The sequence below is a fragment of the Prinia subflava genome, chromosome 9 (genome assembly GCF_021018805.1).
Source record: "Prinia subflava isolate CZ2003 ecotype Zambia chromosome 9, Cam_Psub_1.2, whole genome shotgun sequence".
Classification (NCBI taxonomy): Eukaryota; Metazoa; Chordata; class Aves; order Passeriformes; family Cisticolidae; genus Prinia; species Prinia subflava.
In genome coordinates this window covers 9,406,842-9,463,405 of record NC_086255.1, presented here as the reverse complement: position 1 = coordinate 9,463,405, position 56,564 = coordinate 9,406,842, and the positions used below count along the sequence as shown (strand labels likewise).

At 45.7% G+C, this 56,564-nt stretch overlaps 1 protein-coding gene and 1 long non-coding RNA gene across 2 annotated transcripts; both read left to right on the top strand.

Annotated features, from left to right (window-relative positions):
• The first annotated feature begins 7,934 nt into the window (after positions 1–7,934).
• On the top strand, positions 7,935–41,946 carry LOC134554614 (uncharacterized). The gene is made up of 4 exons (XR_010081294.1): positions 7,935–13,720; positions 38,216–38,304; positions 39,367–39,442; positions 40,304–41,946. It is a non-coding gene; the product is annotated as an uncharacterized LOC134554614 (long non-coding RNA).
• ADRA2A (adrenoceptor alpha 2A) lies at positions 15,089–18,534 on the top strand. The gene has a single exon (XM_063405322.1). The coding sequence runs from the start codon at positions 15,233–15,235 to the stop codon at positions 16,565–16,567; it is 1,335 nt and encodes a 444-aa protein (XP_063261392.1). The 5' UTR covers positions 15,089–15,232; the 3' UTR covers positions 16,568–18,534.
• Positions 41,947–56,564: the final 14,618 nt, after the last annotated feature.

The window sequence follows — 56,564 nt, the reverse complement described above, 5'->3', positions numbered from 1 at the left end:
CAGTTGAACACACATACTGGTTTACACGTTTTAGAATTTTATTTGCCCTAACCAGTTAAAGCATGAATGGAAAGAACTTAATTCTGACAGCTGTATGTATACATAAATACAAAAAAGTATTTGTGTATCAATACATGTATGAAAGCATAGACAAGGTGGAGAAATAAGTTATTTAGAGCATTTTTGGAAATAAGATTGAGAAACAAGCGATTCCCAGATACTTGTATTAAATGTTTATCCTTCTTTGTACCGAGGGAAATAATTTAGAAAGGTTATTGAAAAATGTGACAGTCTTTACTTTGGGTGAAAACCATGACCTTGATTGCTTGTCCATAGCCAAAATATCAATTTTGTATGTGTCTGTGCCTGTGTACATACATCCTCATGCCCTATAGACACTATCCTGAATCATGCCTTGATTTAACAAGCTCAGTTGTTAGAGACTGTGTAGTATAGTCGAAGTCTGGAAAGGTATAAAGCAGATCAGAGATTTGCTAAACCATGAAAAGAAGAACAGTTGCTGTTGTGACATACATTGGTCATGTATTGCATTTTAATTTAATAATGGGAATTTGTTTGATAATTCTTTGCAAAAGTTTTTTAGCATAAGCCTGTTAAAGTTGTGTCTCTCACTGTCCCATATTCAAGTTTGTCACCAAAATTGTCTGGTCTAAGTGCAGTGGAAATGCTGCTTTAAAGTTGGGTCACACAGTTGTGTAATGGGACTTTTCATTTTGGCAGATGCCAATGGAAATGCTGACCTTCATGCACCCTTTGTAGAAAGATTTGGATTGTAGAATATTGGCTTCAGTGCCTCTCTTTGATTTAGTACTTCTAGGAATGTGCATGTTTAGACATCTTGAAGGTTGTGTTTGCTCATACACATGATTTAGACAATTAGTAGTTAGATTGTCTCTCTGGTTAGTGCTTAAACCCATTGTGTCACCTGGAATTCAAATGTCATCTTCAATCCTCTGAGTTTGAGAAATATCTTTTATTTAGCAATTAGAAAACTTTGAGAGGTTTTCTCCCTCTTTCTTTTTTTAACCCCAGAATAAATTAAACTTCTGAATCAGCACAAATCCATTTTAGGAGCCTTTTCCTATCTGGATGCAACAAAGAATTTTCCTGTGTCACAGCTGAGTTGTATCAAATGGACATGCCAGAATAGCTTCTAGTTAGAAATGTGCAGTTGGCAGTAATTTGCACAACACAAACTTCAAGGCACAGTAAGGATGATTACAAACAAATGATAGGATCTGTGAGTGGGTTTGTTTTCACATTAGCAAATATCAAAATTATGTTTATTATTATTTTGATTTAGATCTTAACCAGGACTGCACAGGACCTTTGCTGTGGAAAAATATCAGACCACACTAATTTTGTGGTTAAAAGCTAAGTGAGAGTGTAAACAGTCTACAAAAATGTACTTTTAATCTGAATTATTGTAATGTTGTTCTGTCTATATAAAAGATTGCCTTGCTTTTTTATAAGAGTCATTCTGTATCAATGCATTCATTATAAATAGTATATTTGTAAATAAGCTGCCACTGAGTCTTTTCAACGTTTTCTAGTATTTCTAATCTGACATTAACCTCGATGTAAGTCTACTTTTGCAGCACCTCAAATTATTAAGAACTGCTTTCTCATTATATACTTACTGCTCTTCAAAAGATCTCAAAATACAGATTTTCATGTGGAGCAATTACAGAAAACTTCAAAAGTTGGATGACAGGGACTTCTTTACTCAGAGTCATGTAGACTGGAGACCTTCTGTAAAGCAAATATGGGTAAAAAAATTTATATTCATTTTGTTATGGTTTAGCAGGGCATGTAGTAAAAAAATCCCTCAGCTTTCTCTCTGATGGGGAAATGTGCAGTTGTGCAATTCCTCTGCTGCACTGCTCCAGACCACAGGTTGAAGGGCTTGCAGAAAGGAAACAGCATCACTGCTTTTAGTAGCCTTGATAGATGAAGCAAATTCACAGAAGAAACTTTATTTTTCCTCTTTTTTTTTTTTTTTTTTTTTTTTTTTTTTTTTTTTTTAAATTTTATTTTATTTTTACATCTCTGTGTATTTCTGGCCTCTGCGACATCCTGTGTCTAATAATTCTACAATATAATTATGTGCTGGGTGAAAAAGCACTTCCTTTTGTTTGCTTCAAACCATGCCACCTTATTTCATTTGGTAACTCCTAGTTCTTGTAGAACTAGAAATTTATGAACATTTCTTTTCTTGTTCATCTGCTTTTCACCACTCTTGAAGGCTTTTGGGTTTATTTTCATAAGTGGCAGCATTTTTTCTCCAAGTCATGGAGTTCTAGTTTTTTAGCTTTCTTCAAACTAAACCTCTTCCATTTTCTGATAATTCTTGCTGCCTTTCTCTCTGGTTTTCTAGTTCCAACTCTGAGTCTTTTTCCTAGTCTGTCACCTTTAGCAACCTCTTTTGTTCTTTGTGTACTTCTGCTTTGTGAAATAAAAACACAGTTCTGTTACGAAAATTAAAGTTGAGTGGATGATAAAGTTTAGTGCTAAGATCTGGTGAGGAATAATCCCACTAGGCAAGGATCAGATTGGAATTTATACTTCAGATGCACCCTCTACTGTAGTTTTTTCTGATTAGCTGTAACTATCCATCATCTCTTGCAAATAGGGATAAAAAGAAGAATTAGTGTGAAATTTTTCGTAGTATGCTGATTTAAATAATGCCAGGATTTAAAATACTCCTTCATGCTAGTAAGAGTTCATTATTTTGGAAGATGTGACTTTTGAATATTTCAGCTGACCTTTTTAAACTGCCAAAGCCCAACATTTTCTGAAAATACTGGGAAATTTCTGATATTACTGGTTTTGGAAGAGAAATTGGAGACTGCACTGGTTGGATATTATTTTCTTCCTTGAAGTCTTAGTAGAAAGCTACATAAGAAATTCAAAAAATTAAATTAGTTAAAAAAGAGAGAAGAAAAGGAATCTCCCCTGACCCTTCTATGACAGGGAGCATCCTGCCAGTAATTGGTGTCAGCCAGAGCTTGGCAGCCACCTGAACTGGGGGGGTACTTGCTGGTGGTGACCACTTTTTGTTCAGATGGTTGGAGTGAGCATCCCCAGATGAGCCTGGCCTCAAGAACCATGTGGTTTGGCTGTAATTGAGTGAAAAGTGAAGGATGTGTCTTGTTTCTGCCACCCCATGTCCTTAAGGCTGTACAAAAGGCCTCAGAAATATGCAGGCGGTGTCTTGTGTGTCTCTGGCGAGACAAACAGATGACAAGTTTGTGTAATTAATCCAGCCCAAGTGCTTGAGGATACCCTGTGTCCCTGCACTGCTCTGCAGTGACAGGTCCTGCTCTCCACTGGTGGGAGTTGAGATTTTAGATACCCACTGTATGTCTTAGGGTACAAATACTGCATCAAATCTGAACACTGGGCAGCTCTACAGAGCATAGCTGGTGCTGTGAACTCTTTGTGATGGCCACGATAGGAAAAAAGGTGTTAGAGGGCTGGAGATGGTTAGCTTTGATACAGCTGGAACAGGCTGAGTGCCCTGAAAGCTAATTTGTTTCATTTTCACAATCCATCTCAGTCAAATAAAATAGATCACCTCTTCGTTCAACCCTTGCCTCACTTTGGATTGTAAGAGTGGGAGATAATTTGATTACCAAGATCAAATGATGATGTTTTAGAGGAGGAGCCATCTGGAGTTTCTGAGTGAGCAGCTGGCAGCCTGGGCTGCAGTTAATGATCTGACTGTGTGCCTTGCAACTATTTTTTTCCTGTGCAAAGCCTTTTAAGAGTCTTTAGAGATCAATCTGCCCCACTGCCTCCAAGTAAGATGCTATCTGCAAAATTGCAGACAAGTGTTCCCTTTTAAAAGCTCTTTCCACAACATCCTCTTTTTCTTTTCTATTAGTAAAGTATTTCTTTGTTAAGACTCATAATGAATCCTTAATTTGCTGTAGTTTGGTACTTGGCTTTGCTTGACCTAGTAGTAGCTGCTTTGCATTTTGTCCTGCATTATTACAGCTGTACTGCCTGAAGTGATTTCCAAACTTCATGTGGTCAGTTTTAATGGAAATACATTTTTTCCTTAAAAATCTTAAGATGTTGTTTGAAAACAGCTATGGTAAAGACAGTGCAGTGAAACTCTTCTGTCCATATGACCCAAGGTTTCTGGATGCATTTAATCTTTTTTGGTCTTTGCCAAGTAATGTTAACTGAGTGGGAAGTTATAACTAACTTAGAATTATCTATCCTTGCCAGAGCAGCAGTGGGTAAGAGATTTAACTAGGTATGGAGTTTCTGGTCAGTGAGGCAGCTCTGATTTCAGGCTTTTTAATCATCTCCAAGTCAAGCACTTCTTTTTAGGGCTGCCAGGCATTTCCAACCTCCCAAAAAGCCACATCAGACAGCGCCATGTGGTCCTGATGTGGGGGACCAGAAGAGAGTCAGAGGTTTGCCTGGAAGATTGAAAGGCACTGAAGGCAATTCCCTAAAAGCCAATTGAGCCAAGTGCAGAGCGAGGGTACCCTGCCAGCCTCTCCTGATGGATGCTAGCAGCAGCCCAGGCTGCAGCTCCAGGCACAGCCAGGCAGGCACCAGAGCACAGCCAAGATTCTTGGGTCTGTGGCTCCACCAGATGGATGGTCCTGAGGCCAGGCCACTGTGTTTTCTGAAGAAGCTTTTGAAAGTTGGGGAGGGTTGGTGTCACTTTAAAACAGAACCCTGTCTGGAAGTAGCAGAATCCCCCACGAGAAGGAGGGGATTCTCTAGCATTGCTTCTTTGTCCTCTGGGAGCTCTTCCACTCCTATCAACCCTGATCTCAGCCTCTCCACTTGTGCTCTTACCTGCCAACTCTTACTTCAGACTTCAGTCTTTTGCCAGGTGTCTCACCCCGGTGTCCCCCACACTGTGCTGGGCTGAAGTAAGTGGAGGAAGGCAGGGAGAGCAAAAAGATGGTGTAGGACCAGTGATTTCTGCCCCACGTACCTGTTGGTGCAGCCAGTTCTTCTCAACTTGCTTTGTATTGGTTATGAGCCCCTTTTCTCCAATTCTATTGCAGAATGGAAACACCAAGAGAAAAACAGGATTTGGGAACAGATGGCTGGGAGAAGAAAATAAAAAAGATGGATCAGCTGCACATGGCACAGCTGTGCATTGCTGTACAGCTTCTCTGTTGGCTCCTTGGACACAGCCAGGTTTTTACATTTTGTCTCAGAGTCCCTGTAAAGGGATGGATGTCTGAGTGCTTGCCAGATAAAAGATTTGGCTTGGGGTATATGTCAAGACTCAGAAAGGAATGAATTTTGATTAAATGGCAATTCTGTGGCCAATCTGTGCCCCAAACCATTTAGGAATAAGGATGGATGGTTTAATTTTCGAAGTGACTCAAAATGCTTAACAGTCCAGTAAAGAGTTCTGAAATATGTGTAATGCTTAATAATATTCATCACTTCTGCTTTAGGAAAACCCACATGCTCCCACAGTTAAATTGTTAGTGAAGTATTAATAAGAAAATGACATTCTCATTTCAAACAGATATGTAATTCCCCAGAAACGTTTAAAAATTTACATTTTTAAAATATATTTGTTAAAGTTGCCACAATTCCTTTTTACCATTTTTGTCTTTTGCTCTGCCTAAGGGAAACTGAAATTGGACTGTAGTGAGGAACCAATAGTGATCTTCAGTGACATCAGCTCCAGAGGACCTTGCTGGCCTGGCAAGGTGTCCCAGTGCTTAGGGACACAGGGAACCCCCCTGCAGCTGGGTGGGTAGGTCAGAAGGGCTCCTCAACAAAATGGTTTTGGTGTGCTGTTAGTTAAAGGCAGTTGCAGTAGCAGTGAGCTGCCTTTCTGAAGATTTGGGGGATGCTTTTAAGCCTAGCTAGAATGAAAGGATGCTGAGGTTTCAGTTGTGCTCTTTTCCTGTGTGTGTCTGAGGGCCCCTGGAAGTGCTTGGATGCTGTATGGCAATTTCCACATTGTGGTTGTTGCCCAGCAAATGGCTTGGCCTCAACACGTGGAAAGAAAGAGTTCAGCATGGGTTCAGTGCTCCCTGTCTGGGGAGCCTCCAGCGTTTCTCATGGATTGCTTTGCCTCTCGCTCCTCCTGCCCTTGTGGTTCCCTGGGTCTGACAAGCTGAAAAGCAGAATATAGATGAAGTAGCAGAAATTGCTCCTTTCCCTCAACTGTGGCTCCCATCGGTTTTTCTTGGAGTGGCAGAGGATGTTAAAGACATCAAGCCTTGTGAAAATGGGGATGGTGCCCTGTGTTGATGGGACCACTGACCTGCTGTATCCTTCATCAGAGTGCAAAGACAAAGTTGTGGCAGGAGAATCTGCCATTGTTCTGTTCAGGGCTGAAAATTACTTCTCAGGGAAAAAAAAAGCAAGAGTTTGCAGCAGCAGAGATAAATGCTTACTGACATGTGCTCGGTTTTCTGTTACACTTCAGGGAATGACATGGATTATTTTGCTCTTGAATTTTGTATGGCAGAAATTTCCCTTGGTACCTAGGATGCTTCCAGGGAAAAGGAAAATCTGAGTTGAAAAAGTGCAAGTGGAGATATAGTGCTTCACTCAGCCTGCCTTCTCTAAGTGCTTTGTCCTCATTACACATTACCACCCTTGATTCCCAGATAGGATAAATGTTTCCTGGGGAGAGAGCCAGTTTGTATTGCTGAAAAGCAACTGACAGTGCTGAATAAGCAAATACATCAAAAGCTGGTGTTTAAACTTAATTTGAGCCTCTCAGGGAAAAAACAAGTTGTACCTTGCTATCTGTAACATCCCTATGGAATATTCCTGTGACTGTGCCGTGCAATATCCCTGTGATTGTGCCTTGCAATCTGCAACATCCCTGTGCAATCTGCAGAGGGGTAATTGTCTTGCAGGCAGTGTGGGAATGAGCGCAGTAATGATGATGGATGCAGAATCTGCAAACCACGGGAGGATGGAAACTCTGGCCCTGGAGAGAACAACTCTTCATCCTCTGCCCACCAGATGAAGAGAGTTTTGCTCTGGTTTTGGCTTGCCTGGATATCACCACACAGGCCAGGAAGGTGTTGGACCATGGACGTGCTGGAGTTCAAATGTGGGGCAGCACTTGGCCCTGCTCTGGGGCTGAACCCGCTCCCCATTCTGGGTATTCTCCCTGCACAGACATGGACCCTCTCCTTCCCTCTCATGGAGCAGTTTGTGTGCAAGCATTCCTGCCATGTCTGAGTGGCTGGATTGTGCCTGGGATGTGGAGAAGAGGCCTGGCCTTGGTGGAACTCTCTCTCCCCTTTGGCATGGCCTGGTGGCAACGGGGCAGCACAGGGAGAAAGCAGCTCTGGAAGGCTGATGAAGGCAAGCTCTCCCCAGCACCCCAGTACTGGTAACACCCAGCTGAGTCCAGTGTGAAGGTTTTTCCTTGGAGGTATGTGTTCCTTTCCACTTTTTTTCCTCTACTCACTGCACCCCTGGTTAACAATTCAGCTGAGGTAGGGAAGGAAAGTCTCAGCTTGGATGGGCTCTGCTCACCATGGCATCTTTTCCTGGGGGCTTGGCTCAGCCTGTGCTGGGTTTGAACAGCAGACCTGGGTTTGCCCTGCTGTCTGTGCTCACTGTCCCCTTGGGAGCTGGGGCAGGAGTGGGGGCACAAGAACTGCTGCCTGGGGGAGAAATTCCAGAAGCCAGTGGGCTCCAGCCAGCATGGGGACAGTGGGGACACAGTGGCACAGGGTGGGCAGTGGTCCAGCTGGGAGGGTGGCCAGCCTGTGCAGAGGAGTGTTTATACAGGGCCATGATATAGGACTGGGGGACTTGCAGGGCTCTGGATGATGCCTATGTCCTCCTCTGTGTCCCCAGCTGAGGCAGCTGATCTCAGCAGGAGGAGCTGGTGCAAAGCAGTCTCCAGTCTCCTTCCAGAGCTGCTGCAGTTCCTGGCTGGCTCCTCGGTGTTATTTGCTTTTGCCACTAGATGGTGAAGTAAGGAGTAAGGGAAAACACGGGAAGTCTCGCTGTGTTCCCCGGCGGCCTTCCCTCCCTGTGAAACCACGCTGACGTGCTCTGCTTTCTGGGAACCCGGCAATTTCAGGCAATTATTCCCTGGGCATTTCATCCAGCTCAGCCTTCAAGAACTGCTGCTGCCACCCTGACTCTTTGATCTTCTTAACTCCAGTGCTGCCACCCTGCACTGATGTAGACGTGGCAAGCTGTGTTAGTGATGGCAAACCTGCCTGATGCAGGGATGTACAGAAAGCTGTCTGCTCTGGTTTTTGAAGAGGGTGTATGATCTGCTCCCCTCCCCACGAGGACCTGAGCATGCTGTGAGACCCACACCCCGGCAGGTGGGAATTGCAATCCCTGCGTGGCTGCTCTCTGTTGTGCCATCTCTTGTGAGAGCTGTTTGTTCACTGGAAGCTTTGCTCTGGCTGTGCTGGAGGAGTTTGCTGGGGATGGGTGATGGACCGGAGAGTTACAGCTCACCTGGGGCACTGCTGCCTGCGCAGGAGGGATTGAATGGATGGTGATGACGGCAGCTCCTGCCCCAGAGGAGCGAAGTAGATGGTGGAGAACGGGGAGGGAAAGGGCAGGTGCACACGTTTGGGCACTGGGGAGTGGAACTTGAAGGAATGAGTTACTCCTCAGCTGAGTAACTGAATGCCAGTGTCTCCCAGCTGGGAAATTAAATGCTTTAAAGGGATGCAGTCTCAATTTGGTCTTAAACATAGGCTGACTGCTCAGGACTCTGCTTGTTGGGCTGCAGAAACTTTATTGCTTTCATTTAGGGAAGGTTATAAAGTGCCCAACCTTCCTGCTCTCTGAACACCGGCCTGTGTGCCACTCTGCATGCCCAGCATGGCCTGCTTTTCATAGAATCATAGAATGGTTTGGGTTGGAAGGGAGTTTAAAGGATATCTAGTCCAATCCAACTCCCCTGCAATGAGCAGGGACATCTTCAGCTAGATCAGGTTGCTCAGTGCCCCCCAACCTGACCATGAACAGTTTTAGGAATGGGGCATCCACCACCCCTCGGGGCGAGCTGTTGCAGTGCAGGCTTGGAGAACCATTCCCTGTGGGACTGGCTGGAACACTGACCTGCTTGCCCTGGTTCCAGGAGTGTGGCTGTGCTTCTGGCTGGGTTATTTCTTGCTGGGCGTTGCTGCTGAGGGGGGTCTTTGCACGGGAGCAGATCAGGGAGTGCCCACAGAAGCCAGGCTGTGTGTGGGCAACCTCCAGGCAGGAATGGGGCCAGAGGCTGGGGAGTATCACCCACCCTAGGGCTGGAAGGATTTGGCTGTGTTTTCACTGTGTTTTCTATGAGGTTCTTAGGTATGGAAAAGCCCACTGTAGTCTGGTACAGGGTTTTATGAGAGGCAATGAGTCAGTCCCCTGAGCGAGATGGTGAGCAGTATGGAAGGTCTCTGTGGTATATTAGCAGTGCTCCATAGACGGTTTGGTTTATTTATTTTTTACTGTGTTTCCACTGTTCCTGGCTAATTTCAGTGGGATCTATCTTGTGGGCTGGCATGCTGGGAGCCTGGGGAGGCAATGGAGCTGCTCCCCAGCACTGAGGGATGGCCCCCTGGTGTTTAGTTCTGGCCATGGTGCAGGCTGCAGTGAGGAAGGAGCAGTCCCAATCAGGGAGCTGAATAAAGAAAACAACACTTCACAAAAACACACTCATCCTGTGCTTGGCACAGAGGTACCTGTGTGTGTGTATTTGTGGATGCTGCAGAGAGAAAATGCACATTTCACTCTCCCTCTCCCGTAGGCATTGAAGTGCCTGAGGGGCACAAGCCAGTAACACGCAGACAGCCAGGGAGGTTTCTTGTGCATTGCTCCTCCTGCAGTGCTGAAATGAGCCTTTTATGTTCCAGAGGCCACCGTGACACCAGGCAGGAGCAAGGGGGAAAATACTGAATAAACCTTGCATGAGCACAATCCCTAAGCCAGCCTCACCCCTGACTCTGCCACGCTATAATCTGCAGCGTGGAAATGTTTCTCTTGGCTGTTGGTTTAGGGCTGTGCAATCAAATCTGGTAGTTAAAATCCTGCTAAACAGGGCAGGCAACCTGAACAGCAGAGGAAAGGCAAGCAGAGCTTTCAAGTTGTTTGCAAAAAAAGCCACCTGAGGAGCAGGTGGTCATACAGCATCCATCCTGTGCTGTTTTGAGCCAGCTGTCTGCAGATGGGGGGAGTGAAGACCTGCCACTGTAGGTAATATTCAGTGTGTCTCCTTTCCTTCCCCTCTGAACATCTGATACCATGGCAGCATCCCTGCTCACAGGTGGATTAGGTGCTAGCACAGACCACTGCTACAGCTATCCATTTCCTACTGATTTATTCAAATAACTTAGAAAAGTACATCCAGCAGCTGAGTTCAGAAAAACTCTGTTGAAAAACATGCCTGGCTCTGCAGGAGCTATTGCTGTGAGATCTGTGAAAAGAGCAAAACCCAAACTCTCACGTGCAGCAGAGATGGGGAATGGAAGGGCTGTGGGTCTGATTGTGTGTAGGAGGAAAAGTGCCTGGGGTCTCAAAGCAGCTGAACAGTTTTTTAATTCCATTTAGAATAGAAGGAAAATAGGAATCACAACATTAGAAACATCTGCCTGGAAATGGATGGTGTGCTTGCTTTATTACTTTGCAGTGGCAACATCATAAACCCAGCAAAGCCAGGTTTGCCTGCAGAATGTCTGTGCCTCTTCCCTGATAGCTCCTACACTGCCTCTCCTCCTGGGGTTAACACAGTAAAAGGGAAAACCATTTTTTTTGTGTGTGTGTGAGACTTGGGTGCATCTCTGCTGGCTTGTCCTGGACCTGCAGGAAAACTGACCAAGCTGAAGCTGCTGTGAGGGGCTGCTCAGGCATTAGCCCACAGGGTGTCACAAGCCATGGGACTTCAGTGCCTTACTCCCAAGGGTAACTGAACACTTGGTAAGGCAAATCCTCCTGAAAGACACCCTGCTTTGATACATTCAGATAAGCCCAGTAGCATGATCAAAATACACAGCTACAAAAAGGGCTTCCTGCCATGGATATGCAAATATTGAGATCAGTGCAAATCACAGACCTCATACAAAGCAAACTGTGACTGCTGTTTACCTCCGGGTGCACAGCACCCACAGCTACAAGGCTTCCCTCTTTTATGCTTGTGTCAAGTTGCTCTTGAAAGCTTCTGCTGAAAAATAATTTCTGCATCTTTTCCAATGGTTGCCCCTTTCATGTGGTCCCCCCAGGAGTCTGTGCTGCCATGCCTTGACCTAATCTCAGGTTTGTCCAGTTTCTTTAGGCCTGAACAAGACTGTCAAAAAAACAAGCCTCGGTCCTTCACCAGTATTTTTTAAATTTTCCCCTGCCAGAATCTCACTGCTTTTCTGGAAATAAACAATTCCTGGGGCTGCTTGCTCAAAACACACAATTTGCAGCCTTATTACCATAGCGATCCTTTCCAGAGATTCTCTCTCCATGTGTGGATGCTTCGTGCTGTGAAGACTGCAGGAACGTTTCACAGCTCCTTCTCCCCAAGAGGCAACAGGGGAGGGTGGTCCCAGTTCCCCGCAATGGAGACAATGCTGGAAGCGATGCTGGAGTGGAAGAGATGTGTAAACATGTACAGCATGCCTAATTAATGACCCGAAACCGGCCGTAAAGGTCAGCTTGTTTGCGGGGGCTGCATGAATGCGGACTTGGAAAGGGCACTGCTGCCTCCCGGGATGGCAGCTGGACAAGGGCACCCACCACAGGAGACCTCACTCCTCAGGGTGCACCCAGGCCAGCCCCCCTTCCCTGGCCACCCCGATTCCTCCTGGGGTTCTGCTGAGAGTGCACCAGGCCAGCCCCCCTTCCCTGGCCAGCCCGATTCCTCGTGGGGCTCTGCCGAGAAACCAGGCTGCATTCTGGGGAAGGGGCAGGCTCCTGCAGGTCTTTGGAGTGGGATGTGCAGAGAACAGGCTGTTTTCTGGGCTGTCTGTCAGGCATTTGTTGACTGAATTTGATCTGCAGAGTCTTGTTACTCATATTAACGCTGTCAGCAGCACGCATGCAAAAATTGAGTGTCTGGATGCAAATGCCAGGGAATTGATATAAAAATGTTCTTTTCCAGCTGTTTTTTGTCCCTGTGAAACTTTTCTCTATAGTCTTCCAGGGGCTAAAAATTCGAGTTTCTTGCCTAATCTCAGGACTCTGGGAGTTAAGGCTTTATGAATATTACAAATTATCGTCAAGCAAATTATCATCATCAAGACTTGTAAAGATGGCTGTCCTGTAGGACAAGGTGTGCCACGGGTTGTCATGTGAGATCTGCAGGGTGTTTGCCAGCCCTTGCAATTTCCGACCAGCCTTCATCTCAACAATTGGGCAGAGCCATGAGATAACCTGCAGAGAAAATCAAGGGGAGCCCTAGCATTACTGGGTCACTTTGCAGACAGCGCTGAGCACTTCTGGTGTCAATAAAATCACAGAGATGTCACACGCACAACAATGGTGGCAATGAGAGGTAAGTGCCTTTGATGAGGCAGGTTTTCTCCCTCTCTGAGATTAACACAATGCCATCCCAGCTGTTCCCCACTCTCTTTCTAGTGGTGTTTCTGGGACAAACCCTTTTCTTCAGGCCTTTGGTCTCATGTTCCCCTCGAGCTCTTTGTCCCAGCAAACTGAACTGATCAAAGCTGCTTTTTCCATGCAGTGGATCAGGAGCAACTTGTTGGCTGTGTTTAGCTTCAGGCAGACTGAGGGTGTCTAGCTACAAAGAGAGACAGAAAATCAAGGCAGTTGGTCACGCTTTGTCATTTACATCGGCATTCTGTGTTGGGGAATGCAGACAGCGTGGCAGGAAGGCAGAGAATTTCCAGAAAGGCACCAGCCCAGGCCTGAGCAAAGCCTCTCACACAGTCCCTGGTGGCCTTAGTGAAGGTGAGGTGTTAGAACTGGGATCAAACTGGGATGAAACAGAAGGGGTTGATTGTGCAGGCAGGGCACAACCTGCACCCTTCCCTGCCTGGGTCCTTCCACCCAAGGAGTGACCAAGGAGGCTTCTGACAAGAGTGGTGAAGACTCCTTATCTGAGGAAGACCCTCTGCCAGGCAGAGCAAGGCATTCCACAGAGCACAGCAGTCCCCTGCAAACAGCAGAAGGCAGGAGGTGTTCACAAAGTCCAGCACATCCTTGACCTCTCACCTGGCCTTGCCACAGACTTGGATGACTTAGTCCTCTCATCCTTGCAGTGAAGTCTGTGGTTGTACATCACATTTACTCTCAGACAGAGATCTTTTCTGTGGGAATGTCAGTCATCTTGGGTTCAGTTTACAGGTTTTAAGGTACTCTCTGCATTTTGCCCTTTTCCCAGACACACCAGTGCAGTGGGCCCTGCACTCGCTTGCTCAGGCAATGGGATCCCCCCTCATTTTCCCTGCCTCAGCCCTGTGCCAGTCCCAGAGGCTGTGCTCTCTGGCTCCCAGACCCTGTCTTTCCCATCCCTGTTCCCTCTCTTGGGCGTCACTGCTCCTGGGCCTGGCTTATAACACGGTGTGTGGCACAGGGATGAAGATGACAGGCCTTCCTCCCTGAAGGCTTTCCTCTCGCAGAGGAAATCGGTTCACTGGCCCGAGCATTCAGCACAGCAACTGAGAGCAGCCTGAATCTGGAGCACAGAGTGAGCATCACTAGAACCATCTGAAAACGAGGGAAAAGAGGCTGTGAGTGAGAGGATCAGGGCTGGAGGACGTGTGCTCTGCAGGTGAGTGATCTGTACATGCTGAGAGCTGGCAGCGTCAGGGCTGGGTGGGATACCTGGAGCACCACTATTGTTCCTTTGCTGTTACAGAGCTCCCATGCTGCTGCTGCTGCTGCAGCCATGGAAGTGGGCGATACCAGCCCCGGTGCTGTCGGGGAGCCCCTAGGGAGGCTTTCCAGGGGTGGGGCACCCTGCGGGGCAGCTGCCTGCCCTGGCTCTGCTGCCAGGAGGAGCGCGCTGAGCCTGTGCCGTGGCCGTGGGGCCGCCGCGGGTGCCGGTGCAGCGGGGCGGAGCCGGGCTGGGGTCGGGGCGGCAGCTCGGGGCTGCCCATCCCCGGCCGCTCTGCCGCCCCGTCCTCCCCGCGGCCGTCGGGGAGCTGCTGCTGCTGCTGCTGCTGCTGCTCCGGAGCTCGGCCGGGGTGCAGTGAGGCGTCGCGGCCACCAGGTGCCACTGCCCCGCCGCGCTGCCCGCGGCCGCCGCCCGCCCCGCCGGCAGCGCGCTCCGAGCGCGGGGTCCCTCCATCCCCGCCGGGTCCCTCCATCCCCGCGGGGTCCCCCGCCCTCGGGGCCGGGGCTCAGCCCTCCCTGGCTGCCCCGCGGGGCCGTGGGGAAAGCGCTGCCCTCGGGGCTCCCGGCAGGCACGGCCGCACCGCCGGCAGCCGGAGCGGAGCCCGCCCGTTTCCCGGCGCACACGCGGAGCGGGGCGGCAGCTTTCGCTCCCTGGGGCCGGCTCTGTGCACCCCTGCCCGCCCGCGGAGGCTGCGCCGCTGCCGCACGGTTGTCACCTCCAGCCGCCCCTCGCACGCCCATTCCCGGGCACGGTGTGGCTCGCTCTTCTCTCCGGGCGGGGCGGGGAGCCAGGCTGGGCGAGACCGTGGGATGGGGACAGCGTGAGAGTGGGTGCGGGTGTGTGCGCGGGGTGCCGGGGAGCGAGCGGGTGTGAAATAATACAGGCAGTGCGAGCGGGTGTGAAATACAGGCAGTGCAAGGGGTGCGGTGTGTGCGCGGGGCGGGCGTGAGAGCCGAGCCGAGCCGAGCCGAGCCGGGCTGAGCGAGGGCCGTGCGGGGGCCGCGCGTGTCCGTGTCTGTGCAGGGCTGCGCGCTGTGCGGGTCGGGCTGTGTGTGTCCGTGTGTGTCCGTGTGTGTCCGCCTGCCCATGTGTGTCTGTGTCTGTGTGTGCGTGTGCGCGCACCGGGGGCAGCTCCCCACGTGGGGCTGACGCGGCAGCCCCGGCCGATCCGGGGCTATAAAGCTGCTCGGCGGCGAGCGAGGCAGAGCAGCCGCGGCCGGCTGCAGCTCCAGCCTGCGCTCCGCTCCGCTCGCCCGCCCCGCCGCGCTCGGGGGTCCCGGGGCAGCGCCCAGCATGCGGCGTGGCCGCCCGCAGCTCCCCGGCCCCCGGCGCGCCGCTCCGCCCCGGCCCGCGGCACAGTAGGACGCGCAGGAGCCGCGCTCGGAGCCGGGCGCGGCGCGGGTGGAGCCGGGGCGAAGGGCGGGGGTGTCCGCGCAGCCGGGGTTGATGTTTAACCTGGAGCGCCCGTTCACGGAGAGGGGCCACTTCTTCTCCTCCATGGAGTACCAGCGGCAGCTGGAGGAGGAGGAGGGCTACCCCCCTCCCGGCACCAATGGGACTTTCAACGACAGCGGGGCCGGGCCGGGCTGGGGCATGCCGTACCCTCTGCACACCACCATCACTCTCATCAGCCTGGCCGGCTTGCTCATGCTCTTCACCGTCTTTGGCAACGTCCTGGTCATCATCGCTGTCTTCACCAGCCGGGCGCTCAAAGCCCCCCAGAATCTCTTCCTGGTCTCCTTAGCCTCAGCTGACATCCTGGTGGCCACGCTGGTCATCCCCTTCTCGCTGGCAAATGAGGTGATGGGGTACTGGTACTTCGGCAAAGTCTGGTGTGAGATCTACCTGGCCTTGGATGTGCTGTTCTGCACCTCCTCCATCGTGCACCTCTGTGCCATCAGCCTGGACCGCTACTGGTCCATCACACAAGCCATCGAGTACAACCTCAAGCGCACCCCGCGACGCATCAAATGCATCATCTTCATCGTCTGGGTCATCTCGGCTGTCATCTCCTTCCCACCCCTCATCTCCATCGAGAAGAAGAGCGGGCAGCAGGCTGACCAGGGGGTGGCAGGGTGCAAGATCAACGATGAGAAGTGGTACATCATCTCTTCTAGCATCGGCTCCTTCTTTGCCCCCTGCCTCATCATGATCCTGGTGTACATGCGCATCTACCAGATAGCCAAGAGGAGAACAAGGGTCCCGCTGAACAAGCGGGCAGAGCGCCCCGAGAAGAAGCAGAATGGCTTGACTGACAAGGAGGAGCTGCCAGCCACAGCGCAGCTCAACGGGGAGAAGGCAGCAGGAGGCACTGGCGGGCAAGAGGGAGAGGTCAATGGCATTGACATGGAGGAGACCTCTTCCTCCGAGCACCAGGAGAACAACCAGTGTAAGAAGTCAGAGAGACCACCAAAAGGAAAGACCAAGACTAAGCTGAGCCAAATTAAGCCCGGGGACAGTTTGCCCAGGAAGACAGAGGAGGAGAGGAACACCAAAGGGTCCCGCTGGAGAGGCCGGCAGAACCGGGAGAAACGCTTCACCTTTGTGCTTGCAGTGGTGATCGGGGTCTTTGTCATCTGCTGGTTCCCCTTCTTCTTCACCTACACGCTGATGGCCGTCTGCGAGAGCTGCTCCGTGCCCGACACCCTCTTCAAGTTCTTCTTCTGGTTCGGGTACTGCAACAGCTCCTTGAACCCCGTCATCTATACCATTTTCAACCATGACTTCAGACGGGCCTTCAAAAGGATCCTCTGCAGGATAGAGAGGAAAAGGAGTGTTTGAAGGACCCTTTGGTACCGGCAGGACCAGTCAAGACTTTGTAGGAGTGTAAAGTATGTCTGTCTCAGGCTGTGCTTGCATGGGATGGTTTCCTTCAGCTCGTGAGCAGGAAGCCCTTAAAACCCTGAGATGAGCAGCACCGAGCAGCAGCAGTGAGGAGCAGCAGGCAAGTGGAGGTCTGAGCTGTGGCATTTGGCTTGCCAGGGGAGGATAGCCTTTGACTTGCTCGGTCTATTTTGTTAGTTCTTTTTTTTTTTTTTCCTCCTTTCTTTTTTCTTTTGCCAGAATCTCTCTGTGGATATTCTCATGACTGCTCAGTTTGACTCTTTAAAGGCAAACGTCGTGCAGCTCTGCGAGAGGAACAACTAAGAGGGAGTATGCCACACCACAGGTGTTGGATTTTTATCTTGTTGTGTCTTCTTTTCCCCCTGTTGTATATGTAATGAATTTGGACCTCCTTGTAAAGTAGAGTATTGTATTCTTGAATTTGAATGTCTTAATTTTTGTAAGGCAAGCAGCTTTGAAACTGTGAATGCTTTAATTATCTTTGATACCTTAAAGGTCTTTCTTTTCCTACCCCCTGCAAAGCCCCTCACTCAAAACCACTGAACAACTAGAGCCATCTCTTTACCTGACAGTTTGATAATAATACCAAAATTCCCAAATTCTTGTATTTTTTTTTGTTGTTGTTGCTGTTTTGGCTGTAAAGCTTAGGATCACAGACCTCACCAGACTGGCTATTTTTGTTGCTATTTTTTAATGTCATACCTGTTTCTGTTTAATTTCTGTGTCGCCTGTGACACAACACAGCTGAGATGGCACCTGCCATCTCGTCACTCGTGAGAGCAGAGCCCGACAGAGCCGTGGCTTTGCTGTGCAGGCAGGGATGTCCCAGGCAACAGAGACTGTCTCCCTTGCAACGTGAGCCTTGGGACCCTGCCAAGCTCCCCACGAGTTAATCCTGTTTGATATTATACCACTCTGCAGCACTGAAATGTGTTCGATGCTCACTCGCTTCCTCCACCTCAACTGCAAATAGGTCAAAGCAAACAGCAGGGCTCTGCATATCATGTGTTCTCATCTGTGGGGGTTTGTGATGGTTTAACTCCTGCAGGATTTCCTGCAGAGAGGAAGGGGTTTGTGCACAGTGGCCATTCGTCGCTCTCAATTAAGAGAGAGTTCAGTTTTTAACCTGCCAGTCTCATCTTTCCTAGGAAATAGGGAAGCATCCCTCTTTCAGTCTTATACAAGGCAAAACTCTGAAATGGGAAACTTAACTTCCAGTTTCTCCATTATTTTATAGTGTAATTAAGCTTTTCTTCTTTTTTTCTTTATTAAAGTGTAAATATTGTGACATTGGAGAAGGAGAGAGAGTTAATACTGCTTTTACACTCTTTCCTGAAATGGCTTTCAGCTCTTTGTGCTAAAAAAACAAACCCAAAACAAAAATGGACAGAACAAATCTAACATCCTTGTGCCATGGATAAATTTCTGGAGAACATTTATAGGAAAAACTTTTGATTTATCACAAGAAATAAATAAATGAGTCCACGAGTCTTTTAATGTTAGGAAAACAGCTTTATCAAATGCTGACAAGTCACAGAAATGGTTTGGAGAAAGCAAAGTTTGTATACGTTGAATGTATAAATGAATTTGCCTTCTCTGGAGTTGTATGGTACACAGGAAGAGACTTTAAAACTACGTTTTTACTTTTGGGAAGTGTTTTGTTGATTTTGCTCTCTCTTTTGACTTTCTAATTAACTCCAAGTGTCCCTGGATGCATCTTGGGACTTGGAGAGCAGTGTTTACATCCACTTGCATTTTCAGAACTGAATCCTCCAGAGGTGAGGAAAGCAAATAAACTGTGCTTTAATGTAAAAACAAAACAAAACCAAACCACAAGCAGAAGTTGCTATAATGGATGATTATTTTTATTAAATAAAAGAGCGTTTACAGATCAAGTGTGAAAATCCTCTGAATAATGTTAGCTGTTTTGTTTTATTTTATAGTATTTTATCTTCTGAACTGTTCACCAATCTGCTGGTACCTTTGGTTTTTTTTGAAGAACACACTGGGAAAAGCACTCGTGTTGTCTGAAAGGGATTGTTAGCCCAGGTAGGAACAATGGCTCTGTTCATTGTGCAGCGGCACAATGACAAATGAGCCCTTGATATTTCTTGGGTATTTCCACCCCCCTCTCTGTGCCACAGCAAGGGCATTCACGTGTTTGGTAAAGGAAAGAGAGCAGGGTTTGAGGGTGTGATTTGCACACAGGGAGTGCAGCCTGGCACTGGCGTGGCGTTTGCAGCTCTCGTGAGGGGTTTTAATTGTCAGTTTGCAAATGGGATTAGCAACAATTAGGCTGGAAGGCAACATTTTGTGATAGATGCAGGAGCGTCCACCTGAGTGGGCCTTTGGTTCCAGCCCCAAGGAGCCAGGGCTTGCTTGTCTTTCCACCACTGCTGCCAAGACCCTCCTGAAGGAGGTGATGGGGGATGTTCTCCCACCGAATGTGGAACTGCTTCTGGTGAGAAAATAAATGACCAGAGCCCCATGTGGGAGCTGCTGGTCCAGTGGTCCCACTCTGCCAGTGGCCCTGGGCTGCAGCTGGAGGTGCTTGGCAGGGTGGGCAGGCAGCATCACTGCTGGGTGTAGGGCACCTGATGGGGGCCCAGAGATGAACATCTTGCTCGCCTCGTGGTGGCCTTTGCAGGCCAGCTGAACTGGGTTTGGGTAGAGTGTCCTGCTTCCACTCTGCTCTTGGCTGGCCCTGATGGCCTTGGAGGCTTTTCCAAAGCAGTTCCCGTGGGAGGCTCTGGGTCAGTTCCTGGGACACAAGGTGATCCAGAGGCACTGATTGCACTTGCTCCACCCCTCTGGCTGTCAGTTGTCCTTGCTGTCAAATCTCTGGTGTGGACAGTGGAGTATTTTGGTGGGTTTGGGGCTGAGAGACTGAGGCTCTTCCCCTTACCCCTCCTGACTCCCTCCCGGTCATTGCTTCCAGGTCATTCCCTTGCAAATGATGCATGAAAGGATGTAATGAACCTTGAGTATTTTTATAACCTTTTATTTTGGGGCTGAAAGGTTAATGGTGTGAGGGGAGGGAGGGGGACTTGTCTCCCCAGCTGGGTGGGAGCTAGCCAGGCTGGCTCAGCAAACGGCAGGCAGAGATGCCACTGCCACTCTGGGAGATGTTTCTCCACCACTTTCCTCTGTGGGGTGACCCTGCATGCCACCTCTTGTGTGGGGACCCCTGAGGAGGGCACAAAGGTGCCAGACAAGGGATGTGCAGGAGGGGCTCAGGTGAGTTGGTCTGGGGGAGCAAATGTCCCAAAATGCTTCCAGGAACAGCTGCATGAGCAGCAGGGTTGCCCTTGCAGAGACCTGTGGCTGCCTGCCCAGGGCTTGTCCCTGATCCCCTCAGAACTACTGATGTGTTCTTTTGTTTCCATGGGGGTTTGGTCCACGTTCTCAGGGGGCCAAGGAGCTGGTCACATAGAGGGGCCTCTTTCCAGTGAGGGAGGGACTTGGCCTGAGACACTCTGCTCACACAAAATGAGTTTCCCAGACCCAGAGGAGCCTTGGCGGATTTCAGACAATGTCCATCAGCCTTCCTGTAAGTACCTCCAGTCCCACCCTGCTTGGTGGGAAGGTTCTCTCTGCATTGGGTGGTGGAAGGTTCCCCTGGCCCAGGGGAAGGTTCCCTCTGCATTGGGTGGTGGCCCCACTGCCTGTGCAGCTTTCACCAGTTGAAGCTCTTTGTCTTATTTCTTAACATTCCCTGTTCTTTGGAAAAGTTCAAAGTCTGTCGAGATTGCTCCTTTATTACAGCCAGTGCCCTGGCAGACAGCTCCACTTACAGCTCTCATCATCTCTGGTACTAACTGCTCTTTGCAACTGGTTCATGGGAACATCTCTGTGACTTGTCAAATGGTTGTGGTAGTGTGACTTCTGTGCCTTAGCTCAAGGTGTAGAAACGGAGTGAAGAGAGAAGAGAATTTGTGTTAGCCCAACCCTTGCAGTAGCCACTGGTACTCACTCAGCTCATAAATGCTCAGGACCAGATCCCAACCCCTCTGGGAATAAAAGTGTTGTAATCTGGGAAATCGAGGTGAAATTCCATCTGGGGGTCGCAGTGCAGGAATGCACATTACAGGGGGGCTACAACACAATCCCAACTATCCTCAAGGCTGAGCAGAGAGGATGGTGAACAGGGCTGTGGAGGGCACAAAAATCCATGCCTTTTTTGTGTCACACCATAGCTAGTCCAAGAGGGAGGTATCAGCAAGCAGAGGAGGAAGAGCCGTGGTGTTGTGGAGCAGGGGTTGTTGTGTTTAATGGAGATACTGATGTTTGAGCTGGTCATTCAACATTCTTCCATCTTGGGACACCTTCTTGGTCATTTCAGTTGAGAACTCATTTCCCGAGGAGGACCACAAGTACTGAGGACATCATCTCACGTCCAGGAGTAGGGGGTGTGAGCTGGGTCTCAGCACCCAAATCCAACAGGGAGACAACTCCCTCACTTGAGCACAGGTGTCATCAGCAAAGGTATAAACCTGTTGGCTTAAACTACCTCAACACTGCTTAAGCTGACTCTAGTTTAGTGTGTTACTGTAATCGTCAGTTCCATGTTGGCTAAATTTGGAGAGAGCATCTGTGCTGGCTTGGATCTAAGGTCCTGCTTTGCTTCTGTGGCTCTGAGAGTGGCCTGTAGCAGATTTTAGGGAATAGTGAAGAGTGAGGACCCTTCCCAGGAGGCTCGGGGGTCATTAGGTGCTCTGGGATTTCCTGGGGCCAGCAGTGCCTTTTGCGCTAGTGGAGAAATTCCACTGACATGTGTTTCCTGTCAGCAATGCTCTGCAGCAGGAGGCCTGGATGGCTTTCAAAAGCATGTTTGAGTCAAAAGCAGCAGTTGGGTCTGTGTGGGAGCAATGGGGTGAATGGGTTTTATCAGGAGGTGAGATGGGCTGACCTGAGCATCCCTGCCTTCCTGCGTGCAGTGCCTGCAGCCTTTGGCCCAAATTTGGGCACAGCCTGGGATATTGCATTTGCAGGAGCAGCCTTGAGGTCCTCCAGAGCTCTGTGACCTGCTGCAGGGTTCACTCCCAGACATGAGAAACATTTGTTTTAAGTCAGCTGCTACATGGAGGAATAGACTGCTCTGTTGCTGTTTCAAACAGTTGTGTTTTGCTGGACCATGACTTTGTGGCCTTTTTTCTTGTTTGTTTTTCAATTGCTCTCCACAGAAAAGAAGAAAAGAACAAGCTTCTCACTGCTGGACATATCTGATAAAATAATTTCTGGTGAAGGCTGCCTTTTCTTCATCTGTGCATGTGACATTGCTGCAAAATGTTAATCTTAGGTTGGACACCTTAAGGTGTTACTGAAAAATTCCCTGAGTAAAAAATGAAATAAATGTATAGATAAATATTTAGGACACCACACCCAAACCTCTTTTCTGAACTGACTGAACTTTTTTAAAGAGTGAAAAGCTGAATTCTGGTCTTTTGCTACCAGGATAACTTTTGGCACTAGAGAAATTTGGGCAAACTATTCCCCTTGGAGACCAAACCATGCAGGTGTGGCAGACCTGGCAGCTTGGCTGCTGGGATGCTGATTTATACCCTGCTGGAGCCCCCATTCCCCAGCTTATTCCTGCAGTCACAATTCCTGGATAATCTAGTGTCAAGTCCTTTCTGTGTAAGGCTGAGTTTGTTCTTGGTTCCATGATGCAGACACTTGACCTGAACGGCTCCTTGAACCGTGTTTGCCAGAATGAAGTTCCTGTTAATTTAGGCAGCCTTTCCTTGGCACAAACAGCTCTCCATGCTCATCATCTCTGCTGTGCTGTTACCCAGACAGGGCACACTTCCACTGGGGACACCAAATGCAGCACTGAGCTCTTCTTTTCCCCGGGAGTACTCAAAACACAGAGAAGTGGAATGACCCCAGCCAACCCCATGAAAAGGGAGTGGAGTCTCCTTGTTTTTGGTTATGGGTTTGACCTGTAACCTAAGCACAACCCTAATATTTATACTTCAGAGATGTTAGTTAAAAGTAATCATGTATTTATTATTTTAAAACAAATACCTTGTGGCTTTAAACCAGCCTCAAAATTTAGTGGGGACAGAAGAGTTAAAATGTCCAGTTCAAATGAAATCACTTGACTTGCTTACTTTGAAAGATTTACCATCTAGGCCTTTGCTGTCTCAGGATAATGAAGATACATCCATTGCATTTTGAAAAGCAGAATAATTGCTTTCATCAACACCAGTCAGTGTTTGGGTGAGATGGCTTTTAAACAGTGCAGCAGGGAGGAAAAGGAAAGCTAAATGCTGCTCTGCTGAGCTGGGCATGCACCGAGGAGAGCAAGGTAAGCAGTGTTGGATGCAGGGCAATCTTTCATCACTGTTGGCTCTGTGGGGGCTAATTAGAGAATGTGTTCTGGCTGGTATGGATGGGATTTGGTCCAAACAGGGTTCTCTGTAGTAAAATAAGATGATTGTAGCAACAGATGCAATGGTGGCAACTGCCTTTAAAGCCCAGTGATAATTGGCTTAAACCTTTGCATGGGAAATGATCTGCTCCTATTGTAGCTGTTGCTCACTGTTCCCAGAAATGCCTGTTCCTGACCATGCTGCTGGGTGATGTGAGAGATGTGCAACTGTGTCAGGAGGGTGGTCAAGGGCTAGGAAATGATTCACACCAGTGATATCCACCCATGAGGGGCCTGGGTTTTGTTTGCCCTAAGCCCAGTAGCTGTTTTCATCACCTTAGCTTCATGGATTCCCACTGCTGAGGATGGAGCAGTGACTGGGAGGGGGATGAGGGCAAACACTTGGGGGTGTGCAAATAAGGTCCATGGAAAATGAGACACACTGAAGTTGAGTGTGGAAATGGTTGGTGTAAACCAGATGATGCTACCGTACACCCATCTGCAAAAGGATTCAGCCTGAGATGCTGTGGGAGGCAAACAATCCACCACAGCAATTCCAGCAACTGAAAACATAAAGATAGGACCCTCCCCTCTTATTAACTGACATCTCACTTGGGATTGCATAGACTGAGATCTTCAAGTTATCAGATGTTTGGAGGAAGAGGTGAATTTTTAGATGTTGTTTATTCAGACCAAGATTTAATTAATATTAAATAGATTAAATATTTGATGAAATAGACTGAAATTAAATATTTAGATCCCTCTTCCCCCCAGATAGCAGCCCCAGTGGATGTTTATGTGGGCAGTAAAGCTAGAACATCTTCTGAATGTCAGAGTGTGTTCAAAGATCAGAGTTACATGGGAGTATCATCCCATGGATATGAATTAAATTTCTCTTGGATCCTTGTCTTTGGCAGCCCGTGTGGGAGCATGGTCTTCCTTCCTCTGGGATTATTGAGCCACGACCTGCTGGGACTTCAGGTACCACTTCAGTGCAGGCTGTCACCCTATTCCCCTGCCACATTCATCTTCAGTGGGCAAAGAGGCCTCATGGGGAAGGGTTTTCTCCTGTGCTTCTCATTTGTCAGGCAGTAGACACAAACTGAGAAGAAAACAGCATTGCTTCATACAGATTAATTACGTTCCTGAAGAAGAAAATGTGGAAAAATGGCATCTTGCCTGAAGGAGGGCAGCTAATTCCTCACCAGTTGTGCAGGCTGGTGCTGTGTACCCCCACCAGAGCAGGAGTGGGGCCACTGTCCCCAGGTCAGAAAGCAGAAGCATCGTGGTGGTAAATGCTTAACTAGAAAGAGTCTTGCTGTCAAAACCCACCTGCCAGAGAGTGGAGACTGAAAAAATGACCCTTGGTTTGGTCCAACCAGTGATGGCTTAGAGCTACAGCCGTAGAGCCTGCCACGTACCCAGAGGTCAAGTGGTGGTGGACACTGGCAGGGGTGGGGCTGGGGATACCTTTCCTTCTGTGCCCAATTTCTAGTGCTGCTGTTTGGCCCCTGTGCTGGCACTGGCAGTATTGTAGCCAGAGTTTGCTTGGTTCTGGCTGCATTGAGCTTGTTTTCAAAGTATGTACACTATCCCAGCAGGAGTTTTCTAAACAAAAGTATTGTCATACCCCAGCAAAAGGACTTGTGTGTTTAGATAAGACCTCCCATCAAGAGTGAGGGTATGTGTGTGACACATATAATAATATAATGTGACATCCAGCGCTCTTGCTGTCCAACAGACCACTTTGGTCTCCTGGAATTCTTCAGAAGCAGTAGCAGAGTAATGGCTTGTGCCTCTCACCTCTGCCAGCATCACTGCATGGGGATGAGGCCAGTGCAACTCATTCAGAGTGGTTAAGTGACTTGCTAGACATTGAGTGAAAAAAGCTGGGGCAGATTAATAAAAGATGGCTTTAAATAATTCAGCAGGGGCCAGCTGATGAAGCTTCACAGGGCCAGAAAGCTGATCTCATTCAGCTCTGTGCCTGGCCAGATTTTTGGCAGGAGGTAAGGGATGCTGAGGACCTCTGGGAGGGGTTTCATGCTGTGTGGGCATGCTTGCCCCCCCATTACTGATCTCATTGTAGTTCTCAGAGACTGGTTGGGGATAGCAGAGTTGTGTTTGGTGTGGTGGCAATTGCTCTCTGTGTCTTTAGGGTCCCTTTTGGTTTTCTGCAGGGAAAGGGCACCCCTGGTCTGGGTGGGCTTGTGAGTCCATGCTGTCCTTGATGCCTGGGAAGGGCAGCTCTTCAATTTTCTGGTGGTGGGCAAGGGAGCCTGGATCCCAAGGTCACCAAGGCCCACGATGATGGTCCATGCTTGAGGTATGGGCATCCCCTGTGCTCTCAGCACCACCTGAGGGGCACCTGCAGACCCCTGAGCAAGGAGCCAGACTGTGGGGCTTGAGCCTTACTCTGCCCTCCTGTTCTGTGGCTGCAGGCTGGCTGGCAGTCTGCAGATACCAGCACTCCATGCTTTCCTTGCCTCTGGATGCTGCAGAAATACCCCATTAAGTCCAGGTCTTTTTCTAGGAACCTGCTGAAGAAAACCCAAACAAACCTGTTCTTGTTTTTATGGTTTATCTCTGTGCTGCTGAATTGCCTTGAGTTTCATTGCCAGCAGGCAGCAGAACCCCCATACCCACCAGGAATGTGTTTTCTCTTATCCTGCCAGGTTTTCTCAGAGGTGTAAACATAGCCAAGCAAAGAAAACTATTTCTGAGGGCCCTCACAGGATCACAGCCAGGCAGGCAGGTCAGCACCTGGGAAAGCCAGCCCTTGCTGGCAGCAATCCTCTCCTTTTGATGAATTGCACCAGACCCTTGATCTGCATTTTTAACTGTGAGGGACTGGGAGGGCCAACTCCCCATGGCTGGGCACAGGTCTGGGGAGGCTGCCCTGCTGATGCATGGGTGACAGTGGCACCAGGCCAACGCTGAATGGACCTGCTCTCACTCCTACATGGCCTCAAACTGGGGCTTCCTCTGCTGGGGAACAGAATTAGGTGGAGCTGAGCTGATTGTGGTTTTGCCTCGTGACATAGAGAAAGGAACAGGCAAGAGGAGCCCAAAGAGAGTCTGATTAATGTGCCTCTGGAATTGGATTGTTTAATGCAAACAGCTTTAGAGATATGACTAAAGTAGGAAAAGAAGCTTGGAAAAGACCCCATTTGGGATAAAAGCAAAGAAGGCTATTTTTTGCAAATACCAGTATAGCTTCTTCTAAAAATAATGTCTTGGATGTCTGTTCGAAAATGAGAACCAAATGTGATTCTGAACGGTCTAATGCAGCCTGTCATTTCAGAGGAGGGATGGAGACCTCTCATTGCAGGCAGGGGATGTGCTTGCAGGCTCTCAGAGACCAGACTGTGTGGAACCCAAAGCACAGCTTTGGGAGGAAACGTGGATGGGAACGAGCAGCATTTGCCCACAGGCTGCTGAATTGCAGGTTCACACTTTGCTGTGTTGGCAGCATCTTCAGTCATGGCTCTGGGAGGATTTTTGAGAGTATGTGAGAGTTTCTGGGGATCAGGAGAATGGCATGTGGATGGCCATGCTTTCCCTTAGCAAATGGCATTCATGCAAGAAAAGGAGTTAACTTCTGGTAGTTTTAATTTTCTGAGCAGAAGCAGGAGCAATATCAAAGGATGGGACAGAAGAAGGAATGGTCCTTGCAAGGGAGGCCACGCCAGAGCTGTCCTTCTGTTCAACTATTTCAGGCCCTTTTTGTCTCTCCTTGCCTCTCTGGTGCACTGTTCCTGAGGATCAGTAGAAGCAGCAAGGTAGGTTTCTCTTTTTTTTGCACGACTTTGCCTCAGCATCTCAAGCAGATTTTTTTCATCAGCCAACAGCTGAGAACACTGTGTTCAAAGTCAGTTCAGGTTGCAAACATCAATGCTGGTGCCAAAGCCTTGCAAATGATTGAAAACATTCCGGGTACCCTTCAGTACTAACTCAGACAGTGTACAAGCAGTTTTGGAGTGTTTTCATAGACTTCTCACTACTCTAATATTAAGCTTTGCTCCAACTTTGCCCTTTCAAAGCAGTGATCCAGCTGTCCTCTGGCCCTTCTGTGAAAAGCTGACAAGAAGTGTTTTCTTCCTTTGGAGCTGATGAATGTGAGTGTGTTTTATTTGAAATGTACTGATCAGAGCACTCCACCCCAGGCAGGGGTACCGGGGACATGCACCCTACAGAGTGCACGGTTCTCCAGCCCTGCCTGGTGGCTTCTCCTGACCTTTGCAGTGTATGCTGGGGAAAGGCCTGCCTGTTTCCTTTATGGCCAGTGTCTGTGAAGAACACAATGACAAGGCACTGAGGCCAGCAGCCTGTGCAGCATTTGCATTGGGTAGCACTGGACCTTTCCTAAGTATAAATCAGAGTATGTCTCTGGAAGGAAAATTTTCTCTTGGATCTCCTTAAAGGGATTTAATTCATCTGCTCCTGTCTGTATGAAAATGTAGATGATGTAATGATGGGACTGAGAGGCCAAGGGCACACCAGGAGTCAGCAATAGGTGATCTAATGGAAAAGGTTGGTAGGTGTCAGCTGTGCTTCCCCAGGGGTTTGTAGTGGCCTCAGCTGCTGTCACCTTTGTTAACCCATTAGAGAAATCCTTTGGCATGATGCCTAAGGCCAAGAGAGCAGTCAGGTGGCACAGGGAGGACCAGGTAGTTGTACACCAGCTCCCTGGGGCTGAGGGTAGTAAGCAAGCTCTCCACCTTGCAAGCTCAGAGCACCCTCCTTGCGCCCGTGTTTGGAAGCCTTGTCTCCGAGATGACTTGCCCCAAAACACAGTAACCTTCATGGGACTTAAACAGACCCTGCAAGATGGAATATCCCATGTCCTGCAAGCTGTATGGCTTCAGTCCTCACTGCTAAAGAGAGGGGCTACTTCAGCCCAAACTGTGCCTGAACTACCACAGGGACAAAGCTGCAATATTTCTTTAAGCTGTTTTGAAACTGTTTGAATGACAGATGGAAGTGTTGGGAGCTTTTCAGTACTCAACAAGGATGTTCCCCTCAAAACCAAAACACCACCAGACCTTGTTTTTCTTGTGACATGTTTTGGTTCTGTCACTGTGTGTAGTTTTTGCGATCACTTTGTTTTCCCCGACTGTGTTGCTCTGGGCATGATGGGGAGGAAAATCCATCTTTCAGTAAATGCTCCTCAAGCCACCTGCTGTCACAGCAGATTGCTGCATGTCTCTCTGTTCCCAGAGAACAAAACCATTGTAGATCTGAAATTTCAGGTCATGTTCCATGTCTTCTGCTATGTGATCCATCTCACAGTACAAAATTTTTATTGTGTTTTGGATGCAACCCAAAATATTATGCTATAAATGTGAAACAGCTGTAATATAGAATGTGAATCTCATGTGCAAAGACTTAGAGAATTTGGATTTCCAGGCCAGAGGAAGAACATCCTGCAGCAAAACCCCTTCTGTAAGGCCCTGCTTTTGTCCCTCTGAGCCACTGGAGGAGGGAAGACTTTTGCATTTGCTTGGGAAAACCTCAGGCACTGTGCACTAAGTGCTCTGACATGCACCTTAATCCTTTTGCCATGGTGCATGAAACTTGAGTGTGTTTCTCCCTCCCCAGCTGCATCAACAGTCTCTGGAGGCTTTATAATTGAACTCTGGGTTTCCCCTATTCTGGATCCCCTCTCTCTAGCCTTGCTCTGCAAAGACAGGGACTCAACCTTCTCCCAAGCTGCTCAGTGAGTGTATCTGTGGAAGAAGCAGCTGGCTTTGTGGGCAGACGTTTGCCCATCTTTATGCCTGTCACAACTTATTAATGTGTGCCATGACCACAGTGCCTCTGGAAAGAGCCCAGCACTAACTGCTCGCTTCCTGGCCTTGTCATCCATTCCCTCTGCCAGGTAGCCTCCACTTCAGAGCTGCTTTCTTTTGGATGCAATTTTTTTTTTTAAGTGACAGTGCCCTCAAGGATTTTGGCGAAAGAAAAGCAAAATGGAAAAATCTTCCTGGCAGGACCCATTCTTCTGACACAGCAGCAGCTGCCGTGGAGGAGAGTCAGCAGCAGGGATCCTCTTTGGGGGAGTTTACAGGCTGAGGATCAGAGCTTGTGCTTCTCTCCCTGCTTGGTAGCACAAGCTGCCTCCTTGCAGGGAGAGGTGGTAGCCAAATCAAGCTTGAAATGTGACATTCACAGCTCTAATTAGGTGTATGCAGCTTCACTTTGACTCCAGAATCCAGCCCGAGCAGGTGAATGTGTCTTCCACTGCTTGCCAAAAGGTAGTCTAGGAATGTCCTCAGTGCAGTGACCAGCCAGTCCAGGATTTAATAGGTTCAGCCTGTTTAAATGTCTGCATTAAGGCAAAATGAGTCACCCTGAGCACTCACTTTCTCCTGGTCCATGCTGAAGGGAATCTCCTGGCCAGCTCTAGGAAAATGCTTGCTCAGGAGCTGCAACGCTGGGAGAGAGAAATCTGGTCAAGGAGGGAATGATGTCCTTTCCTTCTCCCTTTTGTCCTGGTGGGCTCCATCCAACTCTACTGCAATAGGCTGACCATTCACAGCTCTTCATAATTTATTAAAACTTTACTGAATATTTTAATAAGCACAGCCACAGCAGAAAAAGAGAAAAGCTTGGTAGGCATTTCTCATGAGTCTAATGTTAGGATATGTAAGCTTGGAGTGGGGCTCAGGTCAGGGACTGGAAGGAGGCTGCAGAAGATGCCAGCAGTCCATCATGTCTGGGTTTCATGGGCTGAGGAAGCTCATGGGTGCAGGTACATGATGCTCTCAAAGGTTTGCTGTTCTCATAAGCCAAAAGCAATGTCCAAGTTTTAAGGAAAGGTCTTTTTCCTTCGTCTTCCCATCCCTTTCCCTTCCCCACTTCACACTGTTAATCACACTGGCAGGATGCCCTCGAGGCTGAGACTGTTCTGAGAGCAGGGTGAGAGGAGGATGCTGAGAAGGAACAGCAGGCTGTACATTTTTCTTCTCTAGCATGATTTAGCCATGATTAATGCACATGGAAAATAATCAGCACATTCAGCCTAATTCTGCAGAATTATTGAAGGGATGATAACAAGGTTAGAGGAGATATTTTGCTGTTTTAATATATTTTTAAGAAGGAGGGCAGGTGTTGTGTGAATCTGGTTAGGTGACATCAGCATCTCATATTAAGGCAGGGAGCAAAATTTGTCACTGTTTTTCTTCTTTGTCTGCAAAAGGCATTGCTAGCTTGAGCTTTGGAGAGCTCCTGTTGCTTCCCAAAACCAGGTCAAAAGAAGCTCATTCATCATTAAAACAACACAGTCTGTATTAAAGGGGAGAGGGATTGTAAATGAGGAATCTTTGGAAAATGGGATTATTATGCCTTGCTCTGAGCTGCTGATCACCTCAGCCTTTCCACCCCTCCTTTCAATGTGCTGCCAGTGGGGATGGGTGCAGCAAATTGCTCCTGGTTCCTGGGGAAAATGCACCCCAGAGGAGCTGGGTCAGGCAGACAGCTGGGACCTGAGCACATCGCTACAATGTGGTGCTCATCTTCTTTACACGCATCAGCAAAGCTCTTGTGTTTCAAGTTAGGTCAGATGTAGCTGCTTCTAGTTTGCTTACTGCCCTGATCTCTATTTATCCCATTAGGAAGGAAAACATGTTATTTTATAAGCTAGAAGTCTTGTAAAACTTTTCTTCCATCAATAAGACATTGGTTTACTGGAGAGATTTTAATATTTCTCCTGATTTTGTAATGCACTAAATAATACACAAAAATAACTGACATGGAGAATATTAGAAAAGCTTATTCAGTGGTTTTAATTGCATTCCTTTCTGGCTCAGGTAAGCGTATCAGCTAGTTCTTTTAATTGTGTTTTTTTGTGACTTTGAATTTACATTTTATGTATTTTCCATTTTCTTGTAATTCCTGTTTACCAACACAAAATTAACACTTCTTGTCCCTGCTGAGCTTACTGCTATTGATTTTGTTCTTTAGTTTTCTAATTTTGCAAACTTTGATTAGGTTTTTTTCTTTCCTCTCCATAGGTTTCTATAGGTGTCCATGCCTGTTCAGAGAGATTGTTGAAGTGCTTAATTTCAGAGTCCAAAGACACATAATTTGAGACAGAGCTAGGAGTCATGTGATCTGTGAGTCAAACTGCAAAGAACAATTGGATGCCATGGCATTGAACAGACAGGCCCTTGGGTGTTGCCTCCTCACAGACTGAGAGCAGGGCTGAAGCTGCCTCCTGCTTTGCGTGGGTGTCTTGCTGCCTTCTGGGGCCATTGGAAGCAGTGGATGCCTGAGGCTGCACTGCATGGCAAAGCCTTGGGATTGGGATGTCCAGGGAATTCCTCACTGCCTTCCTGCCTGCCTTGGTGCTGGTGGAGCCTCTTGGGGGACTGCAGGCACATATCTGGGGACTGGAGTGGTGAGATTGCTGGTGGTGATGTGAGGATGGGGCAGCCCCAAGGGCTGGGGCACAATGCAAACCCTGCTGGGGTTTGGTTCCTGGGGGCAGCCTGGCCCCATTAGACCAGTTTGTCACATCCTGGTTAGGTTTACTCTTTCACATGCTTTGCAATGATTCCTTTTAGTAGAGGAAGGGGATTTGCCTTTGCATCCTTGCATATCAGGGTGCCCAGGCTTGAGTGGAAGGGTGCACAGAGAGTGACACCCTCTGCAAGAGAGATGGGTGCTCTGTCTGGCAAGTGGATACCAGAGTGAGGGGACAGAGGTGTCCAGGTGACCCTGAGTGAGCTGGTGCACACAGGCAGGTCCTGGGTGTGCAGTTCTGTGCTCTGTACCAGGCCACCAGAACCTTTGGAGAGGTTCTGGGGCAGGAGTCGTGTTCCATTGACTGTTTAGTAGTCGGCTGAATGTTCTTCTCCTTGCAGATCAGCTTCAGGAATATGCTGTAGGTTTGGAGATTGAAATGGAGATTATAGCTAATTATATTAAGCTTTAGGAGGTAAGAACTAAACCTATGCTGGCCAGACCTGAACAGTCTGGTGTAAATGAAGAGGACAATCCTATGTGTTCTGCCATGTGATGAGACTTCCTCAGAAGGTCCAAAGTGCTCAACAGCTCAGGGAAGAGTAGACAGATGCTGCCAGGGGCTCAAGTTGGAGTTGTTTTGCCCAGATGAACAGCAGTGATCTACCAGGTTGCCCTACATGGAGTGGCCCAGTGCTCCTTGCTGCTGAGGTATCCAGCCAGCAGTGGGTGCATTTCTGTGAGACTGGGAAGAGACTGGGAAAAAGCTGGAGAGAGATGTGGCCTCCTGGTGCAGTCTTTGGCCTTGACTCACAAGAACAAGCACAAAGTTGTTCATGCAAATGCTTTTCAAATGAGTGAATGTCCATTGCCTCTGCAGGGTATGTTAGTCTGGTCCAAGGTATTAAGAGGGAGATTTGCTTTTGACTGTGTAACCCTCCCTTGCAGAGAAAACCTGCTGAGGTTTTTTTTTTTCTCCTCTCTTTCATGATAAGCACAAGAGCCTGTGGTGGTCACAAGATCCCTTCAGAACATCCTGACTCAAGCAGCTTGTTGCGTTGCTTGTAAAAGTCCAATTTTCTTTTTGAGGAAAATCAATAGAGCTCATTACTTAGCCGAGAAAAGATCCCTGTGTCAGTTCCACAGGAAGGCAGGCCTTGAGTAAGCTCAGCCACTGTTTGTAAGCCAGAAATCAGGCTGATAGTCTTTGTCTTAAATTATCTGTTCCAAACTAAAACTGCCCCACTGAGAAGACCAATCAGCTTCCCGCAGGCCACCAAAGAGCTGCTCAACAAGTGAATACCACCAGCCTTTGGCAAAATACACACTGGGAAAAAAAGTAACAACACAGAAGACACTTTTTTACACCTGCTGTGATGACTGTAACTTCTCATGCTGCTTCTTCATTATATCCTTTTTTCTAGGCTCTGGCTACATCATCAAATCTTTTCATTTCAGTGCTAAGATGCAAGATGTAGTGCTATAGGGGTGACAGATACCCAGATATTCTTTGTTGAGCCCATTTTGGGTGGTGAGACAGAAGTCAGGTGCTTGGCCCTGACTTATGATGAGTTCAAGGCATTTATGTAAGCACACAAGGTGTTTTAAAGCAGCTTTGGAATCTGAGGGGTTGAGACAGTTGAGTAGACAGTGCCCATGCCCTACTCCGTGTGTGTGTGTGTGTGTGTATGGCTTTGGGGACTCCACTGTTGGCCACTGTTTATGCAGGATCTGGACTGGGGGCATCCTCACCTGCATTCCATAGTAAATACATATTTTGGCTACTCTTATGAATACATAGGCAGTGAAAACTGCTCCTTGCTACAACCCAGTTTCAGGATCCAAGACTACAATCCCTTCTCAGAAGTTTGCTAGTTTAGAAAGCTGGAGGAGGTACTGACCTTGTGTGAAATGGAGAATGCAGAGAAAAAATGCTGAGCAATAGGATTGGGGGCTAAATAGTAATTTGTTTATGGTTTTGGTTTGAGTTCTGAATGAAGAGAATGAATGAAAAGAAATTTAGTGGAGACATTTCAGTGCAGTAAGTTCAGTGACAAGGCCAGTGAGATGAGAGGACCAATTGTGCATGGAGAATTACTGAGAAGGTAACCTAACAGCTGGGATACTTACTCAGCCAACCAGGAAAAGCTATAAGTAAGGATGCAAAGCTGGTAAATTCTGTGAAACAAATTCCCTGTCTTGGCTATTCACAGGCTGCTTCAAAACCAGAGTGGGTAAAACAAAAGGAAGACTGCAGTTTCTTTTAAGGGAGTAACCAACCAAGAAATCTCTCTTCTCTCCCCAGATCACCTTTTTGGTGGTCACTCTTGAGAGAAGATTTTGGATGCACGGAATGCTGGTGAGCTTGGCCCTGCCTGTCTCTTCTCCATTAGATGGTGAGGGATGGCTTCCACCCTCACCCTGGGATGAGGAGCGTGCTTGGGCCTGGGGGAATGTGTCCCAGCAGCAGGGAGGGGGGCAGTACTTGAAACAGCATTTTGTAGTGCACTGACATCTTGACCAGCTCCTGTCTGCACATGTGTACCACCAGGTCAAGAAAACCAAAACTTAAAGGGATTTGCATCCTTGTCCCAACATGCTGTCCAAAAAACCTTTGGTCTGTTTCCAGTCTTCCCCTGTACCAAGACCTTGATCTTGTGAGCTCTCTTTAAGAATTTGTTCCAGATTCTAGATAATTTCAGGTTATAGAAACTGTGAACAGATGACATTGCTTCTATTACCAGGCTCCTCCGGTGTTTGATGATGGCTATGATTGCAGTACATATAACGTTATTATTTGACTGCAATTACAATAGCATGGGTGGTGTTATGCCTGACTAGCTGATTAATCATCTGGAGCAATGAGTAAATCTCCCCCTCTTTTGCAATAATTAATACGTACAGCTGGATTGCAGTTGGCTTAGTGAGCGTGGAAGTGATCAGGGCAAACAGAGAGGTGTTTGGCAGCTTTAGGCTGTGGGAAAGGATGAGCATATGGAGCTCTTGGGGCAGTTATTCCCTCTGCAATGTAAACTACAGCTTGAGCCAGCTCTGATCCACCTCAGGGAGCTGCATTTCTATGGTAGGTGGCCAAAGTGCTACAGGGAGGTTGATCCAGTCAGAGTTATAAGGTCTGGCTTTGAGGGTAGGGTCATTTAAGACTGTAGGATGCAAAGCTCTTTCCTCCTTGCAGGGGTCTGAAAGCCCTTTGCCAGTGTGTTTGCAGCTACCCAGGAGTAAAGGGGAGAGAGAAATTCATTACCTGAACTGGATTAAATACCTGCTGAGCTGGGGACCTGCCACGATGGCTTAGGGCCACTGCTGTCTCCAAGCAGGTGCAGTGACTTTCTGGTTCTCCCTGCAGTCTGGGTCACACACAGTCAGTCAACAGCAGCACAGATTATCTGAAAGTACCTCATGGTTTTGCTTGTGGGCATTTACAATTCAAATCAAGAGACATTGCAGCCTCTCTTTTCCTCCTATGTTGATTTTCTTTGCTCTCCTGATACAGCAAAGATCAAGTTGAAATATTAAATGTCCTTCACAATGCAATTACATATGGCTGGTTGCAATCAATTCCCGCTGCCTCATGTAGTTTGCTACTGTTTTCCCCTTTCCTTCCCTTCCTGTAAAAGACATGAGGCTTTAATCTGACAAAAGATAAAGACTTTGATTTCCACCTACTCAAGGAGAACTGAGCTCCCAAATCTCAGCTTTCACAGAGGTGAATTAGAGGTGATTGAAGGTGATGGAGGCAAGAAGACTGAATGGAAACACAACCCTGCAGCTTAGTGGACACTGCAGGACGGGGAAGAGAGGACTGAAGCTGATGCCTGCTACAGTGATGGAAAACCACTCAGTAAAAGCAGTGAATCAGCAGCTCTGAACAAACATCTTTTGCCAGAGACGCGGTTTATCCCTGCAGGACACAGCTGTGTTCCCACCCCTGTCAACCTCTGGTTATATTAAGCTGAGCATTTCATCACCATGGGCTGAAGCTCTGCGGGTGGAGAGTATCACACACCATCAGGTAGGAGTGAGGAAACCCCAGTGCACAGCGTGAGGCACCCAACAGCTCCCATCCATGGTCCCTCCTTCCATGCCCTGCCCAGGAGCCCTTCTGCCACTCCTGTGGGACAGGTGTGTGAGGCCACAACACATTTCTTCAAAAATCAGTCAGACTTTTCATTACACTTCAGTCTTTGCCTTACCTGTCTGAGCCTTACACATTGTTATGTTTGTGGCTGTTCTCAGTGCTAGTGTGGCTTTGTTTATGATACAGTCATTTTTTACTTTCTGATTGTTAATATCTCCTGTTTTGCATTCTTTCCACATCAATCTAGGAGAGCAGAGATAACTCAGATGAAAAGGAGTCAATTATGTGGTGCCTGGGATACTCACAGTCTGGACTTTATGACCCAGGAAGTTTCTCTCTGCACCCAATTTGTTGCTCCCAATTTGCTGGATTCACTTTTCTTTTCTTCATTAATATAAACAAATAACGTATCCTGGATACTCACTTTATTGGCAGTAACTCACTTGGAAACTACCATATCTCAGTGAATTTTAATTTATATATATATATATCTTTCCATCAGCTAGGATTTTTTTTTTTTCCATTTCATCATCAAGTTGAAAGCTTGCTGACACTAGATTCTTGGACAATTTCTGAAATTAACCCAAGCTTAGAATTTTCCTTTTTTTTTCCATTTATGGAGGTGGTATTTTCCAACACTTTCCTTCTCACTTTATCCTTGACTGGCATGCTACCATGGATATAGGCAGGAGATAAGTTGGGTCAGTGCTGAGTCCCTGGGAACTCTCTGCAGGTGGCAGCTGGGAGTGTCAAACTGGTGATGCAATAGATTAAATTTACCAATGATGTATTGCTGTTGTCTTCAGGGAGGTCTTCACCAGGGACAAATATCCCCTGTTAGTGTGACTGCAATGCTCAGCTCTTCCCTTCTGAACAGATTTCTGTCTAAAACGGCAAGCAGCCAAGCAATAATGACTGTGCTTAGGTGACTTTCAAATTTTTATTATTTTGCAAAAAAAGAATGAGAAGAAGTTTATGCATTTCAGTGTGAGAATGCATTGAGAAGCAGAAGGTTTGAATTAAAGTCACCATAGTTTTTGATCAGTATTTGGATTTTAGGTGTGGGCACCTTGTAAGGGAAGAATGTGCCTCATCATCCAGTGCTGGAAAACAGTTTTTCTTTTGAAGTTTTGTTTCCAGACACTGAAACCCCATTGAAATATCCCATATATCATGCAGTATAACACTATATATTATATTGTTTCTGTTCCAGACAAGATTATAAACAAGCATTCTTCACTCTCTTATATTTGAGAGCAGACTGTTTATTATTTGTTCTTTATAACATTTTACCTGGCAGAGGGTTCATTTTGAATTTCTCTCCCTGTGTTGAGTTGCCCGTGTGTCTGTGCCTGAGCCTGGCAGGGGTGGGGGCCAGTCCTGGACCTGGAGACAGCTCCTCACTTTTCTCCTGGAGGCTGCTCCTCTGGCAGTCTCCCTTCCCAGGGGACACTCAGAGTATTGCTGAGGGAGAGCTGGTTGCAGATGGGAGCCTGCAGGCTCCAGGGCTGTTACCCAGCAGAATTCACAGAAGGAAAAATTACTGAAGAAAAAAAATATAAATAAAGCAAGCACAGGACACAACGGGAGGAGAAGCCTTAAGTACCTTAAATTAGGGGAACTGAAAGTCATCTCACGGCACCATGACATTTTAAGCAAAGTCATTATAATTAATCTTCTTTTAATATAGAAAAATAGTCTAAGAAAATGCAACACAAGCCATACTTCTCCTCCTAACATGTATCCAGGAGACAGAGTGGATTTGAAGTAAGGTGATCGTTGCAATATGGTAGAAATAAATTCCTGAAAGCAGCAATTGATCGATGTGGAGAGTGGCAGGTGAAAGCAGTACAAATACCTTCTCTAAAAGCATTGGATATAGTAATCCCCACAGGCACCAGCAAGATGTTAGCTAATCAGATACATCATAAGCCTCACTATCTTGTAAAAAAAAAAGGGAGAAAGAGAAAATCTCTGAGTTTATGGTCAGCAAGTGACAAATGTGTGTGCTGGAACAGAGGACAGCCGTGGCCTCCGCTGTGAGTCATTCCTGAATGACCAGGGCTGAGTGGCACCAAGGGGGCTCTTTGGTTTCATGATGCAAGTGGCTGTGTGGCTGTGGCACCTACCCCAGGCCAGGCTGCAGGGCAGCTTGGCAGTGTGAGAGTGTCGAGCTGGTGCTGAAGAGCCAGCCTGTTCTCCTTTGTGCACCTTTGAGGCATCTCTGTGCCACTGACAATAGGTACAGCAAGTAGGGGAGGGTGTTTGTAGGGGATTGTGCCATTCTCCTTGGCAGGCAGGAGATCAGGATTAGCACAGCTCAGTTAAGCTGGTCCTAGGGAGGCCAGGTGTCCTCTGTGGAGGCTAGAGGAGATCTCTGTCCAGCACACTTGGCCATAAACACAGGGGCAGAAAATGGCAATGGCTTGTACTTCAACTGGAGCCAACCCAGCAGATGTTAAGCAGACTTCTGGGAGAATCCATTGCACAATTCACAAATGTCACTGGTCCTGTACATAACCTTGATCACTGCTTTTCACACCCACCTACCAATTATATTGTAGAGATTATATTATACTCCTATGTAGAGGTGGTGGTGTGTTCATCATGTACTTTATTCTCATTGTATTATAAATTCTGTCTTCCACAGATGTAACTACAGATCAAAAAGTGCACAGAAGTGCTGAAATACAATCCCTGTCTCACCAAATTTACAGGCTAACATTATCCTCAGATGGGGTAAGATCTCCTTGATGCCTGCTCTTCACTAAGCTTCTTTTCTCTCCAGTCATTTAAGATCCTGCCATTTATCCAAGCTCTGGCATCTGTACGACCCTCTCTATGCTGATTTAGCTCACTAATCTGGCAGAAAAAAGAGTACAACAGAAAAGGGGTGTATGGTTTATTCTGAGTTAATGAGTTGAAGTCACCCCAGCTTTGTTTGCATAGGCCAGCTGGAAATCTCCTTCCCCAGTGGGACAGTGCTAATTCTCATCTCTAATTTTAACTTATCTCCTGCATCATTCTCTTCTAGATTTTCTTTTGATGCAGGTAAGTAACCTGAAAAGTGGAATGTATACCTTTTGCCCCCCTCTGCCTGGAAACAATTTTTTGTCACTGCAGGTGGAGCCTGGAGTGTGAATATTGTCTCCCCAGAACCATATGGAACTGGGCTTAAAGGGTGCAAACTCCTTGGAAAATGGAAAAAAAATCCACAGCACAGTAAGTGTTGGGAAGGACAAAACAGTGGTTAAATAATGAAACCAATTTTTTGTGTCAGCCTGACTGTCAGGCTGAGCACCAGCGTGTTGTTTGTTTTTCCTTAGATTTGTATCTTCCAGAGCTGGTTCGTTGATTTTTTCATTAAGCAGCTATCTGTCAATGCACTGTGTTTTAATTATGCCTCCTGCATGAGTGCTGGTCTGATCTAGTGATGCAGGGAAAAGCCTTCCCTGCAGGACATTTCCTCTGCTCCAACCCCTGGTGACAGGGTTTAGTCCCTGAGCAGGGGTCAGGCCTTGGTGTGCTCAAGCAGAACCCAGGCAGGGAAACATCTCTGTCAGTGCACAGCTCCTGCTGTTTTTTTAGGAGTGTCTCGAGAGCACAGAAAAGAGACTGGGATTTGATGCTGACTGCTGGGCTGTGGAAATGTTCCTGACTGTGGTTGCTTTCTCTTTTTTCAGCCCTCACTTGTACATCTGTGCTACCAAACCTTTCTCTTCCTTCTGTCTGAAGCCCCTCTAAAAACTCTTTCAGAATTATTTACCTCTATTCTCATATTCAACCTCCATCTCTCTGCAGAGATGCCTGGAGCAAACTGTTTCTCCTGGACTGCAGCTCATGAACTCACCTACAATCTGATTCAAGTTATTAAAGGGTAGTACTGCTCCATTGTCTTGAATTTTATCTATATTGCATGATGTAGTGGAGATTTATCAAACTAACCATAACTAATTTAGCTAGCACAATAAGCAATTTAGCCAGGCTGCCATGGGGCTGCTAAAGGGCTCATTTACCCCTTAAGAAGATCAGCAGAGACAAATCTTAATCTGGTAGGTGCAATGAATATGTTAATCCAAAACTCAAGCTGAGTGACAGTTTCCAGAAGAAACCAAAAAAACTATCTTGAATAAATCCATAATTCCATAGATTTATTAATATTTTACCAAACACCCTCCATAGATTTATTCATATTTTATATCCATAGATTTTATTCGTGGAGTAGGGAAAAAGGGAAAAATGTGAGAGCTCTTGTTTCATAATTCTGATTTTACTAATCACAGTGCTAAAAGGATAGTTTGCATCTGTGTTAATCAGTGGGGTCTGTTTGCTGTGGGCACAGAGGTGTAAGAGAGCCATTGGCAGTGAACATGTCTGTAAGTGTGAGAGTAGCTTTACCCAAGGAAAGGCACTTATTGTTAGAGGCACTGAGCTGGGCAGGAGTCAGTGCATGACCAGTTTGTGGCAGGAACTCTGTGTGCTCATGACTGCAAATGAAGTAACTCGTGTGCAAACACCCAAGAGGTACCTGGGATGAAGGATAACTCAGCAGTCAGGTGTTCCCACCGTGAATGTTCTCCTTCCTATCCCATTTTATTTGTGTGCTTCATGGTTTCCCCACCTGTCATAGTCTGCATTAGACATGAAGGGATGAAATTACCCTTATCATTTCCCCTCCTACCCTAGGTGAGAACTGTTTGTGCTTTGGTTGATTGAAAGCTTCTGTGGTTGTTTTCAGGACTCACTAATACCAGGACTAATCTGAAGCTACTGTACAAGGAATACATTCTGGAACCTCTGACAATAGACTGACTGTGACACTGGTCTCAGCTGGTGTGGCATCCAGGCTTGGTAGTGTGTGGTAGAGCTGCACCCCTGTGCATTATCCTATCCTCAGATAAGGACTGGCTTGTCCTTACTTAAATTGTCCCAGAAGAAAGGAAAGCTGGTGCACTGAGCTCTTATGGGTCAGTGCAACGAACATTCATGAATTTTAGAAAAGACTTTCACGAGACCAGAAGCATTGGGAAGGAGAGAAGCACAAAGCAGAACACTGACTTGCTGCTGCCTAAAAAGCTGAAAGGAGAGGAGAAGAAATACCACAAATAGAGCAAGCCTCCTTTGCCAGGCAGCAGGGCATCACAGCAGCAGACAGCACAACTTTCCTCCAAAGACATAAAAATGAGCATGACGAATGCAGGAGATAAAGGACCACAGAGTAATGCTGGTAGAGCCTATTCCACCCTTGGGCAAGGGCAAAGACTATGTTTGGTCATGAAATGTGGAGACGTCACCACATTCCAAGCGCTGAGTGCGATTACGGATGCAGTAGATCTCTTGCTAGGATGTGCGCATGGGGAAATGTTTCCCAGAGATGGAGCAATTTTGATGTAAAAATTCTTTCTTGTCTCATGGATTGTGCCAAGGAAAACAGCACTGGGGCAAGGCAATCTCACAGCAGGAAGAAGTGAGTCCATGAATGAGTCCACTGCAGCACCATAATGGGCAGGAATGTGTGCTGGCCCTTTGCATGCGGGAGAACTGGAGAAGGCTTTGGGCAGAGCCCTGCCCTGTGGCTGGTTGGTGTTGATCCCATCCCAAAATAGAAGATGGGGAAAGCAGTGATGGTCTGCCAGGCTTGGCAGTACTGGCAGAGAGAAGGGAAAGGAAGGGAGGGTGGAGTGACCAAAGGAGGCGAGGAATCGTGTAAGTAAAATACCTTTTAAAGAAAATTTTACATCAATCCCTCTGTTACTGAACCAAGACAGTCTCAAGTGAGAAGTCATTAGAGTTCATTACCCCTGGCAACCCATGGCCATTAATTCTCTCTGGCAGCAATAGCTAAGGTTGGAGGAATATCCAGGCTATGGCTCTGAGTGCTGGAATGCAGAGACACGATAGGTCACAAATACTTTCCTCATAGATGTCAAGGAAGTTGGAGAAGATAAAAATGGTGCCATGGGGAAAGGAACAGTTAAGTGAGTAATGGGAACCACAAATCATTGACAAGTATTACTTCTGGCACCAAAGTTCAGTGATCCACAGGAAGAAACACCTCTTCTGAGGAAGACAGACATGCCCCATCTATTGTTTCATGTCTCTTTACTCTTCCTATGTTGTCACATGATTTCTCTGTCATAAAGCTCCATATTAGCTTGGTCCTTAAATGGTCCAATCTAACTCAACACTCCTTCCTATACTGAAACAGTCTGAGAATTGCTGAGTCTTGTTTAAACCAAAAACTCTAAACTTTTCCTCATTAGTGCAAAAGAGGATGGTGGTTCTAGGTAACAGCCTGGAAAGGGGATTTCTCACCAAGTTTTCTCTGTCTTTGCTTTCAGGACCATTCTGGCTGTCTTCCTGTAACAAATAAATATCTTGGCACCTACAGCTATCAACCCCTGCCTTTCAGTCTCTATTACACCCTAGTACTGTGTGCCTTGTAGTTAAGAGTTTTCAAGCCAAATCTGAGGTCATAATCTAGATTCCAATAACAAAGGATCTTCAAAGGGAATGCCTGATCTTTCCCTCTGATACTCATGGAAATCCACTAAGGTCCCCTGATACTCTCAGCTCTGGTTATGAAGGCTGAGAGAGAGGAATGCTCTCTCACAGAGTGTACCCATCAGCTGCTCTTGATCAAAGACTGGATCAAAGCCTGGCAGCTGGAGCAGAAAAGTAAGTGCACAGGTGGAGAAATGAGGATCTGAAATTTGCCCTTGGGTAGCCAGCCTTCTGTATCAACATTGTGAGTATTCTCAGCTGTTAAGTAAAGCTGAGAAGATAAATCCTAAATATAAGAAATTAAAATCAATAAACTCACCAAGTCCACCATGTCACAGTTCAGACTCATAAAGAGATACAGCCACTAAATCCCCACAGTGCTCCTCTTTCACAATTGCACACATTAAGAAAAGGGAGGAAAGAGTTATATGAAACATTTGTCTGGGTATAGGAATCAGTTATCTTAATGATGCAATATCAAAAGGAAATATTGTCTCATTTAGACATCTACCAGCTACAGTCACTACAACGCTCCCAAAAGAATGGTAATTATTCTCACAGATGCCTAGAAATTAAGAATTATACTTTCACTATGTTTAATATCCTAGCTGTGTTTTCAAGGATCATCTGTCTTAGTAAAGCTTTGGGGATCTAATTCAATTGCTTTTTCCCTGTCATTGCTTATTTATAAAACACGTATCTTTCTGGTGATACTGTGTTCCAATGGATCTCTCAGAGGCTGGAAAAATGGATGAACAAGATAGATGTGATCTGCTCACCATGCCTCTAGGACTGCATCCTGTCCTCAGCTGTCTCGTATTGCTAAACAAAGGATATACCTAAAAAATGCATCAGCCTCGAGCTGATCACGCCACACAGTAGGGCAGAGACACAGCCACCTTTTGGTACTTTGTGCTGATTGTTCTGCTAAAACCAACAGCCAGCTGGTGATTTTTCACCTCAGCTAACAACATCTGCAAGGTGTGAGACATTTGCTTACCTGTGTGCAGACAAAGAATAATTTATAATGGATTATTTACAAGATCACACCATTATGGAACAGCTTTACCAGAAGCCCTAGAGTAACACCAAAATTGATAAGCTATAAGAGACAGCTGAAATGCAGCCATTCCTCAGGAGAGACACTGTAGTGCTTGGGGATGTCACATGCATGTACTAATGATGACCACAAAATATAAGTGTAATATTAGAGGAAGAGACAAAAAGTAATCTATATAAAACTTCCCAACCAAATTTCTGAGCTATGTTGGCCACTGTGCTTTTTTGAGGGTTTTCAGCACCTCATTCAGTTTGTGTTCCAGGTCATAAGTGTGAAGCTTGAATTTTTTTGTCACTCCTTATATGCTTAAAATTAACCATATATTTCAGTGCTTTCAGGCTGGAAATGTTTACGGATAGGCAGCATCCAATTTCAGGCTAACAAATGCATGTAGAGCCTTATCATCTTCCTATAGGAAGTAACTGGCAGAGCCTTTCAGCCCTGAGGGTTCTCTCTCTCTCAGTAGTCTAGAGTATGTTCTTCTGCTTAACAAACCACAAGATGGATTTCTTTCCAAACACCTGATGCCATGTGAATAATTTTCTTAATAATAAAAAAAAAGAAAAAAAAAGAAAGAAAAAAAAAGGGCAGGAAACATGTATTTTACTATAGTTGCTGTGATAACTATGAATTATTGCATATTTTACTTGACTGCTCCTGTGGTTTTGTACAGCTGTAGGAACATGAAGAAATCATTCTGAAGATGGCTTTAATGCAATACTACAGAACTTTGGATTCAGCTGACTACCAGATGCTGAGTCATAAAGAGAGAGATGTTTCAGAGGTAATGGATTATGGATAGAGATTGGAGGATTCAGTATTTATCCTTATTCAAAATCATCAATATATATCACCAATGATTCCTGCTTGTCCAGAATCACTGTCAGTTCTGATTTCTGGTCAATGTGGGGGAGCATCTGACCCTTCACAGCAACAGCAGCAGCTGGTGCAGGTCTTAGGTCAGGAGACAGAGAAACTAAAAACCAGCTAGAGCATGTAGGGGGGAAAGCTCTGCTAAGAGTCTGGAGAGTGAATAAGAGGAAAAACAGTCAGTTTTCTAACATTTATTGATTAAATCCTGCCCAGTCTCTTCATGGAGCACAGCTGCCTGCTATAAAAGTAAAAAAGCCAGCACAGAGCAAGAGCAGAAGCATGCAGGGGGAACTGCAGCTGCATGGTTTCAACAAATCTGGTGGTAAATGTGCGTGTCAAGGCACGGAGCTCTGGGCTCTCCCAGGTGCTCCCCAGGCTCTGAGCTTGGGCTTTGCCACCCAGCTGTGGCTGCTGTTCTCCAGGGAAGCAGCTGCTGTGAGGATGGATGGAGGGTTTGGCTCCACCTGCAGTTTTTGGAGGATTCAGACCGTGTAACTGGCTGGCTGGGTTCCTCTCACGCTCTCCATACATGCACACAAACAAAATGATGAAGGTGACAAAACAAAAGATGGGAAGTGCAGCTGTCAGGAATTTCTTGGTTCACACAAGGAAAATGGAGAGTTGCCAAGAGATCTGAGAGAAGGAGGGCAAATCGCTGATAAAGAAAACCAAAGCAGACAGAAATACTAAAACCAGGAGGCCTTTTAAGGCTTGAGAAAGTGTAAGGAAAAGAAAATGGTGTGGGGGCAGAGGAAGAAAAAAGAGGAACACCAGAGAGAAGCTGTGGAGTTATTGATGCTGCAGGATCACAGACCTGATGCCTGTGTGCAAACTGTGCTCAGTTTATAATAAGCATCAAACCTCAGCATCTGCATTCAGATGAGGTGAGAACACATTCCATGGATTCCATAGCTTGTTAGGGAATGTTGTTCTCCTACTGAGACAGTGACAGATAAGAGATGAGCTAGTGGTCTCTGTCTCCACCTTCTAACAGAAGTGAATTGCTGCAAAACCAAAAGTCCTGAAATTCCCAGCTGATCTGCTCAATCTCTGTTTTAATTTCTGCTGGAGAGCTGTGAAACCAAGCCCTCAGAGTAAAGTGAGTGTGAATCTGTGTGAGGCCAGCTGTGGGCAACTGAAAGGATAGGAAAGAGAAAATCACTCTGGTGGCTAACTGTGGGCATGTGCAATGGAAATAATTTAAAACCACAAAGTGTTGTAGTGGCCTTTAAAATATGTATTACAAAAAGGCTACTTAAAATAAAAGGCATTTGCTAGTTTGGAACAAAGCAGCAATTTGAGAGACGCCTGTGAGGAGAAGGTTTCCCCTGCTATGCTTCCAAATGCAACACACACACAAAAGGAAAAAAAAAGGACTGGAGGAGTTGCAGTTATCACTGCTGTATGGGGCTGCTGAAGCTGCATTCATGAAGGAAGAAAGGTGCAGAAGTCAAGAATGAAAGAGAAGCAGTCTGTCTTGAGCAAGAGAACCAAGAGCTGCCTTGCAGGAGCCTCCTGGTGTGGGGCTGGACCTACCTGGCCCTTGACTGCCAGGTTGAACCTGAAGACCCATCAGCTGGTGGAGGATGCTGAGCTCCTTTTGCAGCAGTGCCCTGGGGGTCAAAGTGGACCACAGGACAGGGAGGTCAGTGCCAAGCACATGTTTTTCAATGTCTCTGATTCTCTTTTTTAAGTCTTTAACTTGGCAGCTGAGAATTTAATTAAGCCTTCACTGTGCTAGAGTAGTTTTTGTCTCTAAGCTTGGCTAGGCACATGCCTGAGCCCAGGTCAGTCCAAGGATCCTCTGAAGACAGGAATCCATGTAGGGTGGTGTGTGCAGGCTGCAAACCAGTCTACACTGGGATTAGTACCATCAGTGACAGTTCAGAGAAAGGAATTCCTCAGGTTTACCCCACCTGTCTGTCATCAGAAGTGGGTAAGCCTTTGGGAGATTGCTGATTATCCCAAAATGTCCCACCTAACAGAGACACCTCACAGGCTAAAGTAAATGGCAGCATTATTAGGGAAAAACACGGGGGGATTTTGAAATGGGACCTGATTCCTCGTACTCCAAGATCAGTTTTGAAGAGTAAAATGTTTGCAAATCTGTCCTCTACAAGGTGAGCCACTTCTGTCCCTGCCATTTGCATAAGAATTGGAATTCCTTATCTGTACTGAAATGCACCCTCCCTCTCGTCCTCTCTCCCTTGAGTTCTCAGTCCCAAATGCTGAGTTCCTTCACTTATCTGACAGGTACATGAAATGCAGCGTTAGTTCAAGGACATGCACTAATAAAATAAACATATCACAAAAGGCAACACCTGGTCAATATGCTTAACCTTTTCTACAGCAGATAAGCTTGGAAGGAACTGATGAAGCAACATCTACTGTTATGTTTACAGAGTAGTTGCATGTTACTGAGTGACTCAGATGAAAAGGATTCACCTCTGGTCAGTCCTCTTTTGCTGTTATTACACTCCAGGGAAGTACACTTTTATTCAACTGCCTGTGAAACCTGGGGTCTAAAGTGCAACAAATTGGCCATTGGCAGTCCTATTAAGAGGCACAAGCGCATATTACTCATTCTATGGTTTGTGTGTAATTTGAGCCTTTCAGATTTCCCTTGAAAGCCTTAGCTTTGTTGCCTATCATCACCTGAAGTAAAGGTGATGAGGTTCAGGGGAGTGTTGCTGTTGGACTTGTTGCTGTAAGGGGTTGTCTGGCCTGAAAGTGTTTGTGCATTCAGGACAAAACTACCAGAGCCTGTAAAGGTGTGCTGGGGAAACTTCGAGGCTGCCTGTTGTGTAAGGTGGACTATTTCTCCAAACCAGTTTGGCTGTCAGCTCATGTGATGGCAGCATATGGCAGCTCAGGAAAGGAAAAGCAAGACCTTTTATGGGGACATAAGTACCTAAAATATATGTCCTTGGTCTATGGTGCTCAGATTGCACATGATACAACTCTCCTCATCTCTGGCTATACAAATTCTGAGGACTCTGATCACCTTGGCATGAATTATTGTAAGGAACAAAATGACTGCTTAAAACCAAGAAAATGTGTCTGTAGTCCAAGATCCTTTTCAATCATCTCATTGTTTCCTTCTTCACTGCATTGCCTGCTGCCTCCCAAACACTGCCGACAGTCCCTAATTCCATTAGCTCTGCATGTGAGTGCTTAAGCTGCCCACTAGCATCCTGCCACTAGGAACAAACTTCCTAAGGTGAATTATTACCCAATAATGGAAGTTTTGTAACCTTCTCTGAGGCTTGCAGTGCTGGTCACTCAGTGCAGACAGGGCTTTGATTGATAGGGACTAATGGCAGGGCAACCTGAAGGAGGATCTTTTCTTGGAGCTGTCTTGAAAAGGAAAGCAGTAGTGCTGAGTAGCTAGGACAGAAATAAAGCCACAGGTTTTCTTTTTGTCTTGAAGAAACTGCAATTTAATATCAATTGGGATGTGTTATATGAACAAAGAACAAATCAGAGAGAGCAATAGCATCTGAACAAGGTTGGAGAAAAGAGGCATTGGGCAAATTTTCTTGCCTATTTTCTCATGAATTTGTATTGTCAGTTACTTGCATCATAATTATAGATATGATGTACCAACAGAAGGAAAAGGGTTTCCTGTAGTATTATGTTACCAGAGTGGACAACTTAAGGAATCCAAGAAGTATTTTGTGTCTTGCTACCTGCCTTTTTGATCACAATATATCTGGTGTTAAAATAGATCATGCTCTGCTTCACAAACTGCCATGCAAACATACCACAGCATTGTCACCTAAATTGTCATGGAAAATCAATTTAATGCTTCTCTTCCAGCTTTGTGATACTCTTGACCTGGGACAGATTTCTCAAACTATGTTTAGTGAGATGTGGGGAGAAGTGATGTGCAACAGATAGCAACACATGGACATTTTTTACCTCGTCAGAAACAAGTCATAGACTTCACTGCATTATGAAATGTAATTTCTGCTTGGGCTTTGGGGGATTTGAATGATGTAGGGATGTTGTGGAAAGATGGGCTGGTGGCTAAGAGTGGTTTCGCTGTTGTGTGTATGTGAATGAGATTACCAATGCAGATCATTCTGGGTTCACTGACCATCAGTGATGTTAATATTGACCAGATTTAGCAGTGGGAAAAAGGGAGGGAAGGCCAGTGTTAAAGAAAAAGAAGACAAAATGATTGGAGATATAAACTAGCTACATGAAACTGAACCCTTTATATGATATCCCCTATTATATAAAGTATCACAAAGCTCTTTATGGATGTTGATAGATTCATGAGAGTGAGTGAGTTGGAAACAGATTGTACAGTCTTGCTGAATTATTGGGGAATATAGTTCACACTTCTTGCTTTCCCAAAGTCCTTCGTGGAATGACAAATTGCATACTGATGTTTCTTTTGTTAGAATTTGGTCTCTGTCAATTAAATGTGTAAAGAAAATCTGCAGGGATCCTGGTAACACTGGGCAATGTCCAGACTTGCAATTGAAGCAATGTACATACAAAGGAGGAGGGATGAATATCAATCAAGAATTCTTCTTGCCTGATTTTAAATTACATTTCTGTGTATCAGATTCTCCTGGGTACAGCTAATGTAGAAAACAACGTAGCCTTCATGTCACTTGGATAACAGCAGAATAGCACAAAGCAAGTCTAGTGCCTGATATACAGAAGTAAAGGACTAAAACATGTCCTTTAGTGCCACATCTACACGTCTTCTAAATACCTCCAGGGATGGCGACTCCACCACTTCCCTGGGCAGCCTGTTCTAATGCCTGACAACCCTTTGGTGAAAAGTTTTCTTAATATCCAGTCTAAACAGACAAGATAATCTGTTCCATAGCCTGCCCTGGGACTGAGGTCAGACTGACAAGTCTGTAGTTCCCTGAATCCTCCTTCCAACCCTTCTTATAGATGGGCATCACATTTGCTAACTTCAGACTCACTCTGGACAGATAGAAAGGCAACAGCATGGCCTTCCGTATTGCAATCTGGAAAGCAAAATAATATTAAAAAAAGGGATTAAAGTGCTAATTTTTGGTTGACAGAGTTTGTTTGTAAAGCTACAGTAATTTAATGGGAAACCTGAATTGCATGGAGAGAGTCTGTACGCTGCCCTGGGGTTATTGGGTTGAATAATTGATTGAAAATGAAAATACAACTGCATGTAGCATGATAAACTACATGGTCAGTCTCTAGCACCCCGATATTTTTGAAATGGCTCCAATCCCACCAACACACTTCTGAGGGAAGCTTTGTCTTCATCCCCCGCTCCTGCAGCAGGCTGGTTGGTACTTGTGAGTCAGACCAATTCTGGTAAGTCAGCTTGGATCAGATATGGGGCAGAAAAAAGCTGCTCCTCCTGGAGCACAGTGTTATCTGGTGGGTACAGCTACATTAAAGAGATATAGCCATTCTGGTCAGGAGATTTATTAACTCTTCATCTCCCCAGGGTTTGTCTCACAGAGTTTGTACAAGGAGTGCGCTGGCTTCCTGGGCAGCCTGCTTGTGAGAAGAAACCAGGGCAGCTGTTTCCTCTGCTGAGGTAGAAAAGGCCCTCTCTGAGTCTTACAGCCCAGGTTAATCCAGGAGGCAGCATATATGAAAAAGTTTAGGGCACCTCCTCACTGTGTAGATGTGGAAACTTGTAACTCATGTGTGGGCAAATGGGGTCTCAAGGTGTACCCCTGAGATCTGCCTCAGAAGCTACATCAGCATGAAGACCACAGCCAAGGACAGTTTCCTCCCTGCTTGCCATACCAGCCAGAGTGCTCTAAATCATGGGAGAAACAGGACTTTTTGGTATTGGAGATATCCTACAAGCCATACCAAAATAAAAGTATATGAGGTGTTTAATACAGAATAAGCTTCAGCACAGCTGCAGACTCATCAATGCTTATGTTATTGGCTCTCATTATGTAGGCAGACCTTCAAAGTCAGCTTTGGTTTATTTGACATAATTGCTGTAATAGTACCCATCAGCCTGTTAATGTAGAAATCCCAGGTATTTGGCATTCAGGTCAATATGTCATACATAGATATTCCCTGTTTTTGCACACTGCTTGTTAGTATAATGCTCAGGAATGGACTAATGTCATGTAAATAATTTCATCAGGGCAAGATTATTAGATCTACTCACCCCCAAACTCACATTATTTTTAAAAGCCATATTTCAATTCATGGGAAACAGAGAAGACTGCACATATAAAAGGCTGCCTCACAGCCAATCTGCAGCTTTAAAAAATGTAACCCTTTGGGAGGGTCTAACTTCATTTGTAATTTCCTTGTCTCCAGCTCAGTGGAGCATGAAAAAGGAACAGTTTCTCTCCCAAACCCAACCAAGCACACAGGTGGGAGCTAACTCAGGGAAAAGCAGCACACAATGGTCTCACAGGCCTGGCTGCTGAACGGTGTGGCCATATCCTGGTGTCCACATTAACAATCCAATCCCTACCAAGTTAATATGTTAGTCAATGCTCATCTCCGTTAGGTTTATAGAGCTATGGAGACTCATAATTGGTTCATAAATTCTTTTCCCTAAGCCATTGTTAATACTGTTATGGGTAAGAAACGATTTGGCTCTTCTGTTTCAGTCCTTTTACACTAGGGTCCTGTAATTTTTAGCTGCCTTTTACCTACATAATGTGAGTTTCTTTGCTACAGAATATCTTCCATTTTACTACAAAAGTATTTCCCTTTTTTTTTTTTGCATAAACATTTGAGTGGGAGTTTTTTCATTATTCTGGAAGAGACATCAATACCATTGCCTTTTTTATGCAAAAGGCAAAATCAGTCGAGGAAGAGGTTCAATTATTTATTTTGGTTTGTGTTACAGTAGTGATGAGAGCGATATGTTGGCAGATATGACCTTGGAGGCCAATGTTCTGGGCACCCTGGAGTCCCACAGGAGCAGAGGAAAAGGACCAAGCATGAAAGAACAGGCTGTCCTTTGGGCTTTGGACTGTCTCAGGTCACAGACTGCCCTACGCTGCAATGTGCTGTGCAAACCAAAATGTGCTTAAATATCCCCATGTCTCATACTGCAGGGTAAGGTGCCTTTGTATTGCCTTGATTTCTTCTGTGCGAGCTATAATCCTGCTCCAGAAATATGCCTTGAAGTTCAATTCACACTGGGAGGAGGCAAGAAGTTGGAGAAGTACAGTCACCTCTGTGTATCTCAATTAAATGTGCCTTCAGGATGTTCTAAGGGAGTACAGAATATGTGCCCGGAGACAATGAAAAGACATTTTGTTATTATTATAATTTTTATTGTTATGGTTATTACCAGGTATTAGTTTATTTTACCTATGAATTCCTGGCTGAATTCCTCACTGAGCCCTTCTGGAGTGCCTCTGTTCCTGTGTAGGTGTGTCCATCAGCTCAGGGCATGGGCAGAGAATTGCTCGTGGATAGGTCATATGTGGGAAGAGATCAAAAACTTGCAGGGTGATGAACAAGAAACAAGAAGTCAAGGCAAACACTTCACTGCCTTTTAAAGGGTCCTAACTGAAAACTGGTGTGTAGGGTGAGGACTTTATCAAGGAGAAGGTCATCTCCATTATACTTCAGTTCAAAACATCACAGCACCTCAGTGTTTTCAGCTCCCATTAGCTGAACTTGTGATGAGATGATAGCTGACGGTTTAAAGGGACTTGAAAGGCTTTTTTGAAGTATTTGGGACTGGAAACTTTGGCATGGTTTCCTTCTGATATGGACATGGTTATGGGGCTTCATAGCCTGCCTTATTTCAAGATTTGTTTAATACATAATTACATTAAATTGGCCAGGAAATAGGCTGAAGTTGAGGGTATGAAGACCTGCCCACTGTGCAGGATCCTGGATGGCAGCCTGATTTATTTTCAAGTTTTCCTTGGTTTCATTGCATTTTCGATAAGGAACAAAGGTATTCCTTTTGTTTTAATTTTTTAAATAGCTCTAATTCTAATTGTGTAAAGGGAAATCTTATGATGCAGACATGTTGTATTACTATTTCTATAACAGGAGTCAAGAACTATTGATCAGGATTCTCCAAACAATGGTAGTTGCAGTGAGCAAAGGGTAGAAAATGGGGAAAGGAACAGATAGAGCCACAGCTGCCTCTCTGCTTCAGAGAGCATCCAAGTGTTCCAAATATAAAGATCAAACAAAAATCTTCACATTCACTGCAATTTGATATAGGCTAAATTCACTTTAGGCTTAGATACCCATCAGATTGCATCAGCTTTTTCATCTCTGCTGCAACAGGAAACTTTGATTTTATTTCCAAGGGACTTGAGTTTGAGTTCCTTCTAAATTAAGTTGAGTATTAGGGCCAGTGAAAACTACGACTGAACTCTTCATCCTCCTCCATTCAAATTCATGCCTCCAATTTCTGTGTTTCTAATGAAAGGGATGTTTATTACCAGGCATCTCACTCAAACAGATTTGGCAAGCTAAGAAATGTAACTCGTAAAACATTTGATATGAATGATTTTTTTCTCCATCAAAAAGATCTTATGTCAAAAGTGAAGACAAGTCTCTGCTTTTGCTCTTCCTAATTACGGGATGTTAGACATTAAACGTTGAACTGGAAATCCAATTACATGATTATTAATTAGATGCATTTTTTTCAACTTGGGGAAAAAAGGCTAAGTGAAATATGAAAGTCCACTGGGAAACACCACCAATTAAAGCAATTTAAAAAGGACATGGAATTCTTAATTTTTACGCTTGGCTAGAAAGTTGATTGACTGGGCTTGACTCTCCTGGGAGTGGCTGTGCTGGGCAGTTTTTTATTTGCTTCTTGACATCACATGCTTCTGTTTCCTTATGAAGAACAATTAATTTTCTTTGTAGAAAAATTTACTTCTTGTGATATGGGTAGCTGGTTTAAAATGTTTGATCAGGTAAAGCAATGCCTGTCATTTAACATTTCCACTCACAGGGAGAAGCACATATTCCCTCCACTCTTATTCTGCAGACAGACTTTTTGACAGCTGAATTGTAGCCAGTAAATTTCTTTTCCATTAGTTGCAAATTGTACAACAATATACTAAAGTAATTACATCATAAGTCTTCTTGCCTTGAAGTTAGGCTCTGCAGTATCACACTCATAAAATAGTGCAGTAGCAAATAAAATCACTGCATCTGTGTGTATTTGTCTTGCAGTAATTTTTCGGAGGGTGGTCTATAACATTGACAAATGCGAATTAAGGAGGAACTGAAAAGAATTCAGCGTTTCTTGCTTTATATAAGAGAGGGGCTATGGTTCTTCAGTAAATAGGACTACCTTGGAGCTGCACATGGGTCAAAGCAAAGATTATTGCCAACAGTGTGATGTGTATTAAGAACTGAATATAATGTTCCTTTGATCATCCAGGGTATGGTAAAAATCTGAATTCAAGACAGTGTTGAAGCACCTTAGGAGTGTACCCAGTGTAGACAGAATACCTCTAGGATAAATCTAACCATTCCATGGCTCTAAAATGCTTTGAATATCAGGGAAACACAAACGAGAATATTTAGAAGTAACTGCCAATACATCTATTTTTCTCAGCTCCCTAGAAAAGGACAGACAGGTAATGTACCTAAAGCACTCTCTTGACACCTGAATGTGAACAGGCATAATGTAGCATTCAGCTCTGTGCTGCAAACTGTGGCAATAAAATTATGGTTTCTTGACAGTTTTGTTTCCAAAGCCAAGGGCTACCCTGGAGATAAAACTGCCTGTAACCCTTCTTGATACTCCTTGAATTGTGCAACAGGAAAGTTTCCTCTTTTGAGAGAAGATGGCAGCAGTGGTCCTGTCCCATCCCATCCTCCTTCTCCAGGTGGGCTACCACATCTTACGGTTTTTATGTTATATTATTTATTTTGTATTATATTGCTGAAGAGCTCTGGATCTCTCTCTTCCACTGCCAGGCTGGATTTATGGGAGTGCATGTCAGGTTTAATTTGCTACAGTGTGTAGGGATCAGCAGCCAGAATATGTGAGCTTTGTCTCTCTCCAGAGTAATGTCAGTGCTGCCATTCACTCCTGAATAAGGGGCAGCATTTCCAGAGTTATTTCCAGGTTATTTGTGGGTCATTTCCAGGACCATATTTTGTGTTTTGGTGGCATAGAGGGAGAGGGGGATTCATGGTGTTGATCAAATTGCTGGAGAAAACAGTACAGGAAAAACTTATGCTGAAAAAGCCCACACTGGGGCTCCTGGTCCTGCATAACACTGCAGCCATGGATCAGCCATGGCAGCAGGAGCCCAGCAACCCCAGATAAATGGGCTTTGCCATTCTGTGAATAACTACCCTCATACAGACAGCATCTCTGACTGCGTTTTGAAAGCTTGAAACAGGAATTTGACTGATTCATCTGGGAACCAGGCACGTACAGGAGCACCAGAGAGATATTTTCCCAGCACGGGAAGTGCATTTGATTATATTCACTATATTTGGTGTGATTTGCTGCACTCAGATATTCAGCTGCAATTAGATGGTTAGAGACTCATCATTAATCTTGACTCTGTGCTGCCTGTCAATCTGTTCCCTTACATAGCTTATGGCACTATTCTGATTACTTTGATGAGGAAATATCCCTGCTTTGGAGTAGTTGCTGATGGCAGGATTTCTGTCTGTATCTCCTGTCAATATCTCTTCTCTTCAAGGCTCTTTACAGAATTGTCTCTCAAATGACAATGATTATGTCTCTTGTCCTATTCAGAGATCTCTCAAAGCCCTGCTGAGCTGGGACATTAGACCTCCCCACCGCTTCAAAATTATTTGTTCCTTGATACCTGAGTGTGTTCCTTGATGAAATCTCTATTTTTTTTCCCTTCTCACATTAGGATATCTTAGAATGTTCAGATTCATCTAAGTTACCTCCTTCTGCTTTCCTTCTTCCTAAAAAGGCTCATATTCTTGTTGCCTTTATGATATTTAAAATGCTATGAAGTTCATTTTGTGCTCCCAGTTTTTCCTGCTTTTCAATTCATTCTTTCATAAAGAACTCTCTAAAGTAAACATATATTTTTTCAGAAGAACATATATTTTTGTAGAAGAGCTGTCAGTGGAGAGCCTCTTGTCACTCTTCTACTTCCAAAATTAGAGTCCTTCCAAAAAGAAAATTAAAAAAAAAAATTAAAAAAGTTTTTCAGTCAGAGTACTGGATATACTGAAGAATGGGCATGGAGAGATCACTTGAAAATCATAGAATCATAGTGTTTCTGAAATTTGTGGATCTCCTTCACAAGTTATACCCTCCTGTGAATGAAAAAGCTGTGAATGAAACTATAAACTGGGGCATTTTGTGCAATTTAGCATAAATGAGCTCTGAAGTTCTCTTTCCCTGAGAGAATCTCTAGGACATCTCTTAAGCTTCCTTGACGTTCAAACATTTTTGAGTCTCTGTTTAAACACATGTGGGTTGTGCTCCTTTATATTTATGTATAGATACAGGAGAGGTGGGAAACTGAGATGTCTCTGCTCTGCTTTACTTTCCACTGCTGAATAGAGAAGCAAGTCCAGATTATTCACTGCATGTCTTGCCTTGCTTTTGTTTACATTTGGCATCAGGATGCAGCTGTTCTGACTCTTCGTGAGTAAGATAAGGTCATATTCATCATTACATGTTTAAACAATGCTTTTGTTTTCAGTGTCTTGTAATACACATCCTACTAGACCATTAAACTATCATCTCTGTTGGATTTCTATGCAATTTTTCATTTTTCCTGCAGCTGATGAAATGAATGATGATGATGTATTTCCAACCAAAAGCATCTGTCATTTAAACTCCCACACTTCCCCGAGATTTCAGAACTGTTAAAGTCAACTTAGTGCTTTCTATCCTTCAGTTCATGAAGACTGGCACCAGTACTTAAGGGGTGTCCGAAGGGAACCTCCAGGTACATGTTATTTGGGCTAAAATCTGGATGGCCTTGTCAGAAGTTCAGTTTCCTCTAGAGTTCAGGCTTTATGGTAATCTAGGTCAATTCTATGCAATTATGGAAGAGCAAACAACATTTTTTTCCATTAGCTCCTATGAAAAAATGCTTATTGGATATGGAAGCTGGGAAGTTTTGCTTTATGAAATAGTGTTTTCTTTGTCTTGCCCTCTTTTTGGCAACTGCAGAGATATTAAAGACTAAACTCAATTTGTTTTCTAGTTCCACGGTGGAATTCAACTAATTGAATAAGTATGAAACAAGTTTATATTGCCCAATTCTTAAAAGAACTAAAAGACAAAGGTGTCATCTGAACTAAGACTTGTATTTGTAACGCTGTTAATTATATTTTACAGTATCCAGATGATTGCCAAAAGTGGGAAAACCCATAGGAAAAGACTGTCTGTCTGGGATAGGTGGAAGTGAGAGTTATAGGCAGAATTTTTTTTTCAGTGTGGATTCACAGCCCCCAAACTGTTTCTGGCCTTACCAGCAGTTTTCAGAAGATTATTTCTTTATGTTTTGAGGTTTCTTTTTATCCTCTTGATATCCTACTTTGTCTCCTGGTGGTTTCTACAGGGATAATGCAGTGGAAGGTGACACTTAGTGCCAACAATACAGTGGAAGGTGGCAAGGACTGAGAG

What these genes read in the sequence shown, in the direction of transcription:
- ADRA2A (XM_063405322.1), top strand. Translation starts at nt 15,233, where the DNA reads ATGTTTAACCTGGAGCGCCCGTTCACGGAGAGGGGCCACTTCTTCTCC.